General features: G+C 41.5%; 1 protein-coding gene and 1 pseudogene across 2 annotated transcripts; one reads left to right on the forward strand and one right to left on the reverse strand.

Moving 5' to 3' along the window:
- The first annotated feature begins 11,379 nt into the window (after positions 1–11,379).
- C11H10orf71 (chromosome 11 C10orf71 homolog) lies at positions 11,380–54,761 on the forward strand. Of its 2 annotated transcripts, none has more exons than XM_053450458.1 (2): positions 11,380–11,682; positions 50,084–54,761. In XM_053450458.1, the coding sequence occupies exon 2, from the start codon at positions 50,174–50,176 to the stop codon at positions 54,608–54,610; it is 4,437 nt and encodes a 1,478-aa protein (XP_053306433.1). In that variant the 5' UTR covers positions 11,380–11,682; positions 50,084–50,173; the 3' UTR covers positions 54,611–54,761. The 2 variants fall into 2 exon arrangements, with proteins under 2 accessions (XP_053306433.1, XP_053306434.1); XM_053450459.1 differs by lacking the exon at positions 11,380–11,682 and adding an exon at positions 13,099–13,221.
- An 8,281-nt stretch (positions 54,762–63,042) lies between these two features.
- On the reverse strand, positions 63,043–63,161 carry LOC128469523 (uncharacterized; annotated as a pseudogene).
- Between the last annotated feature and the right edge of the window lie 8,928 nt (positions 63,162–72,089).

Raw genomic sequence — 72,089 nt, forward strand, 5'->3', positions numbered from 1 at the left:
GACAGAACCAGCGTTGTAGAGAGAAGGGGATGCCGCTGCACAGCTCAGTATTTACAGTTGGCCCACCTCAGAGCAGTAGGGGGTTGCTATTGTAGTCTGTGGGGAAGATAGTAAACACAGGCGGCCCCTGACTTCTGACTGAAAACGGCTGCATACACTGACCATGGAGGTCTCTGTCCTGTAAGTCCTCACCCGATGGACAGTAACACACAGTGGTGGAGTTACTTGGACAACAAACTCCAAAACTCTCCTCCATCTTTGCCATCTGCCGCTAGGGAGTAATGCCGCATGCATCCCTTCCCTGGTGCTGAAGCTGGGGAGATGAGCAGGCTGCGTCATCTCCAAGGCACTCATTCAGCCACTCGGGAGTGATGCCGCCTGTACAGGGACGGATTAACGTAGGGGCTGATGGAGCTGCAGCTCCAGGCTCCTACCTGACAATAAGCCCAGTCAGTCCACCAGGGCTATCTTTAACTCTGGGCAAAAGGGGTAGCTGCCCCTTGAGCCTGCAGCAACCATGGTTGCCCTAGGGGGCCTAGGCGACCCCCGTGATCACTTCCGCAAGTACCCACTACGTATCTGTCCATCTCTTGTACTGCTAAGAGGAAGCAGGAACCCAGTGGAGTCACGTCACGCACTTCACATGACTTCCACAGGGGCTTGCTGCTTACTTCTGTGTGAGCAACACAGAAAGAAGCAGCAAGCCCCTGCGGAAGTCTGCGAGCGGCACAGAGACGTCTGAAGTTCAGGTAAGGGGGTGAGGGAGACTGTATGAATGAGTATGTGTGATTGAGTGAATGAATGAGTATCTGATTGAGGGAAAGAATGAGTATCTGTGGTCGAGTGAATGAATATTTGTGAGTATATGTAAATGAGTATCTAAATGAGGGAATTAATGAGTATCTGTGAATTAATAAATATCTGTGAAAGAGTATTTATAAATTAGTGAATGAATATTTGTGAATGAATGTGTGTGATAGCATAGATGTGTAAGTGGGGGGGCATGGCACAGGCAGGCTGTTTTGCGGGCAAAGATGCCACAGGCAGGCTGTTTTGTGGGCAAAGATGCCACAGGCGGGCTGTTTTGGGGGCAAAGATAACACAGGGAGGCTGTTTGGGGCAAAGATGCCAAGTCTTATGCTTCCAATCTGGGTGGTAGGCAGGCCCTGTGGATGCAATCTGGGTACCAGGGCTGATTTGATACTAAAGGGGGGCTGGCTGGGTGGCGTGATATGTCTGCATTACACGGTCACTAGAGCAAACTTGGAGGAATGATCCACTACATTAAGGATGGGGTTATATCAACTACAAAATCCATAGCTATATGTGTCCATTGTTGCATAGGGATGGGGAGAGGTACTAATTACCCACAGGGGTTGTTTATGAGGTGTCTTGGTGGTGGCACAAATACAACACCCCTTAATGAAGTCTTTAATATCCATCCTCCAGGATGGCCACCAAAATTCCGTCTCACCACCGAGTGACCTGTCATCTTGGAGGAGTAATGCAAGTTTAGTATGTCTTTTCTGTAATTAGTTGCCATCACTCTAATTTTGCCCTGGACGACATGGGAGAGTGTCGTGGCCCTGTTCCTGTTTATGTGTATTTTACCCACACAGTGAGTATATTCATTGCCTTTCCTGTTGTGTTGGCTGGACTCCCTTTCCTCCCTGCCTTGCTCCTGACTGGGACCTAGTGGCAAATCCATGGAACTGTGGTGCAGCTAGAAACCACGACGATACCGGCGAACTTTGGAACTGAGTTGCTACAGAAACCCATTGCCTTATGTGGCTCTTTTGGGGTTATGCTGTACTCGTAGTAGATCACAATCGGTTACTGAGAGGGAGCTCATTTGGGAAACCCCTCTTTAGAACCTGGGTTTACCCAGCCACGGCTTTGGAACTCTGGCCCGGCTACTTTCCCAGGGATATTCCCAGCGGTGTCACTCAGGTTCCCAACGGCGGATCCAGTTGCTTTTTGGAACATAGCATTCTTGGACTCTGGGCTCTTCATGGCTATCTAGGATTGCGCCTGCTCCTTCAGGATCACTCTTTCTCAGGTGGGCATTGTTGGCTATGGGAACTGTATGTAGGCGCCGGGCTATCTGCAAGTTGATGGAAATGTACTACTTATCTGATTGTGCTGTTCATTGTCTTTCCCAAGGGTTATGAGTTCCTAGACCCTGTTTTCCTGTTGTGTTGGCTGGACTCCCTTTCCTCCCTGCCTGGCTGTTCTCAATAAACCGAGTTCTGTTTTTGCACCCCGTACCAAGTCTTAACTAATGCTTGGGTGATTACAAAGGGTTAAACCCTTGAGCAATTGAGCTTTCAGCAGCAATGATGATCTCTATAGTCTGAGTACAGGTCTCTGTCACAGTAAGCAAACTGAAATCCACAGTGGAGTGGAGTCCTAGCGCACATGGGGCACCAGACGTATGAAGGAAAGGAAGGGGAAGATGGCGGAGGGAAGGTGACGGGGAAAAAAGGGGGAGGGAGAGAGAGGAAGAAGGAAGGAAAAAAAAAAGGGGGGGTTGATGGGCGAAGAAACACAGAGAAGAAGAGAGGAGATAGAAGCACTCTAGGGAGGGGAGGAGTCTAAGCCAAGAGAGGGCGGATAAGAGGACCAGATATGAACTCCAGCCAATAGAACCAGGTAGATCTGTATCGCTCAGTCGCCAATAGGTGCAATTCCTCAAAGATACGTATCCGTGGAGGACCCATTCCTGGAAAGAAGGTGGAGCAGGGCTACCCCAATGCAGGGGGACAAGCGCCTTTGCTGCAGTCAGGAGGTGGCGTACCACAGACTTCCGGAACTAACGCTCAGAGTAAGGCATATGGAGAAGGAGAAAGAATTCCAGGATGAACGTGATGGTCCTGTCCGTAAAGTGCTGTATCTGCGAGTGGATAGAAGTCCAGTACGGGGTAATGCGCGGGCAGTGCCACCACAGATGAAGGAGGGAGCCAGGGGTGGCATCACATCTCCAACACCTGTCGGGGACATCGGGACGGAAAGTGGAAGTTATGCTCGGGGGCCTGTACCAACGGGCTAACAGTTTATAGGACATTTCCCGGTCCCCATTACTCCTAGAACAGCCATGAGTAAGGAGGAACATTTTCTCCCATTGGTCAGCTGAGAAGGTGGTCTGAAGCTCCGACTCCCAGACCCCCATGAACGAAGGCGGGAGCGCATGAAAGGCCTCAAGAAGGTGGCCATACAACCTGGAGATTCCATGCGGCGGGAGCGAAGAAGCCAGGCAGAGGTCCTCAAATTGTGTGCAGCTCAACATAGTAGGGTTCCGAGGCTGGGACCGGAAAAAAGCTGCACAGCTGGGCGGAGTGGAACCTATCCATCAGGGAAGTAGGCGAGCGGACAGTCAATTGAGTTAAGGGCTTAAGACCGCCTTCGGACAGAAAGGAGCGGATCGTCGAACCCTCAGTAGAGCCGCGAGCCGGGAAGAGGTCGCCGCCCATCCCGGGGGGAAAATCAGGGTTGTCCCTAACTGGGGTCAGCGGAGAGGGGACAGAAGAGAGCCGTGTCTTCCTAACGATCTGGTGTCAGACGTCAAGGGTGGCTCGGATGAAAGGATGAGGTAGGGATAACCTACGAGCTGTTGTAATCGAGAGCCAGGATAAGCCCTTCACGGGGAGGCCAAGCAAGGTCGCCTCAACAGAAACCCACTGCTTATGGGCAGGGCTGTGGGACCACTCCAAGACCCGGAGCAGGTGGCAAGCTCTGTAGTAAGAGCGGGGGCAGGGCAGAGCTAGGCCACCCGCAGCTTTAGGGAGAATGTGACATTCTGCCCTGGTTTCCTGGCTCCTGTATTGTGCATTCAGGTTTTTGGACTGTTCCTAGTTCAGCCTCTAGTGGCCGCTCTGCCTATGTTTCTGCTCTCCTCCTACTGTTGCCACCTGGCCTCGTTACCTGCTGCCCTGCAGTATAAAGGGCTGTAGCTTCCTGCAAACTGGGCCTTGGCATTGTAGTAATAGGACTGTTTTGCCCTGGTCCTGTTCCTGAATTATTCCTGGCTTCCTTTTGTACCTGATTCTGGATTGCTCCTGCCTTCAGCCCTGCGAGTGGGCTTCTTGTCGTGTGCCCTGCAAGTGGGCTTCTTGTCGTGTGCCCTGCGAGTGGGCTTCCTGTCGTGTGCCCAGCCTGAGGGCTTCCAGCAGCATGTCCAGTCCTGTGCTCTGCCAGTGAGCTTCCAGTCGTGTGCCCTGCCGGTGGGCTTCTATTTCAGCATCAACCTTGCCAGTTCCAGTCCCGCACTTCTGTCTGCTGTGCCTGTCTACTTTGCACCATGAATCGCGGTGTACAAACAGACAACGCTATCCCTGCACCGAGGCCCCTCGCTAACCTGCTTACCCAGTGTGTGACAGAGAATCAGGGTGGCAAAGCGAATACGGGGGTTCCGCGAACCCCACACAAAACGCAGGAAGACAGTCCGTAGCGTATCAAAAACGGAGGGAGGTATCGCGACGGGAAGGGTCTGGAAGAGATACAGAAGACGGGGCATAATGTTCATTTTGATCGTGTTGATCCAGCCAGTCTAGGAGATCGCCAATTTCTTCCATGAGAGCAAATCAGCCTGGAGAATCGCCAGTAAAGGCGAAAAGTTGTAATGGAAAAGCTGGGAGAAATCAGGAGATAGCCAGGTCCCAAGATACTTTATTTTGGGGCTACGCCAGGCAAAGGGGAAGGAAGCCCTCAAGGAAAGAGCCACCTTCTGGGGCAGATTAACATTTAGGATTTCTGATTTAGAGGCGTTAAGTTTGAAATTAGCGAGAGCGCTGTAGGTCGAGAACTCCCAAAGGAGAACGGAGAGGGTGATCCGTGGACGGGTGATAACAAACATAAGGTCGTCGGCGTATCCCAAAACCTTGTGGTGCGTGGTCCCCATCCGGAGACCACAGATATCCGAATTCATCCTGACGGCTTGAAGGAAGGGCTCAAGGGAGAGCACGAAGAGGAGCGGGGACAATGGGCAACCCTGACGGGTGCCATTGCGAATAGCAAAGGGGTCAGAGAAAAAGCCGCTGACCCGGACGCGAGCCGTGGGTGTGGAGTACAAAGACAGAATCCAGGCCAGGAGACCAGGGCCGAAACCCATGCGGGCCAGGGTGGACAGCATAAAAGGCCAGTGCACCCTGTCAAAGGCCTTTTCGGCATCAGTGGAAAGGAGAATAGTCGGGGTAGAGGTGTGTTTTGCAGAATGCATAAGTGTGAGAGCACGGATAGTGCTGTCCCTGGCATCACGGCCCGGGATAAAACCAGTCTGGTCAGGATGTACTAACGAGGACATGAAAGGTTTGATACTGTTGGCAATGATTTTAGCGAACAGTTTCAAATCCGTGTTCAACAGTGATATGGGACGGTAACTGCTGCATAGTTCGAGATCCTTGCCCTCCTCAGGGATCAGAGCGATGGAGGCTGATAGGGTATGGTCATGAACGCGGCCCCCCTCTAGGATAGAGTTAAAGGCAGCTATGAAGCGAGGGCCTAAAATGTCTCTGAACACAGAGTAATAACGCAGTGGAAGCCCATCTGGACCAGGGCATTTGCCAGAGGGGGGGGACTTGAGTGCCAACTCGAGCTCAGATACAGTGATTGGGGAGTCAAGAAGAGCTGCCTCTTCTGTGGTGATCTTCTTCCGTAACGTAGAATTCAGATACGATTTAATGGCCGCCGAGTCACTAGTGGAAGGTGGGTCAGTAGGACCTGGGCGAAGGTTGTAGAGGCCTTCATAGTAACTCTGGAAGCTGCGGGATATATCCGAAGGATGAGAGAGGGTTCGGTTATCGGAGGAGCGCACCCTGGTGATATATGTAGGCTTCCGGACTGCGCGTAAGGCCCTAGCTAAATACTTGCCGGGTTTATCCCCATGCTCGTAAAACAACGCGCCGAGAGCAAACACTGATAAGATGTCCCCGAAGGACACATTTGTGGGCTTCTCAAACAGTCAGCGCAGGAGTCTCCGTTGGGAGGTTTTCCTCAAAATAGTGTTGTAGGACCTGGGAAATCTCGGTGCGAGACAAGTCGTCTGACAGGAGGGACTCGTTTAAGGAGGCTAGTGAGATAGAGACTGGGGCATGATCCGACCAGGTCACCGTTCCAATAGAGGAGCGACGCAAAAGTGGGGGAAAATGGCAAGGAAGAAAAAGATAATCAATGGGGGAATATGAACCATGGGGCGTGGAGTAGAAGGTATAGTCCCTGTCGGTGGGGTGAAGCGCCCTCCAGCAATCCACCAGCTTATGTCCCATGAGGAGAGAGATGATCCTCCGCAGAACGTGGCGGGGAGTCCGTGCGGTGCCCGCAGAAGTGTCAAATGCTGGATACAAAGCAACATTAAAATCCCCACCCAGCACCAGGATCCCAGACTGAAAGCCGGCGAGCTCTTGGAGGGCGGCACGCAGAACAGTATGTTTCCCTCGATTGGGGAGATAGACATTAGCAAATGTGTATGTGTGGTCAAGAATCGTTCCTTTGACCAGCAAGAATCGTCCCTCCGGATCGGCCCTCGTGTCCAAAACCTGGAAAGGAACACAGGCGGAGAAAAGAATCGCCACACCCTTGGTCTTGGCCACCGGGTTATTGCTAAAGAAGCCAGAAGGATATGATCTGCACGAAAGCTTGGGGGCCCGTGGCCAGTGAAAGTGGGTTTCCTGGACGAAAGCAACGTCCACACGCCCCCTCCTCAGGTCTCGCAATAGGGAGGATCGCTTCTCGGGGGTGTTAAGGCCGTGGGCATTGATGGAGAGCAGAAGGAGCGCACTTTGCGCCGGCGAGGACGTGGATTAGAGGAGGGTGGAGCAAAGAAAGTAAGAGAAAGCGCCAGGGGGGGGTAAAGACGAGGGAGGGGAAAAAAAAAAAAGGGAGGAGTGGAGGGGGAGAAGGGATGGAGAAGTGGGAAGGAGAGAAGGACGTAGGGCCAAGGGAGGGGGGGGGATGCAGGAAAGGAGAGGGAGCAGGAAGGGTAGGTGTCACGTACCTATACCCCGAAACTTGAAGAACCGCAACTTCACCCTGGGAGATACCGAATGGGAAGGCCCAAAGGGAACACCCAGGGCCGAAGAGATATTGAGCAGCCAGAGGACAGGGTATAGGCAAAATAATAAAGGCAGTCTCTGAGGAGTAGATGGCAGCACGTCAGACTCAAAGACCACACAAGGGTAAAGTGCAGCAGACCAGCAGGCTTTTTAAATTAGGAGCCACACCAAGCCACGCCCCCGGAACTGCACAGGAGATTGCTCAGGCAGCAACACCCCCAGTCATCTCCCAGCCTGGGCACGCCCCCTCCTATGACTCACACGCAGGTTGCTAGGAGACATGTGGCTAGAAGCAGCTACACTAGTTTTGCTGCTATGCCGCAAAGGTGAGGAACGGCGCCCTGACAAGGATTCTCCGGAGAGGTAAGTTGTGACAGTAGGGAGCAGTGAGAAGTGGGGGATAGGGTAGGAAAGACACACACTACACCAGATGGGCAATACAGACCCGACAATATTGAGGCATCACAGTGTAGGGGAAGAGTCTACCGCGACAGAGAGGCCAGAGGAGAAACAAACCAGAACTGGAAACAAGAACTGAAAAGAAAACGAGAGAACCAAATGCGGGCCGCCGTATCTCCATACTTTGCTGAAAGCCCTCAAATCCTGCAATACACTACTCCACCTTCCCCACAACAACAACTGAAGCCTAAGCAAACCTCCATACTTTGCTGAAAGGTATACAGACTGGACCAAGAGATCTCCATAATTATCTGTTATTTGTTTTCTGTATTGTTTGCTTAGGCTTCAGTTGTTGTGGGGAAGATGGAGGAGTGTATTGCAGGATTTGAGGGCTTTCAGCAAAGTATGGAGGTTTACTTAGGATTCAGTTGTTGTGGGGAAGATGGAGGAGTGTATTGCAGGATTTGAGGGCTTTCAGCAAAGTATGGAGGTTTGCTTAGGCTTTAGTTGTTGTGGGGAAGATGGAGGAGTGTATTGCAGGATTTGAGGGCTTTCAGCAAAGTATGGAGGTTTGCTTAGGCTTCAGTTGTTGTGGGGAAGATGGAAGAGTGTATTCTGTTGTGCATTCAGTTGTACCCCTGAACTGAGATCCTATGATCTCCCTCAATGGGTCCCTTGGTAAGTGCGGGCCCTGATGCCTTGCATTGGCTGCACTCCTTTTTATTCCCCTGGTCATGGCATACTGGGTAAAAACTAGGATGTTACCTTGTCCTGCAGCTTGACTTAAGAAAGTACATTGTCCCTCAAACATCTTGGAAGGCAAGCTTTCTGCAACCCAATTCACGTTCCGGTCCTTGGTCCTATCCACCACTTCAACTGTGAGATTGGGCCATAGAAAGAAAGCCAGACTCTTTGGTGTAAAATAAGGGATGCACCGATATATCGGTGGCCGAAATATATTGGGTGAAAAGGGCATTATCGGCAAAATGCCTAAAACAGCCGAAAATAATTGTCTGCAGGGGCCCTGCTGCTTACGAGCAGCGTCTCTTGTACCGGCAAGGGGAAGCAGGAACTCATCGGAGTCACATGAATGCACGTTACATGACTCTGTTCCTGCTTCCCCTGGGGGGCAAAGTGAAGTTGTTCGCACAGAGTGCGAGCAACACAGAGGGAAGCAGCAGGGCCCCTGCGGGAGTCTATGAGTGAGAGCTCTGCAGGTAAGGGATTGGGGGAGGGTATATGAGCAAGAATGCGTGATTAAGGGAATTAATATGAGTATCTGTGAATGATTAGTATCTGTGAATGAGTATACGAATGAGTGAATTAATGTTTGTGAATGAGTCTGTGTGTGTGATAGCATGGATGTGTAAGTGTGTGTGGGGGGGATAACATGGCATAGGGAGACTGTAATCACACTCCTATCATGCCCAGGTTCCAGCATGTACGGGCTGTCTGGGCATGATAGGAGTGTGATTGCTGTTAGCAATCATTTATATATAATTTTGTTATTGATTTTTTGTCCAATTTTAGTATCAACCACACTTAATAAAAGTAACACACCAAAATTGGACAGAAAAATTCAATAACAATATTAATATATATATGATTGCTAACAGCAATCACACTCCTATCATGCCCAGGCATCCAGTACATGCTAGAACTTGGGCATGATAGGAGTGTGATTGCTGTTAGCGATCACAATCCTATCATGCTAAGTCAGCCAGTACATGCTGGAATCTGGGTATGCCCGGGTCTGGGTTGTGTGGTTGCTGTTAATAATTATATATATATATATATTGTGACATTCATGTAGGATTGGTGGTGGAAGGGAGGTATGTTTCTCCTAGATTCCTTTCCTATGTGAAGTAACACCAGAGTCTTCCACCTGCTAGGTGATTAATTTAGGTGAATGAGAGGGCGGATATAAAAGGGAAGCCAGGAGGGCAGATAGCTCTCTGGCTGAGGACACAGAAAGCCTGTCTGTGGGAGAGACATGTGAGTAAAGGTTGCTGGATGTATTGTTGGCAGAGAGAAGCTCTCCAGCTGGTAGTGAGGGACATCCCTTGTATAGTAAGTGCCGGACAAGCAAGGTATTTCTTTTGTTGCTGTGTTATATTTCTTTTGCCTTTCCAACCTTTCTAAGAAACCTGACCCTGTGTCAGATTGCACGAACTTACTGCTGTTTGCCTGGTTTGAATGAAGACGGGCACTTGTCCCTTGACCTCAGCGAGGGGCGATCCCTGACCTATATTACAATATATATATATATATATATATATATATATATATATATATATATAGTTATTGAATTTTGTTGTCCAATTTTGGTGTGTTACTTGTAATAAAAGTGTGGATATTATTTGATTTTTTTTAAAGGTGTGGGGGAGTCATTTTCAGCCAAGCGAAAGCTGAATTCTCGGTCCACAATTCTTTCTCTTTGGTTAAGTGTGCCCTGGAGTATTTACTGTGGAAACCCCATTTGAAAACAGAATATCATCCATGTTTGTATGCTGGCCATAACATTGCATCTGCTGCTTATAATCCTTTTCTTACAACAGTGTAATAGCCTGATGTATCTAAACTACCTGGTATATTGGTTTTTTCAGCAATTATAAACAGCGCCTTATTTCTCATTTTGAGCAGTATTTGTGTTATATTTATAGAGTTCCCTATTTATTGCTTTTTTAGGAACCACCCAGTCCAACATGATACTTTTTGATGAAGACCATGTTGTTGCCATTGTTCCTCTTCCCTTTTCCATTATTTTTTTCCACCATTTTCTCCATATCATCTGCACCACTTAAAACAATGTGTAAATTTTGTTTTTCTCTCTTAACACCATAAGCCTGTGAATATTTAGAATACAAAAAGATACCTTAGTTGTGATTCACCATAGGACCAACTATGGTGGCTAAGGCCATGATCATTATGAAAAGAGGTAAAGCCCTTTTTTTATTTTAGCCTATCAGATTTGTATGCAATGGATCAGTGAAGTGTGCCACTCCTTTGTTCAAGACTCAGGGCTGGGCACAGTGATCCAGTTCAGTGTAAACAAACTCTTATCCCCATACCACTTGTTGCATCACTCAGCCTGTCAAGCACCTCCTGATTTAGCAAACTATTCATCCTTTGGTGACATCAGCCTTCTCTTTAGTCTCTCCATGTGCTTCTCTCCAGGCTCTGTTAAAAATAAGTCTCACCATGCTCACACATTCCTGGGGAGAAAGAGAAGGAGACACATTGCTTATCATTCAGTAATCATGGGGGCACAATATAATATGCTAAATGCTGCTTATGAGTAAATATATATATCTATATATATATATATATAAGAATTCCAGCAAATTTTCTTGAAAGTTCAATTATAATCTTGAAACCAGGGAAATGTATTCCCAGTGAAAGGTAAATATCTGGTTAGTGGCTAATTAATATTGATTTGCGTGTTGTTTTTGTTTTTAACTATTTTTAGCTGAAGAAATATTTAACAGATTAGTTAAATTGTTATATTTGATTTAATCTGGACGTCTCATATCATTAATGTACAAAGATCAGCTTTCCAGCATTGAAGTAGTTAAAGTCTAGCATGCTACAATGCTTCCCTCTTCTTTCTGTTTCTGTTTTAATGTGCTTAGTTTAGAAGGAACAGTGTTATGATGATCGTATGTGATTAGATGCTATTGGTTTCAGCGTGCCCAGAAAATAGTAATCTAGAGAATAGTCAAATACTTGTGCCCCGCCTCTAAGTCCCCGGACTTTCCCTTTGGTAAGAGAAGGCAGATGAGAATTTGCCTGTGGAATTTATGGTATAAATTCTTAGGCCTTAATGCCATAAGTTATTTCTGGGTATGACCCCCTCCCCTCCAAACTACCCGTTTTATCACTACCACACTCTCCACTGTGTTCACAGGGACTTGGCTTCTCTGCTTTAGTGTGGATACACTAAGTACATCGTTTTTAAGGGTCTAAGCAGTGAGAGAGTGAAGCTGACCCAGACACAGCCAGCTACAAAAATAGAAAGAGAGGCAGCTACCATCTGCTAGACACCCGACACTGCTGTAGGCTTCGATTTCACCTTTGCCTTGGTTAGGGGCGCCCATAGCTGTGCCCAGCTCCCCAAATTCAGGTTGTATTCTGGACCTTTCAAGGGTGGACTATATTTTAGGGTTGCTCGATCTGGCAACTGACCGCACCAGACCATAACAGTTTGACTCTGGATACCCATTATTTTAAGATACAGGTAAGAGTGAATTGTGTTTTTTTTTGTCCTGTTTGGGTGATCTTGCAATCAGGTACATATTACCTTTTAAAGCATGGTATATGTTACATACCACATAAAGTAATACATGCATAGAATACATGCATGTTATTATACAGGGGTCCCCCTTTAAAACATGTGTTCCATACCTCATGTAAATAGTCTGTTTTGTATATGGGCAAGGTGTTTTTCTGTGAAAAAAAGATAAAATATATATTCTATGATATGCATACAAGGAAATATAGAGTGCAGAGGGTACACAATTAAATACTAATGTGATAAAAAAGCACATTTTCCAGAACACCAGGACATTATTTAAATTTGAAGCAGAAAAGGCTTCCTAGGTAGTCTTCCTAGGTGGAAACTATTTATATGTAATGTTCTGATTATGCATACATAGAATTTTACGGTAGTTAAAAACCATTTGGCCCATGCTGTTTGCCTATTTTTCCAGATGCCAAACTCAGACCTTAATCAGTCATTGGGCTCATCTTAGATTCAGGATAGTCGTATGCCCATCTCATGCATGCTTAACTTCCCTCACTGTATTAGCAGAAGTGGTGAGTCTATGAGACTATTCCACTTATCTACCACCTTATCTACCACCCTCTCAGTAAAGTAACATTTCCTTATACTGCATCTAAGCCTCAGGCCCTCTTGTTTTAGGTTATTACCTCCTTATTTACATGGGGTCTCAAGAACTGTTCACAATATGCTAGGTGAGATCTGACCAGAGATCTATAATGCGAATCCACCACCTTTCTGCTACTAATGCCCTTGCTATATAACCCAGCACTCTGCTTACAGTTTATGATACTTTGTTGCATAGCTTGCTTATCTTTAAATCACAAGAAATAAGTACTTCCTAGTACATCCGCTCTGTATGAAAAAAAAATCTTAGGCGGATAGTACAATGAGCTTGGTGAGCTAACTGGTGCTTTTGTTCATCACAAGAGTATATGAGTTAATAGTGTTGTCAGTGTTTTATACCCTTATCAAGATGATTGCCAGCTCCAGATGACAGTACAGCTAATGTGTACCTGCTATGATGCGGCTGGCTTCTTATGTGTCAATTCTTTATTTTTAACCATTTGATGTGTCAAGTAGTAGTAGGAATTTGTCTTTCCTATAGTGTCCCATGTTTGCATAAAATGTGGAACTCCATCATTTCAAATATTACACAATGAAGTGGGCAAACTGTAACGAGATGATAGCAGTAACAAATATGATTTTGGGATCAGTGTATTTTAGGGGTTGTGACCTTTACAATTACAGTGTAATATTACACTTCGGTGTTGTCTTCCTCCAAAAACCATGTTCATGGAGGAGGTGCACTGGGATGGTGAACAGGAGTATTTTTCTGGCTGTTGCAATGATCAACATGCAGCTGTCAGGAAACTGCTTTTGTGAGATGAGACAGAGACCTATATACACTCTGATGAGAGAAGTCTCTTAAGTAGCAGTCTGAATTAATGCCTCTACCTGCTATGTTCACTGAGCCAGCTCTTGAGCTGACTGGCGGTAAGTATATCACATGCTGGCAAATGTGTTCATCTCCTGCATTAGAAAGAGCTGAGAAGGAGGCAAATGCATATGAGGGCATTCTGCAGAAAAACATAATGAAAATTTCAAATGACCACACAGCTATCATATGCATTAAAGTGCCTTTAAATTTAGAGAAAGCTTTCTAGACTCCATAGACAAACATAGTACATAATCATAATACAAGTATATTAGACAAAGCAAGATTATGATTACACTCCAATTAAGTTTTGTTTTTACCCTACAGTATACACACAATACAATGCACTTCAAGAAATACAGTACCTCCAAATTAAACACCTAAATTGAAAGCAGTGGGCATCAGGGACATCGTTATGCATGGTAGCCTATAATCCTAAATTTGATGCTCCAGTCCTGACCACTGTATTGGGACTGCCTGTAGTTTAGCATGGATAGTGATCAAGCACTATGCTTGCTGACAAATGGATATACAGGAGGGTGCACCAATAAAATAAAAATTGAAGAAAAAAAAACATTACAACACGGAGTTCCATTCCCTTTTATATATATTTTTATTAACTACAAAAAATAAAATTACATGATGTTTTGAACACTTATTGGAAACTTGTAGCATCTGAAATACATTTAGATGTTTTATATTGTTAGGATTCAATCAACAGACCACTCGCAACACTCACAGTGTTACTTTATGCCAATGTACATTTTGGACATAAGCAGGGGGCCCCTAAATTAAGATTGCAATTAATGACCTCATATTTATAACCTAGTCAGGCCTTAGCCCCCACCAGGTGTAATCTGAATACTTCTAATACCAAATAAGGAGCCCCAACTGTACGAAACATGTCATTCAAATTGTTAAAGAGCATCCGATCAAGATCTGATACTAGCTTAGCCTGAATGTGTACAGATTCCCAAGAATTTGGCTGTTTTTCAATTTTTTAAAACATTTCAATCAAATAGCTGATCATACAGTATAATGAACACTAACAGTTTTTTTTAAAACATCCAGTTATGTGATTATGACATCATCAGGCATCCCAGCTACAACATATTCCTAAGAAGAAATAAACAAATAAACAACGCTAAAAAACAGTATACCAGTTCAATTTAACCCTATAAATACCAACACATTGATCGAGAAGAAAACTTATATGCTAAATTACATGTGACTGAATTAGGCGTGTGAGTGTACTCACACTACGGAGTGCATCCCATTGGCTATAATGTGCTTTAGCTGAGGCAACAACCTTCATTAGCATCAATAAGAATTTTTCATTTGATCTTATAAAGTGGTATGTTAGATCATTACAACATGTGCTACTATTATAAGATGCTTTCACTAAACAAATATGTCAATGTGAGTAGTTTGGAATATTTTTCAAATATGTACCCTGGAGTGAAATTGCTTGCTGTGAGTCAGAAAGTGAAAGGAGTGGTGAGTGTGAGAGTTAAGGTACCCAGTTAAAGAACAATGTCCCTAGGATCGGCATCAACATGAAAAGTAGACACCCTACCCTTTTGCCGCTTTATCCTTTCTCTGAAGGGTGGGTAAACTTGTCCTTCCACCACCCACTGCTCTGTTGTTACATGGGCATACTTTGGTCTATTGGATATTTTGAATTATCTGTTTCAGTCTCCCCTTTAATATGCATCTGTTTGATATTCACATAGTGTGTTACACTTGGTAATGGCAGTTTTCTGGGTAACAAAAAGCAAGACTAGAACACATTTGTAAAAGTAATCTGGAAAAGCAGCACTGGCTGCCCCATAGTTTATATTTCCAGCAAGGCTTTCTCAGGGCCGATCCAGGTGGATTCAGCAATGATGACCAAGGGCTATGCAGTGTGAATCAAACCAGCTTTCTGGTTTGTTAGTCTGGGGCTATGATTATTGCTTAGGTGTGAGCGGTCCAGGTTTCCAATTGCAGATGAAAAATGGTAGACTGAATGGGCTGAATGGTTCTGCTGTCAATGCTAAGATTTTAAGTTCTTGGGGTCTACAAAGGTTCTGAGGGCATCATTAACCATGCTGTGCTCCATCCATGTAATTTATGTAAAAAAATGGTGATTTGACTGTTCCTGTAACTATAGGTCGGTTCATCCCACTTTGCAACACCACTGTGGAAAATGATAGAATATGCCATACATGCCCTCATATTACTCTGAACCAAGAATTTTTTGTCACTACTACATATTTTTTAAATGCTGCAGCAATATTTACATTAGATGCTGCCTTGGGCAAGGCCCACTAACATCTTACTACTGAGCACCAGGATATGATGTCATAACCTGAAGCTCCATATCTTAAGGATGCAAGGCACTGAGTACAGAGTGTTATGGAGACTGTGCTGTCTAGGTATATGGTTGCAAGGAAAATCTAACCCATTCACATAATATGCAATAAAACACATGGCACCAATCTGGATAATGACTTTTATTACTTTTTACAAAGACACACTAAAAACAAATGTAATGAAACATAAACCATCAACACATAAAAGCTCTTGGATCATACCCAGAGCTCCAACAATTTATAAATAGTGCCATTATATTCCGCAGCGCTGTACAATGGTTCTCTTAGCAACCATTTGAGGCGCTGTGCCACCAAACCCTGGCCTGTTGGACCATACTTTTTCAGCTTCAAACCAGTTTTTGATAAGTGTATACCATCATTCTATACAGACTTTCACAGCCACCTTCCAAACCTGTAAAACTAATACCACCTCCCATTAATATAATTTTTTCCATGGCCCTATTCAATTTACCATGTACCCTTTCCAAGGCTCTGCAATCCGGCCTTTTGACCCAGATTAACAGTGGTATAATCCTTTCCTTTAGATACAAAATAAGCTCTTAAAGAACAGCTATAAATTAATTTACCCCTACAGTGCATTATATCATTCAGCCATTGTAACACGTTAACACAGGGGTGTCTAAGTTTTTTCTGCAGTGGGCCACTTCATCAGAAATGTATATGTGTGTGGGCCACACTCATTTTTCACTGGGAGAAAGTATGGCCTCTAATAATAAATGCAGAAATAAAGTAAATGACACAAAACTTTACTTTTCCTCTCACTGATTTCTGGGCCAAAAAGGTTTTGTTCTCTGAAGTGACTACTAGTTCTATTTATTCTAGGAATGCACTGAAAATAAAATTCTGGACCGAAGCCGAAAATGACCCCGCGACACATCTTTAAAAATAAAATTAGAAAAAAAATTAAAAACATACACTTTTATATAAAAGTAACACACCAAAATTGTACAAAAAAATCAATAACAATGTTAAAATATATATATATATATAATTAACAGCAATCTCAGGCATACTCAGATTCCTGCATGTACTGGTTGCCTGGGCATAATAGGAGTGTGATTGCTGTTAACATCATACATAAATTATACACACTCATTCATATACTCGTTCATTCACAGATTAATTCCTTCAATCACACATACTCATTCATACATCCCCCCACCCCCTTACCTGCACCTCTCTTGATGCCGCTCGCAGACTTCAGCAGGGTTGGCTTCTTCCCTCTGCGTTCGCATTCTGTGCGAGCAACTTCTCTTGTACAGCACAGTGGAATCAGGAATGGAGCAGTCATGTAATGTGACGTAATTCACATAATTCTGCTGGGTTCCGCTCCCTTGTGCTGTAAAAAGACACTGCTCGCACAGTGTGTGCAAGCAACCCACAGGTACGCAGCAGGGCCCTTGCGATCCTGCTATCCAGGTTGCCCTGGCTGCAGATCTTACGCGGGCCGCACATTAAGGTCTGGCGGCCCACATTTGTGTCCAGAAGATGAATGTATGACCAACAATCCACAATACTTTAGAATGTAGACCTAAAAAAGTATAGTTAACTACCTATAGCAGGTTCAGCCTGATATGAATCTTGATTCTAATGTTCATAAATTTTTGATTACTGACCTGTCCAACCGAATAGGGTAGCTTCAATTTCTGCCCTAATTTGCAATGAATGAGTTGAATAATTCTCTTTACCTAAACCCATTGTAATGAAACATTTTTTTTTACCAGACCTATGAATCAATTCCTGTAACATTCAATTTAATTAAAGAATTAAATGATTCTTCTGCTTTAATCCCTCAGCTCCATCCAGCAAACTTTTCCCTTCTTATCTGTTTTTGAAGATCTTATGAATAAAAGTAATTTCTTATCACAAACCACGTCTCCAACCTGCAACCTTGAACCACCTGTCTCAAACGAAATAGATTTCTTGTGTCCAACTTTCTGGGGGCACCACCATAAACCTTTAAACCATATCTGCCAATATTAACAAAAAGGAAATCCCTAACAAATACCTTTCAATCAATGAGCTTGACAATCCTTTCTTTCTCAAATCCAAAATAAACTTTAGCTCCTTTATTACCTACTTCTAAAGTATATTTGTCCTTACCAAGCTGTGAGCCTTTGCTATTATGAGATTGTGTTTATGTGACTGCAGAGTGAAATAAAACTGACTTTATTTTGAACCTGCTGTGTCCTGTCCTGCTGGGAGAGTACATTGCAGAGGTACACTATGCTTCAAACATAAATACACGAAACGCCTAAGAACATTAACCTCTTTACGACAGTTGACGTGCCAGGCACATCATGGAAATACATCCCATTGGCAACACGGCAACACGGGTTTAGAAAGTGATCAAAGATGGATTTCTCCCCCGTAGGATTCAAGTCTCTAACCGGAGAAGCGGTGCTTCACCTGGCAATCTCTGGGTCAAACCTGGAGAGTTCCCAGGTATGCTGATGGGTCAAAAAAACTGTGGGAGTTTTTGCAGTTGCAGATTGATGAGAGTTGTGAGACAATGACAGTGAGCTTAGCAGAGGCTGTGATTGATGCAAGTTAATTCATAAAATAAAAGTTTATTTTAGCGCAGAAAAGTTACTGGTGTGGGGTGCATTGGAGAAGCTGTAGTGTACTACTGTAGTGTAAGTATTTAATTTATATACCAGTTATAGGGTCTGCATCAGATATTTCTTACCAATTTATTTTAGGGCAAAACACAGAGTGTTTTGTATTATATTTCTATCTTATCATATATTATTCTTTATCTTCATTGACAAATATTGGTGACAAAACTAGTAGTTGTTTTGTTTAAAATTTAAGACTGACCCTTACCAGCCAAACCTCTAATTTGTCGGCAAGTACATTTTTAAAAAATGTTCTTTCTATTACCGTATTTGCTCGATTATAAGACGACCCTGATTATAAGACGACCCCCCAAAATCTGAATATTAACTTAGGAAAAAAAGAAAAAGCCTGAATATAAGACGACCCCAAAGGAAAAAAGTTTTACCAGTAAATGTTAATTCATGTAAACTATTTTTTTTAATAAAAGCTATGATTGAGAAAAAGATTTTTTTTGTTTTTATTTCTTGTATTTTCCAACCTGTCCCCCAGTTACGCACATCTGCCCCGAGGCTTGACACTCCAATATGGCACAGTGGCCCATGATATGCCTTTTAACCCTCTATATGCCACTGTGCCCCATGGTATGCCTTTTGACCCCCTATGTGCCACTCTGCCTCCAGAAATGCCTTATACCCCTATATCCCATTCTGGCATTTAGGGGGTTAAAATGCATATTATGGGGCAGAGTGGCATATAGGGAGGTATAAGGCATTTCAGGAGGCAGAGTGGCATTAAGGGAGTTAAAAGGCATTGTATAGAGTACTCTGCCTCCAGAAATGCCTTATACCCCTATATGCCACTCTGCCATTTAGGGGGTTAAAAGGCATATTATGGGGCAGAGTGGCATATAGGGAGGTATAAGGCATTTCAGGAGGCAGAGTGCTCTATTAAATGCCCCCCTTAACGCCACTCCAGAAATGCCCTATGCCCCCATTTAACACACACACACACACCCTATACCCCCATTTAACTAACACACACACACACTCACTCTCTCTCTCTCTCTCTCCCCCCCCCTCTCTCACCCCCCTTCCCCCGCTCTCCCCCCTCTCTTACCGGTGCTTCCAGCCGGGGCAGCGGGTTGACGTCGCCTTCTGCTGCAGCCGGAAGGAGGTGTGGCTAGCAGCGGGGGTTTGTATGCGTCCGTCGCGTATACTTTCCCCGGCTGTCAGAGATCAGAGTTCCCCGCACCGGAGCGGGGAACTCTGATCTCTGACAATCGGGGAAGGTCTATGCGACGGACGCAGACAACCCCCGCTGCTAGCCACACCTCCTTCCGGCTGCAGCGGACGTTGTCTACGCAGATCGCGTAGACGTCAACCCGCTGCCCCGGCAACACAGCAGGAAGCACCGGTAAGTGTGTATGATGGGGGGGGGTCGGGTGAGACAGGAGGATCCAGGTCCCCTGCAGCGGTGCGGGGGATCTGGATCTTAGTCTCCTAATCAGACCTCTATTTGAGGTCTGATTAGAAGACGACCCCGATTAGAAGACGAGGGGTATTTTTCACAGCATTTGCTCTGAAAAAAACCTCGTCTTATAATCGAGCAAATACGGTATATCACATATTATTTTTCATTGATAAATATTGGTACATTGGCATTATAATATATCTAATATATAATGTGCCTGTCATCTACATATGCCTGCCTAGGCCCATTGCCCTACTATTAGTGCTGCTGTACTGTCTTTCACCATCCTTACTCTGGGTGATCAGTTATTGTAATTTGTGTAATATTGGGTAAAGTCAAGTTCCAAGGTGCTGCATGTGTCTATCATCTGCCAGTGTGTGCTTGCCCAGGCCCAGTGCCTTATTTTTTCTAATATTGGAGGGGGATTTGTCTGTCTGCATGTGCCTTAATGCCCAATGCTCTACTCTGGTAGATCAATTCCTGTTCTTTCTAATATGTTCTGTCTACCGGTGCCTGCCCTGTGCCCTGCTCTGCCTCTGCTGCTGAAGCTCAATTTACTTCCTTACTCTGAGGGATAAATATTTTTCTAATTTTGGGTGGAATTCAGTTTCCTGTAGAGTGGGGCTGGATTTGTGCCAGTTTCAACCTACTCCAAGTGCCCTGCTACTACTGCTGGTGCCATATTACCTTCCTTACTCTGAGGGATCAATTAAACTGGTCCAATTTTTGTAGAAATTGAATCTCTGCTCTGCGTGCTATTCTTGTTATTCATCCTACACTAAGTCTCGACTAGTGGTTTGGGTGACCTCAACTCTTTCGAAAGCGAGGAAGCAAGGTTCTGATGGAGGTACACAACCGGGGTACCAGGGCATTTCGTCACAGTGTATTATGTAAGGGATGGATGTAAGGGATATGCAAAAGATGGACGTGGCCCTCTAGGACATAAAAAAGTATGTATGTGGAGTGTATCTCTAATGAGGGGATGGTGGTAGAAATGGTAAATGCTCTGTGATGTAAGGTACCAAACCCCCTGGAAATGAAGGGGTTAACATCCTTATTTAAATTATTTACCCAAAGCAAGTATAGACAGGAATATGAAAACCTTCTTTAAAACCCTGATTTTAATAGCTCAGCTCTGTGCCTCTTTGGGTAATTGTCTTATTGTGTCATTGCTCCTTCCCAGATTGCCCTCCCTTATGAAAACACAGAGGCAGTGCCACTGCTTGCACATTCACAGGAATTAGGCCATTTACACTGAGAATCATTAAATGCCCAATAGATACCCTTCTGACATGCTTGCTGGACATTTCCTCCTTGTGATCTCACATAGGACCCAACATATTTGTCACAGACCTAGGGCTGCAAAAAAAAGTTTAACCCCATTTATATCTTTCTATATCTTTATATCTTTTTATATCTTTCTGTGGTTAATGGGGTGTTTGGGGTTAATTTGAGGCAGTTGTGGTTAATAGTGTGTTTAGGGTTAATTTAGGGGATGCTGTGGTTGATGGGGTCTTTAGGGTTAATTTAGGGGATGCTGTGGTTAAGGGGGTGTTAAGGGTTAATTTAGGGGCAGTTATGGTAATGGGGAGTTTAGGGTTAATTTAGGGGAATCTAAATCCTGGGGGCAGTGAAGTGACATATCTGGGGGTATAAGGCATATACAGTATATAAGGCATATGTGGGGAGGGCAGTGTGGCATGTCTGGGGAGGACGGAGTGGTGTATCAGGGTGTATAAGGCAGATCTGGGGGTAGAGTGGCATATCTGGCGGTAGAGAAGTGGCATGTCTGGGAGGCAGGGTGGCATGTCTGGGGAGGATGGAGTGGGGTATCAGGGGATATAAGGCGTATCAGGCACAGTGGCAGATGTGGGAGGCAGCGTGGAGTGGCAGATGTGGGAGGCAGCGTGGAGTGGCAGATGGAGGCAGCGTGGCATATGTGGGAGGCATTGTGGAGTGGCAGATGTGGGAGGCAGCATGGCGTGGCATATGTGGGGAGGGCAGGGTGGCATGTCTGGGGAGGATGGAGTGGTGTTTCAGGGGGTATAAGGCGTATCAGGCACAGTGGCATGTGGGGGGTAGAGTGGAGTGGCAGATGTGGGAGGCAGCGTGGCGTGGCAGATGTGGGAGGCAGCGTGGAGTGGCATATGTGGGAGGCAGCGTGGAGTGGCATATGTGGGAGGCAGCGTGGTGTGGTATATGTGGGAGGCAGCGTGGAGTGCTGTGGTAGGCAGTGTGGCATATGTGGGGGGGCAGCATGGCATGTCTGGGAGGCAGCGTAGCAAGCCTGGGCTCAAATGTGCATATATTGGGGGGCTGGTTGGGAAATAAAGACAAGAAATGTATTATCAAAGTTTTTTTATTCTGCTGTTTGTATTTAACATCATTTGTTTAGTAAATTATTTTAAATAAATGAAAAATTTACATTCATTTTTTTTATCCGATTAATCGATTAATCGACAAAATAATCGGCCAACTAATCGATTATTAAAATAATCGTTAGTTGCAGCCCTACCGAAAACGTCCCGGGAATAGTCCACTTTGTAGCTGGCAACAGTTACAGCTGGAAAAAAACTCCGGTCCTTAAGACATAAGAGAGGACTGGGCAGACAGGCAAGGAGTCTCTTCAGGAATCAATCAGTGCCCCCCTCCCAAACCCAAATCTACCCCATGTGTCCTCAGCCTCAGGGGGTTACTATGGCAGGTATTGATAAGGATCTCAGCAGAATTCATTATATGTCCTTTGGTCACTGTGGCTTATTTGAATGGTTAATATTAGACTTGTGCATTCGTTTTCGGGTGAACATGAAAACCAACACGAAGGGTGCGTTTTTGTTGTTCAGCCCAAATACCGAACATACGAACATGGCGGCGGCAAAACGTATACGAAGACGAAGACACACAACACGAAGAATCTTCGTCTTCGTTTACTAATCTCCCTGGTCCTTTCCCCATCTAGCCTACCAAAGGGGTACAAAACCTAAAAAACAGCCTGGTCCTTAAGGGGTTAAGCAAAGAGACGTCAGTAGTTGTTAATTCAGAATAGGGGCCAAAGGCAGGTAGCGTAGTCCAGTAAGCAAACCGGGGTTGGTAGCGGGCATTTCACAACAGAAAACTCTGAGCAATCAGCATGAATAAGAAGGGGTAGGGAATGGTGTATGACAGGAAGTAGACACCACAGCTTAAATTAGAAGAATAATCGAGAGTGTGACTGTTGCACTTTTTTAATTTTTAATCTTTTAAATGTAAAATAATGCACTTGGGAAATGAAAATAACACGACAGAATATATTATTGGAGACGCTGTTCTGTCAGAGGCAAAAAGAAGAGGAGGACTATTAGTTCTGGAGACCTACAGGTAAGAAGGCAATGCAATAAAGTGTTGTATAAGTCAGGGCTCGACAAATCCCAGGCGCCTAGGTGTTTGTCAGCCTCTTACATCCACAAAAAATTGAGTCTGGGCAGACCAGCACAGCCACTCCGAGCCTGCCCCCGACCCTGAGATCACTCCCACGGAGTGATTCTGTAGGCTGAAAACGCGGTTGCAGGAAAACCAGCAATCGTATTTTCAGCTGCCACAGGCAGCTTCAGGGAAGGGGGTTGTGTGTTGATTGGGTCCCCACACTTGTGGTCCCTGACACAACACCCCCCTGCTCCATGAGAGCGACAGTGCAGCGTTAACCCCTTCAATGCCGCGATTTTAGGGGTTAATTTCCGTTTTCTACGGGGCTCTGCTGCTGGTGGTCTGCCTGGAAGCCCAGGCAGACCAGCAACAGCAAAAACAAGCCCCCACAAGCCCTTTGATGACTCCTGTAGGCATGGAAGCCTACAGCAGTCATCAAAGAGACTCTCCCTGCAATGGCTGGTCTATAGACGAGCAATTGCGTCCCAGCTGCCAGAGGCAGCTTCAGGGACAGGGGAGAGGGTTCTTCGGTCTCCACATGAGTGTGGAGACCAGCCCCAACCCTCCACTGCTGCCTGATCACTCCATGAGAGCGACAGTTCAGCATTAACCCCTTCAATGCCACAATTGTGTATGACACATTCATGGCATTGCAGGGGTTAACATTTGTCCCCACAAGCTTACCTGGGGACTAAATATCAATGCTATCAATGCTGTGCTCCAATGGAACATCAGCATTGAAAGAGTTAAAAAAACAAAATAATAATAATAATAAAAAAAAAACAGCACTGACCTGAAAGTCCAGGGTGGTTCCAGGTCAAATTCTGTGAGTTTAGTAAGTGGACTGATGATGATCCGATCACTCCTGACCAACTGTTAGTTTAAAAAAAATCCTGGCTCCTAACTTTTTTAGCTTGCGCCTAGATTCACAACAAATTTGTCAAGCCCTGGTATAAGTTGTATAAGTTATATACCTAGAGGCATTAGTAGCAGTACGAGGGAGGTGGTTCTGTTTCTTTACGGATCTCTGGTAAGACTACACCTAGAGTATTGTGTACAGTTCTGGAAACCCCATCTCCAGAAGGATATTGACATTTTAGTGAGCGTTCAGAGGAGGGCTACCAAAGTAGTAAATGGGTTGTAGGATAAAAATTATCACGAAAGACAAAGGGAGCTCAATATGTATAGTTTGGAGGAAAGGAGAGAAATAGGGGATGTGATAGAAACCACAACCAGTACAGAAGGGAAGTTTATTTCAAAGGAGGACAAATGTCTGAACAAGATGTCATAGTATAAAACAGATTCAGCAGTAAATGTAACAAAGTGTTACTTTACTGAGAGAGTGATAGCTAAATGGAATGGCATACCATCAGACATGGTAGAGGCTACAGATGTAATGGAATTTAAACATGCATGTAATTGACATAAAACTATCCTAAATCTAAGGCTCTAAATCAGGAAAAATGAGCAGACTAGATGGGACGATGGTTCTGATATGTTGTCAAATATTATGTTTGTTATCTTTGTTATTACATTGACGTTCAATGCCTTATAGATAAAGAATTTGAACAGAAGCCTCTGTGAACTTGGCTCCCCCTACAGACTATATGGAAGGGATTCTGTTCTTGGGGAGGTGGGTACAAGGATTTAGTTGGGACTACTACTTCCCGCTGGTACAGAGTGCCATGTTTCGCTAATTACCAGACTGTTAGGGCTCACCTGGCTTTGCATCCCACAACGTCCCGCTCTCTGCAAGCTGCTCCGACGGCTGCAATCTCTACCGGCATGAAGCAGCTTTGACGACTGTGTGGCAGACCATGCTCCCGTCGGGGAATGCATGGTCATGTGATGTTGCGTCTATGTGCTTACTGGAGTGATGCGGAATTGTGACCTCGAATGACCTCGCCTGACCTCCTGTGCTTTGTTCTCTGGCCCCTGTTTCCTATTTAAACATGGGACTTTCACTATTACATTACCTTTGGTTGGTGTAAGACGTGTTTAGTTCTGCTGCTCTAGTTAACCCGTTGTGACCCGGACTGTTTGACCTCGCTCCTTTTTTTCCAATTTGGCTTATTCCATGCTCTCCTGTTACCGAACCAGCCTGTCCATTCTACAGTCAGATTACACAGATTCATCCTGCATTTTGGTAAGGGGTTTTATGTGTGGTGTGTTACTCTGTCGGGTCAGGATTTACAGGATAGAGACCTTCATGGCAAATCTTTTCACCAAGATCTGATATTCATCCGGTTTTGGTCAAAAGTCAGGGAACCGCCCATGTTTACCATCTTACCCAAAGAATACAATAGCGACCTGGGCAGAGGTGGAATACTGGCAGCTTCAGGGAAGGGGGAGGTGATTCGGGTGTTGACCCAGAGCGTTCCCAGGTATGAAACTATTCCCATTGAGTTCAACGTGCGGCACTTTTCTGCCCACAGTTGGCTGCTTAAGCAGTCAAGCAATCACAATATATATTTCCATTGATTGATAATCAGCTAATCAGTGACAAGTAATTAGAGATCATAGAGGAATAAAACCAGCCCAAGGTTTTTGCAGCATGCCTCTAATTTCTGTGCTAGACAAGTATGTTTTTTTTTTCATTTTAGAAGAATGCACATTAAAATTCTTACAGTGGCACGATGACAGCCAACGAGAACATAACCAATCCAAGCCCTCCAACTAGATCATATACTACAAATAAGTTGTACTATATGTTGCGTCGATGGTTTAACAGTAAAATACCTTTTGTGCATCATCTAATTTTCTGGAGGTACTGCCTTCATCCAAACCTCGTTTTCAACTATTCTGATGAAGTCCTTCTATGGGGCTTTGACTCAAAAAGACCAAAGTCCAACCAATTCAACCTATAGACATATTGTGTCCCTACTGTGTTGATCCAGAGGAAGGCAAAAAACCCTTATGAAGCAGATGCCAATTGCCCCATACCAGGGGGAAAATTCCTTCCCGACTCCAAATATGGCAATCAGAAAAAATCCCTGGATCAACGTTCTGTCCCTATTAATCTAATATCCACTTGTAATATTATTGCTTTCAAGAAACACGTCCAGGCTCCTTTTAAACTCTTTTATTGAGTTTACCATTACCACTTCCTCTGGCAGAGAGTTCCATAGTCTCACCGCTCTTACTGTAAAGAACCCCTGTCTGTGCTGGTGTAGAAACCTTCTTTCCTCCAGCCATAGAGGATGTCCCCTTGTTATAGATACAGTCCTGGGTATAAATAGGTCCTGGGAGTGATCTCTGTACTGCCCCCTTATATATTTATACAGTTATTAAGTCCCCCTAAGCCATCTTTTTTCCAAACTAAATAACCCTAATTCTGATAATCTTTCTGGGTACTGTAGTCCTTCCATTCCCCTTATTATTCTGGTTGCCCGTCTTTGAACCCTCTCCAGCTCCACTATATCTTTCTTGTACACTGGTGCCCAGTACTGTACACAGTATTCCATGTGTGGTCTGACTAGTGACTTGTACAATGGTAGAATTATTTCCTTGTTGTGGGCATCTATGCCCCTTTTGATGCACCCCATGATTTTATTTGCCTTAGCAGCAGCTGCCTGACACTGGTCGCTACAGGTAAATTTACTGTTAACCAAGACTCCTAAGTCCTTTTCCATGTCAGTTGTCCCCATTGTTTTCTCATTTAATACATATTCCCAGCCTGGATTTTTCTTCCCCATGTGCATAACCTTACATTTATCTGTGTTGAACCTCATCTGCCACATCCCAGCCCAAGCCTCCAACCTATGCAGATCCATTTGTAATCGTGCACTGTCCTCTATTGTGTTAACCACGTTACAGAGCTTAGTATCGTCTGCAAAGATTGATACTTTACTATACAATCCCTCTACAAGGTCATTAATAAATATATTAAAAAGAATAGGACCCAAAACTGACCCCTGTGGTACCCCACTAGTAACAGTCACCCACTCAGAGTATGTACCATTAATAACCACCCTCTGTTTCCTATCACTGAGCCAGTTACTTACCCACATACACACATTCTCCCCAGGCCAAGCATTCTCATTTCTCATTGAGACTCAGGTCTCAACATGTTATTGAAAGTTTATTCCATTTTAAATTGGTAAATTAGTTGGTGTTTTAGATGTAAAAAATGAAGATTATCCTTTCAGTTTCTGTCTATTATAATTTGTGTGGCAATAAAGCTGTGTGTAACTAAAGTAAATTCATTATTGTTGAGAGCAGGCCAATTGAGATGTAGTACGGCAGCTTTTAACGAGAATTGACTGACTAAGACAAACCAGTACATTAGGTGGAGAGAGCCCTGCTCGCAAGCTTACAATCTTGAGGGAATGGGGTGACAAACGTAACGCACAGAGAAAGGGTGAGAGGTAGCGTGGTGGTTGTATTAATGACAAAGAGGTTCAAGCAGCTACGATGGTATGCTTCTCTGAAGAAGTGAGTTTTGAGATGTTTCTTGAATGTTGGGAGGGAGGGTGAATGCTGAAGGTTCGGTAGAAGTAGATTCCAGAGATATGGGGCAGCCCGAACAAAATCTTGTAGACAGGAAAAGGAAGAGGTGATAAGTCATGAGGAGAGCCTTAGCCCATGGGAAGAACGTAAGGATCGAGTTTGAGAATATTTGCTTATGAGGGCAGAAATGTATGGCGGAGCAGTGTTATGGAGGGCCTTATATGTTAGTACCAGGATTTACTAAGGGGTTACAAGATACTGTTGTTTATACTGTTATATTTTGTTGTTTTTGTTGAACTTGGTTCTGTACTTTTAACTGTTTATTTTTTACGGGTGTTCTTGTTTAACTGTTATTTTGTAGATGGTTATGGGAGTTAGCAAGATTGATGATCTAAATCAATGCACATCTTGCCTCATGTATGCATGCCTGGAAGAATGGGTCCAGGGTCCATACCTCTGTGGCAGGTGTGAGCAAGTGGCTTCTCTGGAAGCTCATATTGGAGATCTGGAGAAGCAAATTGCAACTTTGAGACAGATAGACAATCTTGAAAGGGGTCTGCTGCTCACTGAGCAAAGTGCAGTGCCCACTTGAGTGAAGATGTTGGGTGCATCAGCTCAGGGGTAGTTGTACTGGAGAAAGCTGTTCCTTCTAACAGCCGGGGGAACAGCCCCTCTAGTATGGGTGGGGTTGAGAGCGTAAGAAAGGCTAGATAGGTTGTGGTGGTAGGGGACTCTATTACTAAGATAGTAGATAGGGTAATCTGCCGCTCTGATCGGCTTAACCAGACAGTTTGCTGTCTCCCGGGTGCTCGGGTCCGGCATGTTGCTGACAGAGTGGATGGATTATTGGGAGGGGCTGGGGAAGACCCGGCTGTCATGGTCCATATCAGTATCAATGACAAAGTCAGTGGAAAATGGGAGGTCCTAAAGAAGGATTTCAGGGAATTAGGAGGCAAACTGAAGAAAAAGACCTCCAAGGTAGTATTTTCAGAAATATTACCTGTGCCACGCGCAGCGGGAGATCAGGGAGGTTAATGCATGACTAAAGTCATGGTGTAGGAAGGACGGTTTTGGCTTTCTAGAGCCCTGGGCTGATTTTGCGCTTGGGTACAATCATTATAGCGGTGATGGATTGCACCTAAACGGAAGAGAGTCTGCTGTGCTGAGGGAGAGGATGGCTAGAATGTTGGAGGGGTTTTTAAACTAGTGGTAGGGGGAGAGGGACACAGAGATCTAGAACATGGAGAGGGGCTTCAGATCAGAACAAGGGGGTGGAGATGGGGAGGAGCAAAAAAGGAAATTAACTACTGTTTGGGATATGTTATAAACCACCTAATGTTAATAAATATGAGGAAGAACAGCTGTTAGAGCAAATTGAGAAAGCTGCACATCTGGGTAACACGTTAATTATTGGAGATTTTAATTACCTGGACATAAATTGGGATAGAGGGGCTAGTAGTACTGCAAGGGGATTCAGGTTTTTGAACCTGTTAAATGACCTTCATGTCACAACTGGTACAAGCACCAACTAGAAAGGATTCTTGTCTGGACCTGGTGATAACAAACAATGTTGATCTTTTGTCTAACATTCAAGTGGGGGAGCACTTGGGTAATATATGGTGTCGTTTGAAATAAACTCAAAAAATAAATTGCCCATGGGGAATACTAAAATTAAGAAGATAAGGGTAGCTTTAACATATTGACTGGCATAAACTATTTAGGGATAAAAACACTGAGGGAAAAATTGAGTATTTTCAAACAAATATTAGCAAGGTACACTTCTCAGTATGTACCACTAGACAATAAATATAAAAGTAACACATTGAAACCAATGGTGGCTTAGTGGGGAAACTTAAAAATATGGCTTTTACATCATTTAAATCAGACAACTCACCCTATATAAGATATAAGGAAGCCAATAAAGCATGCAAACAGGTGATTAGATGGGCTAAACTAGAAAATGAGAATGATAGCCAAAGAGAGCAAAACTAACCCCCAAAAAGTATTTAAGTACATAAATTCTAAAAAAAAACCCCGAAAGTGTAGGTTCACTAAAAACAGAGATGGGAGTGTTGGTTAAGGAGGACCAGGAAAAAGTAGAAACGTTAAATATTTGTCCTCAGTATATATTAAGGAGGAACCTATGGCAATGGATATACATATGACTACTGAAAAAAATTTGCAGTCAAACTGTGATTGGATGGCTCCAGGGCCTGACAGTATTCACCCACGTGTACTTAAGGAGCTGAGTTCAGGAATTGTACCAGAGAATTGGAGGAAGGCAGATGTGGTTCCTATATTCAAAAACAGTTCAAACTCTGTGCCTGGAAAATATAGACCTGTGAGCTTAATTTAAGTGGTTGGGAAAGTATTTGAAGGCTTATTACAGGATAATATTCAGGAATTCATTGGGAAAAACAGTATTATTAGCAAAAAATCTGATTTGATGGGGTAAATTGAATTGGCCGGGTTCAAAGATGTCCCAAATATGGGACATGGGCGCAGTAGGATCAGATGTCTAAATGGCACAAAAATACACACCTCACAAAGGCGACCTTTTACCTCCCAAATAACCCAACAAACCCATACATGGGGGGTATCACTGCGCTCAGGAGATGTTACTGAACACATTGGGGTGTTATTCGACACGGACATATACCAGGAGTGATACATTTATACCTGAAGTACAATGTGTGTGAAAAAAATACAAAACATTTTTACTACCATAAAGTTTCACAAGGGCTGGTGGTAAAATGAGTGAATGGAAAGGGTTAAAATACCAGCATTTCAAATACCTTGGGGTGTCTAGTTTTTAAAAATATATGATTTGATGGGGTAAATTGCATTGGCCAGCTTTAAAGATACCCGAAATGCCACATGGGGGGGAAGAATGACCAGATTTGGAAAAATGGTTTTGAAATAGCAAAACGCTACCTGTACTTATTGCCCCATAACATGCAGAAAAAAGCAAAAAAACATAAAAACATTGGGCATTTCTAAACTCGGGACAAATAGTAGAATCTATTTAGCAGGTTTTTTCATTAGTTTTTGCAGATGAGTAAAAGTTTTTTGTTTAAAAAGTGAGAAAAATAAAATTTTTAACAAAAAATACTCATATTTTATCATTTTTTTTTATAGTAAATTAGATGATATGATAAAAATAATGGTATCTAAAAAAAGCCCTGTTTGTCCTGAAAAAGACAATATATAATATGTGTGGGCGCCTGAAATCACTTTCTCATGGTTATATCACTGCATAATTATTTTTAAAATGTTACAATATTTTTATATTTTTTTTAGTTATTTTTTCCATTTTTTAATTACTTTTGAAATATTTTTCTAATCACATTGTGACTAGAAAGCTGGGCTAAATTCACTTGCATGGTTTAATGCAGTACCTGTATTAAACTTGCAAAGAGAAGCCAGAGTTCTCATGTGGGTCTGCAAAGACCTTCTTGGAAGCTTGTTTTTTTTTTTAAAGGGCGCCGCCATCTTGCGAGAGGCAAAATCTCTCGCAATGGCACTTGTGACCGCTCTCCAGAGCCACACAGGGCCCTTGATGCCGATCTCGATGTTGCTGAATGCCTCAACGTTGAGGCATCACAGCAACACCGTTTAAGCGAAGAAAGCGATCGTATATCCCTTTCTAAGCTTATTTAATGCCGTGACGTGTCTGTATTGCCTTCAGCGTCCCAGGCAAGCCACCCAAACAAAGAATGCATTTGAACCCCTCCATGCTGGAGCAATTTTTGCTATGTCTTCATTCATTTAGTCTACCCCAACCAATTTTATATATATTTTTTTTTTTCAGGACAAGTAGGGCTTTCTTTTAAAATGATAATTATATGTTTAAACCCTTGAAATGAAAATGAAAAAAAAAGAAATTAAGAGAAAAGCCAATTTTTTTGACCATTTCACCTATAAAAACTACACATATCTAATGCTAATGTGAAAAAACAACACAACCAAAATGTATTTAGGTATTTGTCCTGAATTTGGAAAAGCCTCATATCCCTGGTATATTCATATATTTTGGTACTTAAGAGAAACTCATCGCTGTTTCCAAACTGGATTTTTATTTTTAAATTAGAGATGCTGAGATTTGGGCCCCAATAGAAGCTAGAAAAAGCAAAACTAATGCACAAAAGTATAGATTTTTCAATTACTTGTACATCAGAAAGTATATCGGAGCATTCAGGGAGCACTAACCTGCCAGTGATCGGGGGGGGGGGGGCAATCAGGATTGTGGCAACGTGGGGACATATTTTACACACACACACACACATATATATATATATATATATATATATATATATATATATATATATACATATATACTGTAGTTGCTTGATTATAGGACACCCTCATTATAAGACGACCCCACAAAATTTGAATATTTATTTAGAAAAAAAAGAAAGCCTGAATATAAGACTACCCTATAGGAAAAAAAGTTTTACTAGTAAATATTAATTTATTATGTAAACTTTTTTCATATTTAATAAAAACTATGATTGAGAAAAATGCATTTCTTGTTTTTGTTTCCTTTTATTTGCCAACCTTCCCCAGTTATGCACATCTGCCACCAGTTATGCACATCTGCCCCCCTATATGCCCCTATAACAGCTTCCCAGCAGAAGTGGTAGAGGATAATACAGTGAGGGACTTTAAACATGCATTGAGTAAGCAATCATGAATCTTAAGACAAGACAAAAGACTGATAATGGGATGAGTCTCAGAAAAATGGGTAGAGTAGATGGGCTGAATGGTTCTTATCTGCTGTAAAATGTTTCTATTAGCAAATTAATTTATTGGTTGCCAACTCCATGGACCTGATTGCTGCCTAAGAGTAAATGCCACCTGTCTTCTATGGCACACGGCAAGCAAACTCAATTTGGACAAACATTTTGTTTTGCTTTTGCCACATTTGTTTTCTGACAATGAGTTAATTGTACCCCAATGGCCTCCACAGTCACCAGATCTCAATTCAGTAGAGCACCTTTGGGATGTGGTAGAACAGGAGATTAGCATCATGGACCAACAAATCTGCAACTGCGTGATGCCATCATGTCCATATGGACCAAAATCTCTGTGGAATGTTTCTAGCACCTTGTAGAAAGTATGCTAGGAAGAATGAAGGCAGTTCTGAAGGCAAAAGGGGATCCAATCTGGTACTAGAAAGGTGTACCAAATAAAGTGTGTATATATCTATGTATATATATTTAACACTATGCTCTTCTAATACATACAGTAAATAAAGATACATCATGTTTATTTTTTCTGATTCCTGTTAAAACGGCTAAGCCAATCAGTAGCCGCTTGCTCCAATGAGGATGAAACGCAGACGTTTTAAAGCTCAGTATTCATCTCTCCGTACTCTTTGTATATCCCTTGATAGTGCCGTAGGGATGAATACGTTAATGTAGTTTAATTTGTGTTTACTAGTGCCTTAAGATACTTTGGAGACTGCTAGACATCAATGTTAGGATTGGGACAGGATCACTTAGGGCTAATTGATAGGAACAGATGCCTCAGGTTCACAGGGTTCCGCAGCTGACATCATATAGTTCTGTTGAACATTTATAAATTATTATTGAGCTTTTACATCACTGTCTCTTGTAAGATAGGGTGAGAAAATGATTATTTGTTCATTTATTTTGACTATTATTTTTTTGTTTTCAATATAGATTTTAGCCAGATAGTGCTGTTTCCTTTATCAGTGTTTTCTATTTCCTGCCCCATGCATGCAAATGTGACAATGGCTGTTTTAACATTTCTGCGGTGCTCGTGTTTAGCTGTAATTTTCTTCTTTCCCATTTACTGAACCCACACAAATTATATATTGTTTTTTTCGGGACAAGAAGGGCTTTCTTTAGATGTCATTTTGATTGTACCATATCATTTACTATAAAAAAAAAAGTATAAAATACGGTGAAAAATACTTTTACTTAAAAAATCTTTACTCATCTATGCAAGCTAATGAAAAAAAGCTGCTAAATAGATTCTACTATTTGTCCTGAGTTTTTTTCTGCATGTTATGGGGCAATAAGTACAAGAAGCGTTTTGCTATTTCAAAACCATTTTTTCCAAATCTGGTAATTCTTCCCCCATGTGCCATTTCGGGTACCTTTGAAGCTGGCCAATGCAATTTACCCCATCAAGCCATATATTTATGAAGACTAGACACCCATGGTATTTCAAATGCTAGTATTAAAACTCTTACCATGCACTAATTTTACCACCAGTCTTTGTCAAACTTTGTGGTAGTCATTTTTGCGTTTTTTTCACACACACTTTACTTTATGTATGAATTAACAGGTCCTGGTATATGTCACTGTCACATCTCCTGAGTACATTGATACCACCCATGTATGAGTTTGCCTAGCTGTTTTGGGGCAAAAGGGCCACATTTGGGGCATGCACATTTTTCAATGTTTAACTTTATTTGGTGATCCACTGCCCATGTCCTATTTGGTACATCTTTGAGCCCCAGGGTATTTCAAATGCTAGTATTTTATCTCTTTCCATGCACTAATTCTACCACCAGCCTTTGTCAAAGTTTGCTGTAGTATTTTTTGTGAGTATTTTTCCCACACATTTTACTTTATGTATGAATTTACAGGTCCTGGTATATGTCACTGTCACACAACACCCCAATATGTATTCAGCAACATCTCCTGAGTACAGTGATACCCTACATGCACGGGTTTGTCGGATTGGGGGCTAACAAGCCACATTTGGGCCGTGTGCATTTTTCAGTTGGAAATTAGACATGTGGTCATCCTCCCCAGTGTGTTAATTGGGACATTGTTGAACCCGGCCAATTCAATTTACCCCATGAAATCATTCATTTTTTAAAAGTAGACACCCCATGGGCATTTAACATGCCTTTATTTTAAGTCTTTCCATGTAAGAAAATAAAGTGCTAATTTTAGGACTTGCTCATAAAAATATTTCTATATAAATATATATTTTTTATTTTTGTTGGCTTTTTTTGAAAACAGTTTTTTGCAACTGAAAGGTTCCCCTGATGTTGACATCAGTGGAAAATTATTATTACATGTCACCATTTTTTTTTTTACACATTGTGATTAGAAAGCTGGGCTCCATTGACTTGCATGGTTGAATATAGTACCTGTATTCAACCTGCAAGGGGAGCCAGAGTTCTCAGGAGGGTCTGGAGAACTCTTGAGAACTCGTCATCTCCTTTTTCCTGGTTGGGTGTTCCGTGTCGCTGAATGCCTCTATCGAGTAATTTCAGCGACATCGTTGAAGTTTAGGAGGTGATCGTTGATAGAATAAATAAATAATTCTGTGGGATTTATTTATTATGGGATTTATTATAAATAGACGTATAAATAAATAGACGGATATAAATAGATTCCTGAATAATCTTACAAAAATAAATAGAATAAATAACTAAATTGTCCCAAAACAATTCTCGACGCGTTTCGCCTTAATGAGGCTTCCTCAGGAGGATAAAAGATGTCTTCCTCATGACTTCTGGGTATGTACGTAGGGACGTCATCTCCGCATGCATCATGCGGATGAAAAGTTCACTCTTCTCTGTAATCACGTGATTGCGTTGGGATTAGTTGATGCATCTCACCTTTGAGACGCATTGTATCACTCTCCCATGTGTAGATGTATCTCTAAGGGATGAATTTAGTACACAAGACCCTTTTCAATCACAAAATAATCCAAATGTATAATCCCATGTAAACACCATATAGAGTGCTTCCAGTAATTGAAGATAAGGTAGAAGAATGGACACCCAAAATAATAATAAGAAGAAATGAACTACAAAAAAATACCACTTACATATCCACCCGAGATTAGAAAAGAAAGTAGCTTGTATTTGAATGACTTGTTTTAGAAAATTAAAAAAGGGCTTTATTAAAAATATATTACATATGTAAAAAAATATATGTATATAAAATGTAAATATATTTATAGGGGTTTGCAAAATGTGTATATATACAAAAATGTGTAAAAAAAGAAAAAAAAATGTTTTATATAAAGGCTAAAATGTCAAGTTCTGTATTTAGTCCCCCCTTCTTGAATTTGAGCCAGCTGGAATCTGTATTTTCTGATGACCGTGTCTTTCATGTCTGGATATTGACACATCTGTGGCCAATCTAATCATTAGTGGACTTTTTATACCAGAGTTCCTTGCAGTGTCCCTTGCTGGAACATTATTGTACCCCCTTGCAGTTAAGTAACTACCGTATTTGCTCGATTATAAGACGAGGTTTTTTTCAGAGCAAATGCTCTGAAAAATACCCCTCGTCTTCTAATCGGGGTCGTCTTCTAATCAGACCTCAAATAGAGGTCTGATTAGGAGACTAAGATCCAGATCCAGGACGCATACAAACCCCCGCTGCCAACTCCACCTCCTTCCGGCTGCAGCAGAAGGCGACGTCAACCCGCTGCCCCGGCTGGAAGCACCGGTAAGAGAGGGGTGAGAGAGGGGGAAGGGGGGGGGGAGAGATAGAGTGTGTGTGTGTGTTAGTTAAATGGGGGTATAGTGTGTGAGTGTGTGTTAAATGGGGGCATAGGGCATTTCTGGAGTGGCGTTAAGGGGGCATTTAATAGAGCACTCTGCCTCCTGAAATGCCTTATACCTCCCTATATGCCACTCTGCCCCATAATATGCCTTTTAACCCCCTAAATGCCAGAGTGGCATATAGGGGTATAAGGCATTTCTGGAGGCAGAGTGCTCTATACAATGCCTTTTAACTCCCTTAATGCCACTCTGCCTCCTGGAATGCCTTATACCTCCCTATATGCCACTCTGCCCCATAATATGCATTTTAACCCCCTAAATGCCAGAATGGGATATAGGGGTATAAGGCATTTCTGGAGGCACAGTGGCATATAGAGGGTTAAAAGGCATATCATGGGCCACAGTGCCATATTGGTGTGGCAAGCCTGGGGGCAGATGTGCGTAACTGGGGGGCAGGTTGGAAAATACAAGGAAATAAAAACAAAAAAAATATTTTTCTCAATCATAGCTTTTATTAAAAAAATAGTTTACATGAATTAACATTTACTGGTAAAACTTTTTTCCTTTGGGGTCGTCTTATATTCAGGCTTTTTCTTTTTTTCCTAAGTTAATATTCAGATTTTGGGGGGTCGTCTTATAATCAGGGTCGTCTTATAATCGAGCAAATACGGTATTTGATTTGTTCCTGACACATTCCCACCTGACCTGGTACCCATAATCATTACAAGTATGCACTTCTCTTTGGTGAGGCTGTTGGTGAAGTGAAACTGCCCATGTAATGAAAATGCCTCTCTTTCTCTTTCCCACCTTGTTTTTGTTTTTATGAGTTCAGAATATTTAATGGATAATGTTCTATATTGATAGTGGTTGTAGTAATGTGCATAGAAATAAGAAGTGTATAAATTCAGTTGTGTAAATTGGCACTGATTTCTATGATCTGCTATTTGACATTCCTTTTCTGTTTAGCTGATTTCTATTTACCACTGATAATGATATAATAATGATTGTATATACATGACACTTGTATGAAAGTTTAAAGTAGATGCAGTCCCCAACCCCCAATAACATCCTCTACTGTGTGTGTCAGGGAAAAAATAGCTGAAGGTCATAACTCATGAAATCAGGTCTCTGCATATAAACATTGTACTAAGTGTACTAAAATTAACTTCCCACTATAGATGGGAAAAAACAGAATGAATGTCATGCCAGTCCTACCAGCCTCACTATTCCAGGTTTGGATACAACAGCTTGCAACAGGTAACATTTATTGTAAATAATGCATAAACAAGAGCTTGGATATATGCATCACTTGATAGTGGCACTGACTATTTACAGGGTAAAGCAGAAAATGGACACATTTTTCCAATTAGGTTTTGGTCCATTTGTTTTCGGACAATTGATTTACCGTATTTGCTCGATTATAAGACGACCCTGATTATAAGACGACCCCCCAAAATCTGAATATTAACTTAGGAAAAAAAGAAAAAGCCTGAATATAAGACGACCCTAAAGGAAAAAAGTTTTACCAGTAAATGTTAATTCATGTAAACTATTTTTTTTAATAAAAGCTATGATTGAGAAAAATATTTTTTTTTGTTTTTATTTCTTGTATTTTCCAACCTGTCCCCCAGTTACGCACATCTGCCCCCAGGCTTGCCACACCAATATGGCACTGTGGCCCATGATATGCCTTTTGACCCCCTATGTGCCACTCTGGCTCCAGAAATGCCTTATACCCCTATATCCCATTCTGGCATTTAGGGGGTTAAAATGCATATTATGGGGCAGAGTGGCATATAAGGAGGTATAAGGCATTCCAGGAGGCAGAGTGGCATTAAGGGAGTTAAAAGGCATTGTATAGAGCACTCTGCCTCCAGAAATGCCTTATACCCCTATATGCCACTCTGGCATTTAGGGGGTTAAAAGGCATATTATGGGGCAGAGTGGCATATAGGGAGGTATAAGGCATTCCAGGAGGCAGAGTGCACTATTAAATGCCCCCTTAACGCCACTCTGCCTCCTGAAATGCCTTATACCTCCCTATATGCCACTCTGCCCCATAATATGCCTTTTAACCCCCTAAGTGCCAGAGTGGCATATAGGGGTATAAGGCATTCCAGAAATGCCCTACACACACACACACACACACACACACACACACTTACTTACTTACTTACTTACCGGTGCTTCCAATTTCCTGCTGTATTGCCGGGGCAGCGGGTTGACGTCTCATTCCGCGGCAGCCGGAAGGAGGTGGAGTTGGCAGCGGGGGTTTGTATGCGTCCGTCGCAAATACCTTCCCCGGCTGTCAGAGATGAGAGTTCCCCGCACCGCGGGGAACTCTCATCTCTGACAGCCGGGGAAGGTATTTGCGACGGACGCATACAAACCCCCGCTGCCAACTTCACCTGCGGAAGCACCGGTAAGTGTGTGTGTGGGGGGGGGGCGACGACACGAGGATCCAGGTCCCCTGCAGCAGTGCGGGGGATCTGGATCTTAGTCTCATAATCAGACCTCTATTTGAGGTCTGATTAGAAGACGACCCCGATTATAAGACGAGGGGTATTTTTCAGAGCATTTGCTCTGAAAAAAACCTCGTCTTATAATCGAGCAAATACGGTAATTTCTCTCTTTTTGGTTTCGGATTAAATTTAGGGCTTTTTTTCCAGAAACAAAATTACCGTATTTGCTCGATTATAAGACGACCCTGATTATAAGACGACCCCCCAAAATCAAAATATTAATTTAGGAAAAAAAACAAAAAGCCTGAATATAAGACTACCCTATAGGAAAAAAAGTTTTACCAGTAAATGTTAATTCATGTAAACTAATTTTCATATTTAATAAAAGCTATGATTGAGAAAAAAATATTTTTTATTTCCTTTTATTTGCCAACCTGCCCCCCCCCAGTTATGCACATCTGCCCCCAGGCTTGCCACTCTGCCCCCAGAAATGCCTTATACCCCCTTATTTGCCACTCTGCCCCATGATGTGCCTTTTAACCCTCTATATGCCTCCAGAAATGTCTTATACCCTCCTATATGCCACTGTGCCCCATGATATGCCTTTTAACCCCCCTATATGCCCCTCTGCCCCATGATATGCCTTATACCCCTATATGCCACTCTGGCATATAGGGGGTTAAAAGGCATATCATGGGGCAGAGGGGCATATAGGGGGTTAAAAGGCATATCAGAAATGTCTTATACCCTCCTATATGCCACTGTGCCCCATGATATGCCTTTTAACCCCCTATATGCCCCTCTGCCCCATGATATGCCTTATATCCTTATATGCCACTCTGGCATATAGGGGGTTAAAAGGCATATCATGGGGCTGAGTGGCATATAGGGGGTTAAAATGCATATATATATATATATATATATATATATATATATATATATACTGCTAACAGCAATCACACTCCTATCAAGCCAAGGCAGGCAGTACATGCTGGAACCTGGGGATGTTAGAAGTGTAATTACAGCCTCCCTATGCCATGCTACCACCACCCCCTTACACATCCACACACACACTCATTCACAAACATTTAAATACTCATTCATTCCATTAATCACACATACACACACACGCTCAAACCCTCCACCCTCCCACCCCCTTACCTGAACTGCAGATCTCCCACTCGCAGACTTCTGCAGGGGCCCGGCTGTGCGAGCAACTTCTCTGGCCCCGCCCCCAGAGGAAGGAGGGGGGAGGTAGAGTTATGTGAGGACTGTGCTAGCTTCCTGTTTCGTGCTGCTAATAGCAGAGATGCTGCTCGCGATCAAAGCCCGGTAAGCATCACGGCCCCAGCAGAATGAGGTCTGATTAGAAGACGACCTCGATTATAAGACATTTGCTCTGGAAAAAACCTTGTCTTATAATCGAGCAAATACGGTAGTTGTCACTCACCCTCATTCACTCTCTGTCACACTTCTCCATGTCTCCACAGTTCTGTTTCTTGTTCTCTGCTTCTTCTTGTTCTCAGCTTTTTCGTGTTTCATTCTTCTCTGGTGACCTGCTGCATTAACCTGGCCTCCTGGAGGACTTCCGCATCAAGGCAGAGCCTTGGGGTGTACTATGGGGACAACCTCTCCCCCATTCCTCTAATCAAGGGAGCTGTTGTCCCTGTCATGCAGTGAGGCTCATCCCTGATGCGGAAGTGCTCCAGGAGGCCAGGGTAATGTAGCAGATCAACGGCAGCAGACATGGAGAACACAAATGAGGAGAAGAAGCAGAGGACAGGAAGAAGAGCTGTGGAAAAGGAGACTGAGAAAGTAGGGAGACAGTGGGAGAGCGTGACAAAGTGAATGTGGAATGCAAAACATTTTTTGTAGGATATAAAATAAGGCCTGTGCTTGTGCTTCTATTTTTGCTTATTTGTCTGTGTGACAGCCCACACAGTCTGTGTGTGCTTTATCCACTATGTTATTTTTGGCCATACCTGTTTTCCTGTGTTTTCCCAAAGATTAAAGGCTCACGGACAGTGTTCCCTCTTAGCTGTGCGCACATGTCCAAAAATTGTGCGCACAACAGTTTTTCCCAAAAAAAGAAAAAAATAATATTTTTTTGAAACTTTATTATGCGCACACAATTTTTGCTCTGTGAAACTTTTTGCACGTAACCTTCCTATATAAGGTGAGGTAATTTCCACCGGCGCCGCTAGAGGGCGTAAAGAGGATGCCCCTTGGACGGAGGAACCGGACCTGCTTTGGTAGTCTCAGTCAGGACAAGAGAATGGGGGAGAGGTTGTCCCCATAGTACACCCCAAGGCTCTGCCTTGATGCGGAAGTGCTCCAGGAGGCCAGGTTAATGCAGAGAAATTTTCTGCGCACGCCAACTAAGAAAAATTAGATGGAACATTGCTCACGGACCCTGTATACCCCTAATGTTGGTCGGATTCCACCTTCCCTCCCTGCTTGGCTTCTCACCGGGACCTAGCCATCGCAGAACTGATGAGGACGATAGGAACAACAACACAAGCTCCGAGGCTTCGGATGTGAATGATTTTCAACAAGAGGTTCAGTGGCAGCTGGCACTGTACGGTGCCACTCCCCCACCAGAGGAGGTCTCTCTTGTCCCTCTAGCGGCGCCGGTAGAAATTACCTTGCCTTATATAGGAAGGTTACGTGCACGCCGCACTCAAGTTGGCCGTGGGACGGATGTGACATAATGGAACATTTGAAAATTTGGCAGCAAATTCAAATTTGGCGCCAAAACCTTCCTGCCTATTAAAGACTCTCAGAAACCCTTGGACTTTGCCTTCTGATGGTCGTGCCTATATTCTATAGTGCCAATTCCTCTAGATTGTAAACTCGTTTGAGCAGGGCCCTCCTCACCTGTTGTCTCTGTAAGTCAAATTGTTATGTTATATACTACTTGTTTTGTCCTGTCCACCCATTGTACAGCGCTACGGAATTTGATGGCGCTATATAAAACAATAAATAATAATCGTACACGTTTCTGGCTGATTTCCTGTTGCTGATCCGGCTTGTTTATTCTTTATTCCTGATTTCTGGTATCCTGACCTAGGCTATCTCTACGACATTCCTGCTCTCTGGTGCCCTGACCTCAGCTTGTCTGACCTTGAACCGTTATTCCGGTCCTGCCTGGTATCGGTGTCTCCACTTACGCTGTGCGTGACAACATCATAATATAAAATTCTATACATTAATAAATATTATACTGATAAATGAATCTACATTAAAAATCATTATATCCAATAATCAATTGATTAAATGCATCAGATTCATAAATAAATAGATAATAGATAACAAAATGAGTTATTTAATAGCATCATAGATTAAATTATAAATATCATTATAAAATACACAATAAATTCCTATAATAGTAATTGTAGTTAGACAGCAACTATTAATATAGTTATAAATATAAATAATTAACCCTTGTAAATTGTAAGCATAAAAAAAATTACAAAATGATTATAAAATAGAGAAAGGTACCCAAATACATTAAAATAAATTAATAAACCATAAACACATTAAATATATTTAAATGATTATCATCCATATGTATAAATACAAATATCATAAATACCGTATTGGCTCGAATATTGGCCGCACTTTTTTCCCCCACTCCCGGCACGTCTGCACGATGTGCTTTAACAATCTCCCTTGCCGGGAATTCCCACGGGGGGGGTCCCGGCAAGGGAGATTTTTAAAGCATATCGTGCAGACGGGCCGGCAGCGGAGGTCGTTTACGCGCATCGCCGCAGACGGTGAACATTTTACCTCTGCCCCCCGACTTACCAGAGCAGACTCCCGGGTGTCCTGCGGGGCCGGCGGGGGACATCTACGCAATACGCGTATACAACTTCCGGTGCCGGCACTTCCACTGAGTGCCGGCTCCGGGAGTTGTATACGCGTATTGCGTAGATGTCCCCCTCCGGCCCCGCAAGACACCCGAGAGTCTGCTCTGGTAAGTCGGGGGGGAGAGTGGCAGCATATCGTGAAGGGGGGGCACAGAGTGGCAGCATATCTCGGGGGGGGAAGGGCAGCATATCTGGGGGGGGGCAGAGTGGCAGCATATCTGTTGCAAAACGTTTTCCTTAAAAAAGCACCAAACTTTTAGGGTGCGGCCTATATTCGAGTGCGGCCTATATCCGAGCCAATACGGTACATAAAACTTTAAAAAAAACTTAACATTATGTAATCCACCTTTTGGCAAGTGTTAAAATCAAAAGGGACATAATTAATATTATTTTGAGAATCTATGAAACCCATATGTTCTCAAATCCGAACTTCCAATGGTCTTATTGTTTCTCCTATATACTGAACCCCACAGCTACAGAACATCATATATACCATTACAATTAATAAAATGTTTAATGTTAAAAATTCTCTCCAGTGGTGTGAGAACTGAAGGCTTTGGAGGTTTTCAGAATTTTAGCACAAGCTTTGCAATTCCCACATTTATGAAAACCTATAGGTTTTTTGCTTAACTACATATTTTTGGGGTATGGGTTATGTTGAAGCAAACTGGGTGCTAAAAGGTTTTTAAACTTAGGGGCTCTTTTAAAAATTATATGTGGACTATCAGGAAGAATTGGGCCCAGAAAAGGATCAATCTTTGTTCAATATTTGCTCAAAGCTTGTCTATTTTTGTTTTGCTTGAATATTATACTGAGTAAAAAATGAGAATTGAAAAGCAAAAGGAATGGTTTTGGTCTCTTTGGGTAAAAACATGGAAGAGCGATCTAGCTCCCCTATCTCCTCTATTTGTATAATCATCTCTTCATTATAGATGTTTATCTAAAAATCTATCCCTCGGACCAAACTCTGTTCAAAATATGTATTAATATCACTACAGTTCCTTCTAATTCTACGATATTGACCCTTTGGGATATTATCTAACCACATGGGTAAATGACAACTTCTTCTATCAATATAACTATTACTGTACACCTTTTTTAAAAAATGGTTTAGATCTTATACATAAAAAGGAAGTATCATTTGAGGAAGTAAATGTAATATTTTTATTATTAGAGTTAAGATGTGTTTTGAAACAGTCCAAATAAAAATTATATCATCTATGTAACGCTGCCATAGGACCAAATTCGCAAAAAAAAGGATAAGTGTCACAATCTAAAAATACAGATTCCCATACTCCCATAAAGAGATTAGCATAGCAAGGTGCGAACTTTGTCCCCATGGCGGTGCCACATATCTGAAGATAAAATTGTTTGATTAAAATAAAAATAATTGTGAGTTAATATAAAATTAGCAGCCTCACAAATAGTTTATTTGACGAGAATCCATATTATATAAATTAAGAATGTCACTTATGGATTCGATACCTTGTTCATGGTTAATACAAGTATATAAGGATGTGACATCAGCTGTTACCCAACTGTATATTTTCTATAGTATTCATAATATCAGTCATACCTTTAATATAAGAAGGTAAGGAGGTTACAAAAGGTTGTAAAAGGATCTAAAAAATTAGATGTTAGAGAGTCTGTACCTGCAATGATGGGTCTTCCTGGAGGGTTTTTTAAATCTTTGTGAATTTTCGTGAAAAAATAAAAATAGGGGACATATACTTGATGTATAGAAATTATTTATCTCCATTATTTAGAATATTTTCTTCATTTCCTTTATCTATTAGGATTTGTAATACACCTTTAAACTGTATAGTAGGGTCATGTGGTAATTTTTGATATGTATTTGTATCATTAAGAATTCTATCTGATTCTTTATAATAATATTCTTTGCTCATTAGAACTATACCTCCCCCTTTATCTGCAGGCTGTAAAATCAGATTGAGATCCTTTTATTAAATTTTAAAGCTCTTTTTTTCTCCCAATTTTAAATTCCATTTCGGTTTAGTCTTATTTTGTCCCAAAAAATATTCTTTTAATATACTTCTTTAAAAACATGTACATTATGTCTCTTTTCATTCTGGGTAATAAATATTTTTTTATTTTTTAGAGGGCTCCTCATTCCATTCCTTGTTCCCTGTCCTTTGTTGTGTCCTGTATCATGTATGTCTTGTCTGGCTATGTTTCTTGCTCGGTATCCCTGATCCTTGCTCCGTCCCCCTTGCTTGCTATGTTTCTCCTGTACTCCGCTTAGCTTCCCTACTCCCAGCCTGCAGCATCCTGCACATTTCTGTGTTGAGCTACGTCTCATGCCTGCTCCAGGGTGCCTGCAGGATATCACTTTTTTTTGTTCTGGACAACATCCGCTGCTATGTCAGGGCCCTGGTATGTGGCCACCCAACCCTAGGTGCTCAACACCCTGGAGAGTGCAGTCACCCTGAACCAGGCCCTGCCTAACTTCTGCTACTGCGCAATAACTCCCGAACACCATCTTTGGGCCCTCTGGGTCATTACAGTCGTCTGTAGCAACCCAGTCCCTGACAGTATGAACTATATCCTGATCATTTATAGATGGTAAAAGATTATTATCCATTTGGTCTATATTTGTTACTGTTAAAGAACTATTTTTATTAAAAAAAAATTTGTGTCCTTCCTCAAAAAGAATCTTTTAATTTCCAATTTACGCAGGAATTTGAGTATCTAAAAATAGAATAAAATTCCAAATATATATATATTCTTGGGGCAATTATCAATTATGCCACAACAGGGGGAAAAATCCTTCTTGATTCCATAGTGGCAATCAGATTACTCCCTGGATCAACTGGATCAACTTTGTAATAGCAGTTGTAGCCCTTTATGTTATGCTTAACCAGAAAAGCATCCAGACCTTTCTTAATAATATCTACAGAGTTAGATAATACAACATCCTTAGGCAGAGAATTCCATATTCTTATTCTTACTGTGAAGAACCCTTTGCTCATCCCAAAATCCCCTATCCTCAAGTCTCAACTGATGACCCCATGTCTTTTGTAGAGACCTCTTCGAATAGATCAGTAGAAAGCTGTTAATACTGACCTTGTATGCATTTGTACAATGTGATCATATACCCTCTTAGATGTCTCTTTTCAAGTGAAAACAAGTTCAGTTTTTCTAGTCTTTCTTCATAACTAAAATTCTCCATTCCTCTAATTAACTTTGTAGCCAACCTATGCACCTTCTTCAGCTCTATAACATCCTTCTTAAAAACTGTTGCCCAAAATTGCACTGCATATTCAAGGTAAGGCCTCACCATTGCTTTATAAAGAGGTAAAATTATATTGTCATCTTGTGATTTAATACCCTTCCTTATGCAAGCCAATACCTTACTGGCTTTTGCAATCGCTTACTGTCACTGGACTTTGTTGCTAAGTCTATGGTCTACAATTATACTTAAGTCCTTCTCAGTTTCTGCTTTTCCCAAGTTGCATGCTTATTTTTGGTAACCTTACACTTATCTATATTGAATCTCATCTGCCACTTATTTGACCAGTCCCCTAGTTTATCCAAATAATTCTGAAGAGAAGCTACATCCTGATCAGACTTTTTAACCTTACCTCATTTTGTGTCATCAGCAAACACAGACAGGTGACTTCCAATATCTATTGCAAGATCATTAATGAATGAGTTAGAGAACTGAACCCAAGACAGAACCCTGAGGCACCCCACTTACCACAGTTGTCCAGCTTGAGAATTTACCATTAACGAAAACTCTTTGCACCCTGTCAAAAGCCAATTTCTAATCCAAACACAGACCAATTTGTCCTAGCTTATACAATAACCACTGGTGTGGAACAGTGTCAAATGCTTTTGCAAAATCTAAATAGACAACATCTACAGCAACACTCTGATCTATGCCTTTACTCACAAAGTCATAAAATGCAATTAAATTGGTCTCACATGATCTGTTCTTCACAAGAATGTGCTGACTCCTACTGATGATATCATTGTTCACAATATATTCCTGAATGCCATATCTTAATAAACTCTCAAACAATTTCCCTACCACAGGCGTTAAGCTTACAGGTCTGTAGTTCCCAGGCTCAGATTTGGATCCTGATCCTTTGCTATAATTCCCGAATGGAAAGAATCTTTGAAAATCAGAAAGTGGTGTGGCTATTTATTGACTAACTTCCTGGAGTATCCTCGGGTGCATCCCATCCGGCCCTGGAGCTTTGTCTACTTTAAGTTTACTTAAATGTTTAAAAACTTTATCTTGAGTCAGCCATTCCCACGATTGAGTTAAGGTTTCTGTAGTGCTGAGTTGCCAATCAGCAGGTAGTGCCTCTTCTTTGTTGTATACAGAGTTAAAAAAGGCATTTAGTATTGCTTCCTTTTCCTGATCCTCACTAATTAACTTACCATCTCCAGATTTCAGAACACCTACATTGTGACTCCTAAATTTTGTTGCATTAATGCACTTAAATCTTTTTGGATTTGTTTTGCTAAATTGTTAAATTTAGCCAGTCTAATAGCCCCTTTGCCAGCTCTGTTGGTATCTTTATACTTGACATATGATGCCACTGAGCCCTCTGACTTATCCTCTGTACTTCTTTGGACAAAGAGGTCATCACAATTAATTCTCTGCAAACATGTCCTTAACTTGTTAAATTTAGCTTTTTTAAAGTTAAGTATCTTGGTGACAGTTACAGCAGTTTGCTTTTTACCATTAATTTCAAACTGCACCATATTATGATCACTACTTCTCAATTGCTCACGTACTTAAATATATGAAAACGGCTCCACGTTGTTCATTAATAGAAGGTCCAAATAAACCCCCCTTTCTAGTTGGCGCTTCTACTATTTGAGACATGTAGATGTCATGCAACAAGTTCAAAAATCTCCTCCCTTTCACTGAATTACTAGTCCCAATATGCCAGTCAATGCCAGGGTAATTAAACCCCACCCCATGACTAGAACATTACCTTGCTGTGCAGCTTTTTCAGTTTGTAAAAAAAAAATTAATTACGTGTCATTATTGAGTTAAACACCCCTGTTTTACATGTCACCCTATTACATTACATTTATATAGCTCTAGCAGTTTCCGTAGCGCTGTTACAACATTCAGTAAAACCATTTAAAATAACACAATAACCCTTTTTCAATTTGCTAACAAGGGTCCCTCACCTTCATCTTCCTCTATAAAAAACAGAACAGAAGAATTTATGAATTAAGTCAGCTAGATCTAGGTCCTCATTTCTATAATTCATTTTATTTGTCTTTACTTTAATTATTCCTGGTGTATGTTTTATTCTCTCACTTACATATTGTAAAAAATTGTATTACCTTTTTTTTATTAAGCTGGGAATTGTCTGTGTTTTGGTGTATCTAATAATCTGCTTTGCCTCCCTAAGCTTAGCTTTAAATTTGCTCAAATCTTTCTCATTTAAAGTCTATTTCTAGTAACCGCAGGGCACAGTGCTTTATGGCCTCGGTGCCCCCAACTTCACCTAGCAATACGTCCCACCTTTGCCCTCAAACAGCTTGTGAGTGTCACATTTTCCCCAAGCAGCTTATCAGTACCATCCTAAGCCCCAAAAACTCTGCCTGTGCCATCTGTGCCCCCAAACAACTGGTGATGGAGAGGGTAGATAGTGAGAAAGGTGGAAAACAGGGGTAGATAGTGAGAAGGGGTAGATAGTGAGAAAAGGGGGTAGATAGTGAGAAAAGGTGGTAGTAAGAATACTGAAATAAAGAGTCAGAATGAGTGAGAGAAAAAATGAATTAATGTGTGTATGAATTGTGTGAATGAGTGAGAGTGTGAAGGAATTAATGTGTGCATTAATTGTGTGAATGATTGAGAAAATTAATTTGTGAGAATGCATTAATGAATATGTGTAAATAATTTATGTGAATGGGTGAAAGCATGTATGCTGGGCTGTTTGGGGACAAAGTTGACTCATGCTGGGTTGTTTGGGGACAAAGATGACAAGTCTTATGTGTGTGTAATTTGGGTGCTGGTCAGGTTCTATGTGGGCAGTGTGGATGCCAGGGCTGGCTTTGGGGTGTGCAACCTGTGATCTATGACTGTAATTAAGGGGTTTTTATCTGGGTCTGGTACATGAGAGGTTAACGTTACCAGGATAGCCGGGTCTGGTACACGAGAGGTTAACGAAATCAGGATAGCCAGGTCTGGTATGCGAGAAGTTAACAAGGGTAAGCAAGGAAAGCACGACTACTCGGCACAATAACTGAGCACTGACTGAGTCTCAGTGCTCAGTTTTTGAAAAGCCCGCTGGTAGACACCACGCCCAGGGGCGTGATGCTACACGGGTGTGTTCCCCGCCCATGGTGTGGGGGAACACATAAAGTTACTGGAGGCGCGCGCAGGGGCTAATATTAAAGAATGAAAAATAAATGCCAGTTTAGCAGTTATTTTGAAATCATATTTCAATCACGTTCTTTACTTAAGAGATAAGTAAATATTATGCACTAACGGATATATACAGTGTGTGTGTGTATATATATATATATATATATATATATATATATATATAGTGTATATGTATCGTTTTATAATTGCCCCCCCACTTTGGTCACTGTCCCCCACATGTGCCCCCCCTAAATATGAAAGCTGAAAACTCCACTGCTGCTGTCAAATTCTATGTTTCTATATCTGGACAACTAGCATGTGTTCATTCTGATGTTTAAGGGAACTGTGTTTTTTATTACTAGTATCAAATATATATATATGTTTTTTTTATATAACATAATGTTTCTGGGCAACTCAATATTAGTCATTTTTATGTGTTACATTGCCATGAAGAATCCACTCAGTGCGATGCTTCTGTAGGGAACATCACACAAGATAGCATAAGACTGACAACAACTTTAGCCTCCAGATTGGCAGATGAAGTTTATTTGAACCAAGAGATAAACCCAAGTTTTTGTCAATAATAACCTACATTAGGTAGGTATGTCTGCCTTTGAGTAGAAGCTTCCAGGTTTGATGTGACATGGCTCACATGTTTCCTCTCCAGACTTTTCTGCATAGGATATGGGACATATTCGTTCCGCGTGATAATTTGTACTCCTGTTATGGAATCACTACTTTGATGGCTAGGAAACTTCAATCTATCCACTGGAGCATCTTGACTGGCTGTCCATCATCACAGACCCCAGTTTGGCAAAGTGGGAAGTGCATTTTGGAAATGACTCCATGCAAGGATGGTTACATAGTTACATAGTACATAAGGGCGAAAAACACCTAAGTCCATCAAGTTCAACCCTTCTACCTAAACTTCCTATTCTTGATCCAAAAAAGGCAAAAAAACCCCAAATTAAGCTACTTTGAATTCTACCATCAGGGGGAAAAAATCCTTCTTGACTCCAAGAGGCAATCCAATTTCTCCTTGGATCAAGAAGCTCTAAAATATTAATTCTATTCATAGCCTGGTGGCCAATAAACATTTAATGCCGTTCCTCAAAGTCTAAAGGGAATAAAAGTCTTATTAATCTGAGCCAATGCAACAGTAGGCATACACTATTGATATCGTACATTCATGGCTAAAACCACCCTGGAAGTGAGTTAGTAAATGTTTAATCTTGACTGGATAATAAAAGATAACATACTATGAACAGCTTTAAAAGGAGGTTGTTATTGTGGAAATATCCACCAATTAGATAAGTATAAAATGTGAGTCATTTTCTATTTAAGGAAGATATAAAATATTGTCATAGTGTTGTATTAGGAATTGTTAATTTGTGTGTGCTAGGTATGTCTACATTTAGGTCATTACACAATTTATTGATTTATGTATTTTCCTTTTATATATATTTTTTTTCAGGAGAGACCCAGTGAATATGCGACCTGGCTTCTAAGTCTCCTATTTCAAAGTGCATTAAGCCTAATTACAAAAAGTGTCATCCTCGGAGAGATGCTTCGTTACAAGAAGCACAAGAGGGTTGCTGATGGATTAGGAACAAGCAGAGTGGTTGTTATGGATGATACAGACCGAGAGGTGAGCAGCTTCACAGATCGGGCATTCCGGAGCCTGTCTGTTGCTGAAGAAGAGCCATTTAATGATGTCCCTCGCCTGCCCTCCCCCATCAGGGGAATGCCACCTTCCACTAAGTACCACCTTGGAATATTTAACTTATCGGTCAGAAAGACTCAACCCTTGGCACAGTTGCCTACACCTCCAGGGCAGCATGGGAAATGGGCGCCTACATTCCGGCCTTTACTAAAAAGTATAAGAGATGGGGAGATTGATAAAAAATCTAATATAAATAAACTTTGTGTCCCTGAGCCAAGAGGATACAGACAACGTTCAAAAGTGTCATCTCTGATAAGAACCTTTGATAACATTGAAAATGAAATACCTGAAACCTCACATTCGCCTTCAAGTTTGATTGTCCCCACAGGTGCTAATGAAGGGAACATACCCGAAGAATTACTTCAGAGCTGTGTGTCCCCAAAGATTAAAGCCAAGATGGAATTGCAGGAGTCATTCAGTGGAGGGAGTCTTCCGATAAATGAATGTCTCAACATGCACAGGCGTACAGCAAGGGATGTGTTTTTGGAATCTCAAGCTGAGAATAACTTTAGACTCTCTGAATCACCTAGTTCATCAGGGTCACCATTCCCTGATCATGCTAGAAAAGGGTTGAAGCAGAGGGAATCTTTAAGAAAGTCATGCTTTCTTCACAGTGAAAACAGTGCTTTCAAATCATGGAGTGATCTCAATAAAAAAATGACTAGTGGATATGAAAGTGAAAGCTCTCTTCCTGGAACACCTCCTGTGCTTAGATCTGCAACCCCATGTTCTCCTTTATTGTCTAGGACAATGTGTGGAATACGAACAAGAGATGCAGGTTTGGCATCTCCAGCATCTACTACGTCCAGTAACTATGATCCTGTTCAAATGTTAAAGTCTGTCCCACCTCTGCCTATCAAGAGGGTAGGAAAGCATCCTAAAGAATGTAGATCCCGGGTGTCAAGAATTCCGCTAGACACAAGGGTTCAACAGGAAGAGATGCAGGTAGATGTTGTATATACTTTATCCAAACATCAATCTAGAGAGTTAAGTAAATCCATATCACCACCCAACATTTGTCGGGAACCAGTAACAAGAGAGGACATTTGTCATTTGGTAGAACAGGATCAAGTCCAGCCTAAGGGAACCCCACACACACAAAAAACAGTCAATGAGAAAGAACTGGAAGTCATGCTCTTAAATGAGAAACTACAATCTACAGGCAGAATAAAAACATTAATACAGCAAATGGAAAAAGATACATTTAAAGATGCTGAGCCACCACCAGGTATAGATCACAAAGTAAATTTTTTAGAAAAAGATGACACTATGGGTTGCCTTTCTGCTGTAATTCCTGAAGTATCTCCAAGTTCAAACAACCTTTCCCAAGACGGAAGCCATATACCACCTTGGAGGAACAAAGTAAGCCAGAAGTTAGGCAAAAAGGAAAAGGTGCTTTCTGGAAGCATTACTAAAAGTGGAGTTGTAACAGATCCACGCAATGAAAATATGATTGATGGTAAGGAAGACTGCTTAGAAAAAAAACCTGTTGCTAATTCTTTCAACATTACCAGTCTTTTAACACCAGTTATTAGGAGAAAAAACATCAATGATCCAGTGGATGAACTTCCTATGGTCATAACCCCTTCACCAGCTGAGCCCATAACTACAAAACAACAGGATCAGAGAGAAGTGAACTTGTATTACAGCAGGGATGATTATAAGTCCAAAGCTACAAGTCTGTTGTTCAACCTAAAGGACATGCGCAAGCGAGTGAAGAGCACATATACCCCAGCAATAATAGTGAGAAATGGGAATGACATTAATAATGTGGTTGACAGCAAGATGCGGGAGGAGACAACACACTCTATTACTTTAACAGATATTAATAAATTGGAGATTGACAGGGAAAATAATACCTATGGAAACATCATCCAGAATCCAAGACAGATGGGTGGGAGTGAGACCACACCTGGCTTCCCAGTGAATCCAAGTGATGATTATTTGTCTTTGAGCTCACCACAGCAGACTACGGAAAGCTCAGGCTATGAGAATGGAGACGGAGTTGCTAAACATATCAAGACAGATATGCTGTTACTTAAAGAAAATATGTCACCTTCCATACTCTCACATCATACTGACCACAACAACACAAAAAGTGCAAACTATCCATCTCTGAACCTCTATCACAAAGATGAGACAGTGTTAAGTGCAGTTGTCACAGGAAATACTAACCACACCCCAATTCTTGTTGAAAAAGCAGAGCTTTCTCTGCCTGCTGATAACATAAAAAAAGAGTTAACTTCAAAGCATGTATTAGGAGAAAGTATAGAGTGTTCGCTTATAAATGGAACTACATTGACAGAAAGAAACACAGATGATTATGTCAGATCCTGCCACATGCAGTCTTACCATAGCCAGAATTTGGACAGACAAATAACCAGCGACAGTGAGGATGCTGATAAACGAGAGGAACCAAGAGATGACAAAAAAGATGATTTACAGTATTATGCTGTAAGCTGTGTCCTTGAGGAAAGCGGACAGAGTGGTGTTAAGGAGTGTAAGGCAGACAAGAAAGGGGACAAGAAAGAAATAGAAGAAAGTGAAAAGAAAAACAAGGATCTTGTATGTGTTGAGGAAATTCAAACAGCATCCATTACCAAGCCAAACCTTTTCCATATCAAAAACAACACAATTAAATCCTCTCCAGTCACTAAATCAGTGAGGCTTCCTCTTTTGAGAAGTCTGTCAGAAGACTCACTGGTTTGCAGAAATGAAGTGATCTGTTGCACAAGGGATAAAGAGATAGCAAGCAAAGTAAAATGTGACCTACAGGAAGAAAAAGAAAGAAACTCAGGCATACCAGCTACTGACATTAATGAGACTTATGTAAGTTGTAAAGGGAAAGTAAGGGAGTTTTTGAGTGTGCGCCCAGCATCAGAAATTCCAAAACAAAACGTAGATGATAATTTAAATAAGCAGAGGGAACTAGAGGAAAGTATGGATCTGTGGAAGATGCTATGTTTCTCTAATGAAGGGTGGAGAAAAAATCAAGCTGGTAAAAGTGAGACAACTAAAGAAAAAACTAATTCTCCAGAACATGAGGTACCCTTCTTTCATCCAGTTGAAACTTGTGTTTCAGAGGTTACAGGACCTTCACCAGAATGTAACAATTTATTGGTGCAGAATGCAATGGTGAATGGGGAAGTTGCAAATACACTAATGGTCAATGCAGAGAGTACATGCCATTCTCCACTTGATCACAACTTGCTCCAATTTGAAGATGCTATAACACTTTTACAGGACAAAGCCTATTCAACCATAACTAGTCCAATGTCTGAAAGTGTGACTTGTTCCATAATGGCCAGCCCCATGTCAATAAATAGTTCAGGGTTTTCCACAGCACTCCCTGTTTTTGATGATTTTACAAGCCCAAATGTAACTCATATCATTACCAGGAATGGAAAGTATGTGTTACCAGCCTCTGAAAAAGCTACCCCAACTCTTCCTGACATCATAGAGACTGAAAGCACTTCATACTCGAAAAATCCAAAGGAGATGGCTCTTGAGGTGGATCCACTGAAGATGCAAGCTGGAAAACCACCAGCAGTTCCCCCTAAAACAGAAAAAGCTCTACGTCGTGCCAAGCGCTTGACTAAAAAACGAAGGAAGACTGATGGGCTTCAGAAAACAGAGGATGGGAGTTTCAACGAACCAGATCTTATCCTAGATGTTCCATCACCTGGCAATGTTATACCAAACCCAATGACAACACAAACAGATCACAAACTAGGTTCATCTACATCCAGCCTTCTGCAGCCACACAGATCCATAACTTCATCTTCAAATACACCCTTTCCAGTCACACAACGCAAACTCCTTCAAGACCCAGAATCAGGACAATACTTTGTAGTGGACATTCCAGTTCATTTACTAGTTAAAACTTTCTTTGATCCAGAAACTGGAAAGTACCTGCAGGTTTCATTGCCTCCTTCAGAAAGAGGAACTCCGACATTAGTAGAATTAAACAGCCAATTCATGTTGTACCCTGGGTTATCCCCAGTACCCACAGTCTCTTTATGCTCAATGAAGGGCATGACAGGGCAGCCAAATCATGGTAGTCTAGAGACTGGAGATAGAACAAAGTCTTGGGAAGACCCAGACAAGGAAGACGAGTATTCAAAGGTACAAAAGTATATTGAATCCATATGTGATTCCTGTGATCAGAGTATGTCAGACACCATGCATAGTATGGAGAAAATGCCAAGCATGTCAAGGAGCCCAGACATTATTTCAATGAAGGATCTAGATGATTTTGCCATGGAAGCAATTTCCTAATGGCTACATTATTAGCAAAAACATTACAAATCTCGAGACACAAATATCTGCAAAGAAACAATATATTAATTATGCAGAAAAGAGAAGTTGTATCATGTAACTACCGTGTCTAATGTTAATACAATATAATTCCAAAATTGCAGAAAAAACAATTGCACGTAAGAGGCAAAAGTTTGTTGATTTCTGGAAAGCAGTGAACTAGCTATATATGCAAGTTTCGACTACTAGGGGAGGACTGGCACCGTCTGGCCCAGGGGGCAGGTAAACACAAAACACACTTAAACATATGCTCTCACTGTAACACACATTCTACTCGGACTGAGTAGGTCCACCGTAGAGATCTTCCTTGCCACTGAAAGCTTAGTTGTTCATATTCCCCCAAGCACTATCCGAGGACCCTGAGTGACAGCTTTGGAAACAGTCCGTGTAGTAGCCGGGCCAGAGTTCCATAGCTGCGGCTGGGTCAACCCTAGTCCTAAAGATTGGTAATAAAACCAAGGTTCTTGAACGAGCTCCCTCTCTGTAACTACCACAGAGTTGCTCATCACGTGCTTAATGTACCCTCAAAAGAGCGATGTGGTGGGGCAAAGGGCGTCTGTAGCGGCTCTATTCCAATTGTCGGCGGGCATGCCGCGGTTCCTAGCCGCCGCACAGTTCCAGGAATTTGCGGCTAGGGCCTGGTCAGATGCATCAAGCGTTTCCTGGCTTGTAGAGCCCCCATAGCCGCTAGTCCATGAGAGTCTGGTTTGGGAAGACCAGATGGGTCCCCAATGAGCATAGGGTTACTTAGACATAAGAAGGGACTGGGCAGGCAGTTTACCAACTCATTCACTCACTTGATTTGACCTTGTTTTGAGCCTTTTTTTGATAGCTGCTAGCACATTGTACAAGAAGCAGTGCTTTCACTGTGGGATCACTTGATATCATGTTACATGGCCCCGCAGGGTTCCCACCTCCATTATACGGACTGGCCCTGTTTCATAAATTTTGAATCGGCTCAGGTAGAAATTGCCCTCCTGTCCCTAGCCCAGCCCAGCTCTGACTACTGCAATGCATGACACATAATGTATGGGAGCTGGGGAGATCCATACCATGCTGATTATTTTAGTTCAATATTAACAATACCATTATACTACAAACATTTATTACTAACGCACAACAAACCACTGGGATATTATTTGGGAAAAATCAACAATATTGGCACCTCACTTACATGGATCTGCATACCCCTGTTCCTTATTTAACAAAAAATATAGTATATGTTTGAAAATCAAATATCTAAAATAAATAAGTAAACAATAAAATTGTAAATTCAACTTAGGAAACTGGCATATGTTTAAAGTTACATCTTTAAATCTTTATATATAAAATGGAGCTCTGACATCTTAACTTTCTCAATCAAGACATAGCCAAGGCTTTACTTTTACTTTTTTAAGACTATATTGAAATCCACATATCAGACCAAGAAGGAAGATGAAAAATGCTTAATGTGGTGAACTTTCATTTTTTAAAAAATATTTAAGGCAAGGAAGCAACATGTGGTACGGAAACAAGATGGTATCACCCACACATAGCATAGCAGCAAAACCACAGGTAATTATATTACTATAATATTAGTAGGAAAAATGTAATAAAAAATAATGATAAATATGATTTATCTAGGTAGAATCGTAATTTGGTAGTAATCAGGAATTAGCTAGCTCCACTTAAAAGCATACAATCTGAACAAGTATAATTACTACATACTTTTGCTATGTATATTCAGATTTAGCCGCCCAGCATTGTACAGTGTCTACTGTGTTCTCAAGAAAAAAATACAATTACAATTTCCTGTTTCTTTTTCTGGCTGTTTATAGTAATTTCTTTGGTACAATAAAAATCAAGCAAGATAAGTGTCTGCAGGGTATACTTAATGCAACTTTTTAGAAGTTTGGAGAGGGATGGGTAGTTTCCTCAGTTCTTTTTTTTGTGCAATCTTACAGTGTACCAATACATAGAAATCTAAGCTAACTCTTGAAAAGGTGATGTTTAAATAGCTTATCAGAAATATTTTGTGCATATCAACTGATACAAAACACCTTAACATGGTATCTTAAAAAAGGTTATTAATCTGGATGGCTTTAAAAGCAACAAAACATTATTGAGCACAGAAGCTAGGGCCAAGCTAAGTATCAGACTCTGCATGCTTAGTATATATTTTGGGTATAGACAAAATCCTGAGATACAGGACATTATCTGAAAGCTTGAAGAATAGGCAAGACCTAATTGACCTTCTTCAATGTTTTTCATCTTCTGTGTCCGTGATTTGCTGCACAAGACTCTGCAATGCTGACAGAATTAAATGTTCCTGACGCCAAACTGTTCTTCTGTGATGAGACTGTGTGATTCTTAAACCCTGTAATGAACTACAATTATTATCTTATTTTGTCTTGTGATAAAGTGCTTTTATAATGGACCATAGCATCAACTCGGTACCATGGGGTCTGCAGCAGTAATTACTGCAAGTATTTAGCTTGTGCTATAAACACAACTGAAAAGGGCCAACATATTTTCCACACACGTATCAATGTAACACCATAATCTTCCTAAAGGGAAAATATTGCATCTGAGCAAAAACCGTAGCTGAAGCCGACACTTAACTTGTATTAATACTGTGTTATATTTGTAATCTGTTTTATTTGAGTTTTGGGGTTTTTTTGGAGGCAAAAAATGAAATCATAATGTCACCAAAACTAAATGAATATATATATGCACATTTCCTTTTCCCACTTCAACACCCTCATAACTATATTCTTGGGTATAAGGAGCATTCTTGAAATGTAAAGTTTGGCCAGTAGCAGAACAATTAAGCGTCTGGTGTTAAAGTATGTTTCTTTCCATACCCATCGAGCATTATAAAGAAAACATTTCGCAAATCTGTCATCCCAGGTGCAGAGGTGCAATAAGGATGGTATACTTGTGGTCATGTGTATTTTCTAGCTATATTTTTTTTTATTAGCATGATAAACTATCCAGTTAAACCCCTCCTTATGTGTGCCTAATAGCTTTATACTGTGTACTGTTCACTTTCAAAAGTAGGGGTGCAAATACATGTAAGGGAAAAACAAAATAAACAATAATAGTGTAGTATATTTAAACCCCAGATTTAACTGAGAAATGGTTTCTTTATCCACTCACAAAAATCCTGGATCACACAAGTTCACCAAAAATAGTTAATTCCATGATTCTAAAATAGATAATAATAATAATAATAATAAAAAAACATCCAATTGCACAATATCACTGTACATATATTGTGAATTGTGAAGACACACCGTATGCAGAATAGCCGCCAACAAATGATTAAAAACATACTACGCTATTTTTTATTTTTTTAACTCTATACATTTTTTGTAGACCCCCTTATTTACACATTATAAATTAGCAAAGTTTCGATATATCCTCCATTTTGCAGACTCCTTTTTTGCAGATTATATTCTTCCTCACACCAATAGACTTCTTCATTGTGATTCACTCACATTCAGTGGCGTGCGACCCCTTGTTCCTGTCTCCTCATATCGGTTCAAAATTGTTAAGAAAGGTCTCTTCTGACCTGCATAGCACCTGTCCAGGTTGGAAGGGCCCTTTCTAAACGTTTTGAACCCGCACAGGGAGAAACCTAGGCCGCTTGCAGAGTGTGCGTGCAGCCGGACATGAAGCTGCAGGAGTGGTGAGAGGTAAGCAGGGGCTGGAGGGAGGTGTGATGTATGTATATGTGTTTGTGAGCATAGATATGTCATTGTGTGTGAGCATGGATGTGTAATTATGTGTATGTGAGCATAGATGTGTAATTGTGTGTGAGCATGGATGTATAATTTTGTGTGAGTGTGAGCATGTATGTGTAATTCTGTCGGATGAGTATGAGTAAGTGTACCTGACCCATACCCCGACAGGGTACACCTGCCAGACAAAACTCGTATTGAGGTAAAACAGGAGCTGACTTTATTGTGAACAGCATATATATTTATACAGACAACATTATTGGGTCAGGAGTATCATTCCATCAACTACCAGACAGCCCGGGGCCAGTTCTATAGCCAGCATTGCCCACCTGACAAAAAGTCACTATTTTGGGGTGATCCCGTGGTACCAATGGAGAGCTCAGAAATGTCTGAAATGTCCCCAGGAATAATCGGTGCAGTAGCCAGGCTGGGTAAATCCCGGTCCTAAAGATGAGTAATAAAACCAGAGCTCCCTTTCCAAAACCACCTCCGATTGTTGCCCATCAAGAGCCTAGTGTAACCCCAAAAGAGGTGGAACAACGCTTATCATTACCATGGTTCCTAGCCCCCGCACAGTACATGAATTTGTAGCTAGGTCCTGGTCAGACGCAAGGAGAATTTCCAGGCCATATAGAGCCGGCTAGTTTATGGGAGTCTGGTTATTGCAGGCCAGATGGGGTTTTCTGGTCCCCCTGTATTCCCCAATGAGCACAGGGTGACTTAGGCATACGTGGGGACTGGACAGACAGGCAATGAGTCTCCCCAGGAATCCATCAGTAACCCCCGCAACTCAAATCTACCACCATGTATCCTCAGCATCAGGAGGTTACTGTGACAGGGAGCCTGTGACAATTTTTGCACCAGGACCCTGTGGTTTACAGTTATGCCCCTGCCCACATTCCCCACCAAATATGACAAACCACCCCTGCTATATAGGCTGTGTCCAGGATCTTACTTAACCAGGTCCTTTGATAAAAAGTCTTGTGTCTGTTTATTATAATCTAAAAGTAGCAGAAAACGCAAGGAAACAAAATAAACAAACGCTATGTAGTGCAATCCAGCTGCTTTTTCCACAGCTCTCATGGAAGAAAATAATCATCCTCCAGAGCCCAGGCATAGCCTACTTTTTATACCTGTGTTAAACAGCCCACAGTTGTCCCCAATCAATTTTCCTCAAACTAGGGAACCAGTCTATGAGGAAAGTTTGGACCAGTTAAATGCCCAGGTAGTGGGATAGAGAACGGCCACCCTGCTGTGTACTTCCAGTACTTGATGAAAAAGTATTTACAGCTGCAACAATTTCTCCCTGAGGCTGTATGTTCCTACTAGACAGATTCAAACGGTAACATCTTGGGTCCTAAATACACCCCATACCATGTCACAATATACTGTATATAAATAAATCTGGTTTATCTTGTCTCAGTAACCCTCTGAAGTTTGAGTTCGGTAGAAGGGCTGTGGCGGGTTCATGAGGAGACTCCTTGCCTGCCTGCCCGATCCATTCCTATGTCTAAAATGGGGCACATGTTGACCGGAAAAATCCAGCGGGCTATGAGGGCTCTACATGGGCGGAAATGCTTCATGCGTCTGATCGGGACAAACGTAGAGACTCTGTTGAACTCCTGAGTGGATTGGAACTTTGCTACAAGCCATATTTCCCTTACAAAAAAATTACTGCAGTTTTTCTGCAGTTTTTTGGACATGAAAAAACTGCAATACTGTACTTTTACTGCAGTATTACTGCACGTTTACTGCAGTTTTACTGCATTTGTACTTCACTGTACTGCATTATTACTGCGTATTTACTGCGCTTTTTTTTTTTACTGCAATTATACTGCATTGTAATTCAATGTACTGCAGCTTTATTGCAATTGTACTTCCGTACAAATATAACTGCAGTAAAACTGCAGTACAGTGAAGTACAAATGCAGTAAAACTGCAGTAAATGTGCAGTAATACTGCAGTAAAAGTGCAGTATTGCAGTTTTTTCATGTCCAAAAAACTGCAGTATTACTTCAGAAAAACTGCAGTAATTTTTTCGTAAGGGTTGGACTAGAGACAGTGAGGACCTTGAGCTACTAAGCGACACCCTGATTGTGAGCAAGCCCCCTTGTGGGACCCTAAGTGGCATGTTCTATGTTCCCCAGATTATGTCTCCACAGGGGGTGCGAGGGGGATAATACTAGTATCTCAATATATTGTTTATTTGTGTATTCCCCTTGCTGAACCTGAAGGAAGACTTTGTGTGTTTTTTCTGTTCTTGTATGTTAATTGCATTTGTTGTGTATAAATACCTGTATGTGTGTCTACTAAAGTTGGTTCTGTTCTTACGTCAACAGTGGTCCTGTCTGATGTATGGGATGGGCTGCTATAATAACTCACCTTTTTAGGATGATACAAGCGCTGAATACACTACACAATGGCTAGCTACAGTACCAATGCGGCTCTGGAGCAGTGGCATCCCCCTTGTCTTTACAATGCCGGTTCTGTCTGGCTCTGAAGGGGTAAACCACTGATGTCTCGGCAGAACACAGCACAGTTTGGCTGGTGTACTCTGGGTACATGTCGTCCTGTTGCATGTGGTGGCAGCAGTGGGATGCTTCCTTTCTACCAGGATTGATTGTCGGGATGGGGGGATTTGGTCGCCTTGCCGGCGACATGATCCTACCAGCAGATTTTCAGGGGCTGCTGTGGGTCACCTGCTCATTATACACCACTGCTTTGCCTAAAGAGAAATACTTGTATCTGAGGCAGCAGATTCAAGTGGTACTCTGGAAGGTGGCCCTCCGGGAGGCTGGTATATGACGGGGGCAGTGTCCAACCCCCGGACAAAGAATTAGGGACCAGCAGGATCTATGGATTTCATTCCTGGGACAGCTGCCTCAGGAGTAATTGGTATCCGGATTGGAGAAGTTGGTATAGCAGGATGTAGAGCTGGACAACCAATATCAGGCTCTGCACTGTTTGGTGGGTGTACCTAGTTGGGGTACAGGTTATCCTGTCACAAAGCTGATTTCTACATATAACTATAGCAAAGATAACAAAATTTGCCCAGCCTTCCAAAGGTAATACATGTTCCAACCCCTGGCAATAAAGGGGTTAAATCAGCTAATTAAATTGTAAATTAAAGAATACATGCCACAGATTAGTGCTGTTACAATTTGTCTTCAGTACTCAACTGCCCGCTCCCTTGATTGTCTTTAAGCCAGTTAGAAGGAGATCTTTGATCTCCCCAACCGAGCCTTCTCCTCTAACGGCGTACATTACTGTCCGTCTCTGGAGGGGTTCCGGTGTGGTGGCACCCCCCTGATGAGTGGCACCCGAGGCAGACTGCCGCCCCCGGCCCCCGCTAGGTACGCTACTGCCTACCACTATATAACACCTATCACTATGTACTGAGGCAGACATTGACAGGGGTACAGCATAACACCTATCACTATATACTGAGGCACACATTGACGGTGGTACAGCATAACGCCTTTCACTATATACTGAGGCACGCACTGAAGGGGTTAGAGCTTAACACCTATAACTATATACTGAGGCACATATTGACAGTGGTACAGCATAACACCTATCACTATATATTGAGCCACGCACTGACAAGGTACAGCATAACACCTATCACTATATACTGAGGCAGATATTGACAGGGGTACAGCATAACACCTATCACTAGAAACTGAGGCAAACATTGGGTACAGCATAACACAGTGTACATAAGTTTCAAATCAACACTGTACTACAAATACAGACACTATATAATCTAGAAATATTACTGTGACGGAAACGATCGGTTCCCCCGACTGGGTACACCCGCCAGACATTGTTTCCTTCTGCCCATAGTCAACGGACAAACAAGACTTGGATCATCAGGTTGAAATATTGCCGACGACAGCAGGAAATACAGCCTTTCAGGAACCTCGGCGTCGCTGTAGTATATGGAAGTATAGCAATACAGCGCTCGAATGCCCTGACAAGGGCAGCACCGAGGTTTACCTCAATAACAAGGCAGGACTCGTAGTGAGGTAAAACAGGAACTCAGTTTATTTGGAAACACAGGGGTATTTAAACAATACAAGGGGTTCAATTATATCCAATAGACACACAAGGTTCTTCATCCTGCCCTCCTTTGCACTCAGCCCACTTCAGCCCAGAAGGGGGTCTCTATTGTAGTCTGTGTGTGGGGGGGTGGTAAATACGGATGGCTCCAGGAAACCTGCTGGATATCAGACCCAGGTACAAATACTAGTCATAGAGGTCTCTTATGATTGAGGTCTCCTTACCAGGGCCCATAGTCTGTAGGGAGGAGGCTGGCACTCAGGCCCCTCCAGCAGCCCATGGCACGGAGGCTTCCGTGACAATTACTATAACAAAATTGTAGCATAATAATATACGATATTAAAGATCGCTCTGTCAATGCAGTCAAATATTTAATAATCTTAAAAAGTGGCAAAAAAGCATTAAATAAACCTACAGGATCAGCTGCGTCCCAGAGTAACCACCAGCCGAGCGGAAAGAAACAGAATCTAAAAGAAATAGAGGATAATGCTTAAGTTAATAAATATATATAAGAATGTCATTATGTAAAAATATATTTTTCCAAAATAATTTAATTAATAATCATCCTAAATATCTCATATTCGAGCACAGCTTTCACACAAATTAAAAAGCCTACGACACCTGGTATCCCCAAGTAGTCTCCCATCCAGGTACTAACCAGGCCCAACCCCGCTTAGCTCCCGAGGTCAGACAAGATCAGGTATATGCAGGATGGTATGGCCGTAGGCTCACAAAAATGGCATTAAATCTAATTCCCTATTGAGTCCATTTGGAAATAATATATCCAATTCATAAATCCACCATGTTTCATGTTGTTTAAGAATATTAACTCGATCACCCCCTCGTTTAGCTCTACACACCTGTTCAATAACACGAAATTTAAGGTCCGTTAATTTATGTTTCAACTCATTAAAGTGTGATGGGGACCGGTAAATCCAATTTTCTTAATTTGATGGTGGATTTATGTTTGGAAAATCTACTTTTGATCTTCTGTTTCTCCCACATATAAAAGGTTACAAGGACACGTAAGTAGATAAACCACATGGGATGGTGCTGTTGCTGGTCCCAGCTCTTCAGCTGGTGCTCCGTGTGACCCCAGCGGTACCCATGGCAAGCAGTGACACAGCCCCCCAGCCTGGTGAGTCTTTGTGGTTTCCTGTTTTCTCCCCTTTTCTGTTCCCTCTTCCTTCCCAGGCTATGTCAGGGTTAATGGTGGGTGCTGGTTCGGCTTAGGTGTGGGGTTCGGGTGGATGTGTTGGAAGGTTTGCGATAGTTTATTAGGTTGTTTGGGTCAGGCCATGATACCAGTGCTGTTGGCCCTCAGTTGCCATGTAGGGTGTGGGATGTCTCGGCGGGTTCAGGGCCGCAGACGGCGGCTGGCCCTGTTCCAGTTTCGGCTTCTGGGAAATGGGAGTCTAGGCGTTTTCAGAGTTATGTGCGCTCGCACCTTGTTTAGTTCATTTTCTTTCTCGTGTTTGTCCTGTGTTTTTGTTTTCGGGATGCTTAGTTTGAATTCTGGGTCATTCCTATGTTTGTTTACTGGGCGACGCGTAGGGCCTGGACAAGGTCGGCTTTTGGGCCTGGATCCTGACCTGGTACAGGACAGATGGCTTGGTTTTTGGGGCTTGAGGTGGGAAGGTGTGTGTTCAAAGGTGGACTTTGAACCAGGCCGGCCAGGAGATAGTGAGAAAGGGATAGATGGGGTGGGGGGCCCCTAGTTACGCCCCTGGTCCCAAGTGCTGTGCTCCTGTCCCTATTTTGTGCCTGAACCTGTACCTGTGTCTGAACCTGTACCTGTGCCTGAACCTGAGCCCGTGCCTATACCTGAGCCTGTGTCTGTACCGTTACCTGCACCTGTGCCTGCACCTGTACCATTACTAGCACTTATTTTATTGACTGATAGAAACATTCTTCTTAGATATGACTCGGCCCATTCAGAAAAAGTAAATTTATTGCTTCTGATGAGGAGACACAAGAAACCAGATTTAAAGAAATGTCAAAAAAGTTTTTAGATAGGTATTATTCCCCAAATGTATTGGATGATACATATTGATCAGTTAAGAAAACATCTAGAGTGGATTTGTTATCTAAAACACATAGGGTTCCTCAGAATAGACTGGCTTTTGTGTCTAATTTTGGTACCCATAGCAGAGATGTTACAAGGATTTTTAGAAACATTGGCATATATTATCTGATGGTTACCCAATGATAAAAGAGTTTGCATCGCCCCCTCTTATGGCATATAGAAGGGGTGGTACCATTCGGGATCAATTGGTCCATGCAGATTTTAAAAATGTTAAATACCATGCATCACAGCAGTGTTTGGGGTTATGTTTAGGTTGTGTGGCCTGTCCTGATATACTGGAGGGGGACAGATTTAAACACCCACAGAAAGAAAAATGGTATAATCTTAAATCCCATTATACATGTGAATCATCCTATGTGGGTTATATACTTACGTGTCATTGTAACCTTTTATATGTGGGAGAAACTGGAAAATCTACTTTTGATCTTCTATGTAAACATAAATTCACCATCAAATTAAGAAAATTGGCTTTACCAGTCCTATCACGCTTTAATGAGTTGGAACATAAATTAACAGACCTTAAATTTCGTGTTATTGAACAGGTGTCTAGACCTAAACGAGGGGGTGATCGAGTTAACAAAGTGAAGCATGGTGGATTTATGAACTGGATACATCATTACCAAATGGACTCAATAGGGAATTAAATGTAATGCCATTTTTGTGAGCCTACGGCCATACCATACCTGATCTTGTCTGACCTTGGGAGATAAGCAAGGTTGGGCCTGGTTAGTAACTGGATGGGAGACTACTTGTCGTAGGTTTTTAATTTGTGTGAAAGCCATGCTCGAATATGAAATATTTAGGATGATTATGAATTAAATTACGTTGGAAAAATATATCTTTACATAATGACATTCATATTTATTTATATTAAGCATTATCCTCTATCTTCTGTTTATTTCAGCTCAGCTGATGGTTAGTCCGGGACGCAGCTGGTCCTGTAGGTTTATTTAATGCTTTTTTGCAGCTTTTTGAGATTATGAAATATTTGACTGGTGCAGCTGCATTTACAGACCATGTAAATATCGTATATTATTCTGCCACAATATTGTTATAGTAATATTTCTAGATTATATAGTGTCTGTATTTGTAGTACAGTGTTGATTGTAAACTTGTGTACACTTCTTTGGTATGATAACACAGATATAGATTTGTAGTGTATTTTTCACAAATGATCTCTTCACTTACGTATTAATTAAGATTTTTAATATAATGATAATATATTTATATATATACATTGACTGGCTATCTTTGCACTGTCACTTTATATATAGACTGGTCAGTTTGCACTGTCACTTTAAATTATGTGTCCAACCCCTTAATTACTTGTTTTGCATAAATATTTGAGCGTGTGCACTTATGTTTCTAAGGCTTGAGAAAGACCTGTGTGTCGAAACGTTGCCTGTGCAATAAACTCACCTTACCATTTGAGTGCTGAGCCTCTGCTACTTTATTTTGGATTTACTGAAGGACTTGGTGGTACCCTGGCTCGTGCACCATCTCACAACTGAGTGCTGTATTCCAACCTTTGTTTCTGTGTATATACTAAGCCAAACATTCATGTGGTGTAGGCCTACCGTTTCAGTATAAAAATTATAAAAGGAAAGGCCGATTACCTTCTCGGTCTCGGTGTATACATACACATATACATAAATTCATTCGTATAAATATTTCTCAATAAAAAATCAACGGATAAGAATATAAAAAGTATTTTTTGTGATTATTTTCAGAATATGAATTTATATTCAGAAAAAAAAAGAAAATTCATATTCTGAAAACATGCTTGTGATACTGTACCATTTCTGGTTTCCTTGTTTTTATAGATTGTAGAAGCCATTAAATTCTACTGATATTCTACCAATCCTTGACGAGCCTACTTTATCCAGCTTGTTTATGAGTGGATCTGATACCCTATTTATTTTACTTCTGGTGTTTACATATTGCACTATTATTGTTGTTTATTTTTCCCCCATATAAATTGGATCCACCTGCTGACTTCCAGCAATTAACCCCCTCATGCTGGGAATATTGAGCGTTCCAACCTGCCACTGACATAAACAGACTCTGTTACCTTGCCACATACCCCCCCCCAGCTTAACACAGGTGTGTGAAGCGGCCTTCGACAAGAATCTGTGCACCCTAGACAATGCATCTGCATTGGCATGCAATAGCCCAGCCCTATGCTTCACAACGAATTTAAACTGTTACAAAGAGAGGAACCAACGTGTCACTTTAGTATTCTTGTCTTTGTTGTTCTGCATCCACTGTAGTGGAGCATGATCAGTGATGAGGGTGAAAGATCTGCCCAACAAATAATATTTCAATGTTTCAGTTGCCCACTTAATGGCCAAACATTCCTTCTCTACAGTTGCATACTTTTGCTTCCTTGGCAATAACTTACGACTTAAAAATAATACAGGATGTTCTTCCTCTCCTATCATCTGAGATAATACCGCCCACAGGCCCACATCAGAAGCATCAGTTTGTAAAAAGAAATGTTCCTTAAAATCTGGGGCTACTAAAACGGGGTGCCTGCATAAAGCTGTACGCAAGTCTGCAAAAGCTTTTTCTGCATCATCATTCCATCTCACTGTATCTGGTGCCTTTGCTTTAATCAAATTAGTGAGAGGTGCAGCTCGAGTGGCAAAGTGGGGTATGAAGCGTCTATAATAGCCAACTATTCCTAGAAAAGCTTTGACCTGTTTCTTTCTTGGAGGGCGTGGCCAATGTTCAATAGCCTCAGCTTCTACCTTTCCCAAATGGGAGTCACAGTCTCGGCTATAGACGACTACATCATCTAAGAATGCAGAAGCATAATTGGAGTGAGGTCTCAGAAGTTTGTTCATTAACCTCTGAAATGTTGCTGGGGCTCCATGAAGCCCAAATGGCAAAACCTTATACTGGTACAGACCTTCAGGGGTCACACATGCAGTTTTTTCTTTAGCGGTTTTTGTCAACGGGATCTGCCAATAACCCTTTGTAAGGTCTAATACACTTAGGAACCTGGCCTGTGCCAGTTTCTCAATGAGTTCATCAACCCGAGGCATAGGATAAGCATCAAACTTAGAGCATTCATTAAGCTTTCTAAAATCATTGCAAAAACGTACTGACCCATCTGGCTTAGGTACTAGAATTATGGTGCTAGACCACTGGCTATGTGATTCCAACATTTTTGCTACTTCTGTTTGTATTGCGCTCCTTTTTGCCTCAGGAATTCTATAGGGCTTTACTTTTACTGTAACTCCTGGTTCTGTGATAATATCATGGCAGATTTCACTAGTTCTGCCAGGAATACTAGAAAGGACATCTTTATGTCTTGATATCATTTATTTAACTTCCTTTTGCTGTTCAGGGGTGAGATCAGCAGATATTTTAACATCTGGGTCTGGGAGTCTATAGCAACCATACTACTTTCTCTATCCTTCCAGGGTTTTCGCAGGTTTATATGGTAAATCTAGCGAGAAAGGGGAGCATGAACATGTGGAGAAAATAAAAATACAAAATAGTGTAGTAAATTCTGATCAAAAGAGAAATATATGGTGTGTGAATTGCACTCACAAACTTAGCTTTAGATACAGCTCATCAATAAGACCTTGGTGTCTTCATAGGGTCTGTAATACAGATGAGAAAACACAAACCGGTGCAGTAAATTCTAACAATAATTTTAATAAATGAAGCAGAGCAACTTACAAGCAGGTTGGCATAACAACCGGGTTATGCATAAAAGCGGTAGGTAAAAGTCTCCACCGAGACTGCAGAAGGTAAGTAAATGTCCGTGAAAAGTCCGTGAAATCAGTCCGTATGTCCGTAGTTAAAATTCTGTGAGTATCTCAACGCATTTCACCGAGCTAAATATCAGCTTCCTCAGGAGAAATTCATATGATGTCTGTGTTTCTTGCAGGTTCGTTTAAAAGGATCTCCGGGGGCCGTCCTTCTACGGCTACGTCATCGCGTAACATGCCCGCTGTCTCTCTATCTTCATGGATGAGCTTGTTGTCTGTTTTCGCGTATACGCATAAAGATCTTTGTATAGAAAGGTCGGATGGGCGGGGGAGATGAGGAACAAGAAACTCCTCGATCCCTTCTACGGCACCATAGAGACTTGCGGGAACCCGTGTCCATGAACGGAACAGGGAGACATCAGAAATAGAGATAAATGTAAATAAACAGTTCTGTGAAACATCCGATCTTGTTGTTTATTTGTGATGGGAGAATGGAGAACGAGTAGGTAGGACAAAGCTCAAAGAGTAAGGTGAATAGAATCTAGAGCGTGTGAATTAATATGTACGGGATAGGAATAGAATATATGATGCCATACAAATATATATATAAAAAATATATAAAAGAAAAATATATATATGTAAAAATCCCTATATGTATATATTATAATAAATGTAGTAAGTATGCAAATGTGTATCGGAGTGTTATATCCTAATAGCAAAAATATATGCACATATTAGGATGGAGTGTATGTGTGAAAAAACTAAAATTAATCAAAAATGTATAAAATGTTTAATAAATATAATATATATATTACTATTGTATATGAATAAATATAAAAAGATATAAATGAATTATATGTATAAAAAAATCAAATGTATCCACTTGAAAAATATAATAAAAAATCTGTGTCTAAGTATATTGTGTTGATGAAAATCATTGTAGTATTAAAAATGCATTAAAAAATGTATTAAAAAAATGTATTAAAATATATCATGTACTGTAATAAAAAAAAATGACGTAAAAAATAAATATAATAATTAAAATATATAATATAGATATATAGTGTGTAATAAAAAATAAATTAAATTAATATTAATAAATTAGTGTATAATAAAAATTACAATTAATTAATAAAGGTTAATATATCCAATTCCATATTCAGGCCATCTTTTTTAAAAGTCTGAAATTTGTAAATCCATTCCGTTTCTCTTTTGGATAACGCTTCTTTAATGTCTCCTCCCCGCCAATGTGGGAACACTAAATCTATTCCAATCATTTTAAAATCTGGGGAGGAGAACATTTTACAATTTATACAGTGTCTTGGAACACTGTGTTTTAGGTTATTATTCCGTATTCCTCCCATATGTTCCAAACCACGTATTTTTAATTCCCTTGATGTTCGACCAATGTATTGAATTCTACATTTACATTCTAGCAGATACACTACATTCTTTGATTTACAATGTATGAAATGGCGAATTTCATATTCTTTTTTAGTTATAGTGCATCTGAAAGAGGTAGTTTTTATGTTTTGTAGATGACAGGTTTTGCAGAATTTACATGTCCCACGTCTATAGAAACCCACCTGTTTGTGTGTTAAAAAATGTTCACTGCCATTTTTTATTTCTTTCGGAAGGGCACTTGGGGCTATTATAGTTTTCAGATTATTCAACTTTTTGTAGATGACTTTATTTTTTTCCGGAAGATGGTCTTGTAGTATACTGTCACCTTGTAGAATTGGCCAACATTTTTGAATAGCTCTCTTTATTTTGAAAGCTTTGTCGTTATATTGTGTGAGGAAAGCAAAATTAAAATCCTCATTCTTAAAATCCCTATACATCATATCTACTCTTTTCATGTCTCTAATCTTGATTAGACTATCTGTGAGTAGTTCTTTGGGATAATTTCTCTCCTCGAATTTTTTAATTAAATGTTTGCTTTGGTGTAAAAAGTCAGCATCCCGAGTGCAGTTCCTTCGAATTCTTGCCAATTGGCCTTTAGGGATATTTTTCAGCCACTGTGGGTGGTGACGGCTTGAGTAGTCAATAAAACCATTCCCATCGGTGGGTTTAAAAAAGGTTTCAGTGGTGATTCTTTCGTTGTTTTTACCGATTAATGTGAGGTCTAGAAAATCTATCTGTTCCTTGTCTATGTTTGAAGTGAATTTTAAGTTATATTTGTTCTGGTTAATGAACTCTATGAACAATTGTGACTCATCCATGGGCCCCTGCCATATAATTAACACATCGTCGATGTAGCGCTTCCAGAGAACCAGATTTGCACCAAACGGATTGTTAGACCAGATATTATTAGTCTCCCAATCGGCCACATACAGATTGGCGTAGCTTGGTGCAAATCTGGTTCCCATGGCAGTACCACATTTTTGAAGATAAAATTGGTTGTCAACCAGAAAGTAATTGTGTGTCAGGATGAATTGGATACATTGTACAATGAATGAATTTTGTAAAGGGTCCATCTGTCTGTCGAGAGTGCTTTTTGGATAGCTTCCACTCCTTGTTTATGTGGAATTACTGTATATAAAGAGGATACATCTACAGTTACCCAAATGTATTCATTGGACCATGTGATTTCCTCAACAATTTTTAAGATGTGCAGATATGATGGAACTGAGGTAATGAATTTTTGTAGAAAATGAATTCCACTTATTATGGGTCGGCCGGGAGGATTTTTTGGGTCTTTGTGGACTTTAGGCAAGAAATAGAATATAGCTATTTTTGGAAATTCTATATTTAGAAAGTTGAATTCATTCTTATTTAAGATGTTATTATTTTTGCCTTCTCTCAAAATTCACCTAATTAAGGGAGAAATTTGTGTAATGCGCCCCTTGAGTTGCTCCACATATTGAATTACATTCTGTCCTGGTACCGTTTATTCTTCCCACTCCTCCTTCGCTATATCTAATAAACTTCTTGGATGCCTACCATAAAGGAGCTCAAAAGGTGAAAACCCTACAGAAGATTGGGGCACCTCCTGAATAGCAAACAGTAAGTACGGTAGGAGAGTGTCCCAATGTTTTCCATCTCTATCAACAACTTTGCGTAACATGTGTTTCAGGGACCTATTGAATCTTTTGACTAATCCATCTGTTTGAGGATGGTACACAGATTTCCTCAAAGCTTTTATTTGTGACAAATGACACAACTCTTTCACTAGTCGGGACATAAAAGGGGTACCTCGGTCAGTTAAAATTTCTTTTGGTAACCCTACCCGAGAAAATACTTGAAGCAATTTTTTCGCTATGGTTTTGGAGGCAGTATTGCGGAGGGGGGTAGCTTGTAGCATAATCCAATATGACTAGAATGTATCGATTACCCTTGGCCGATTTTTCTATCGGTCCCATCAAATCCATAGCGATTCGCTCAAAAGGGGTTTCAATAATTGGCAATGGGATTAGGGGTGCTCTTAGATGATGTTTTGGGGTCGCTAGCTGGCAGTCTGGGCATGAGACACAGTACCGCTTTACCTCTTCATATACCCCAGGCCAAAAGAATCACCTTAAAACCCTTTCCTGAGTTTTCTCTACCCACAAGTGTCCCCCAAACAAATGAGAATGGGCCGATTCCAACACCTTCCTCCTGAAGGACCTGGGTACTAAGAGCTGTTCAATTTCTTGCCCCAGCTCTCTGATCACTCTATAAAGTAGGTAATTTCTGAGAATGAAATGAGGATACCGTTCTCTGGATTTCCCATCAACCATAGTGCCATTAACTTCTACAATTTGGTTACGGGCATTTTGCAATGTTAAGTCATTGACTAGTTCCCTTCCAAACTGATTTAAACCAATGTCCAAATACACAATATCAGCCTGTTCTTGGGTTTCTCCCTG

The sequence above is a fragment of the Spea bombifrons genome, chromosome 11, assembly GCF_027358695.1.
Source record: "Spea bombifrons isolate aSpeBom1 chromosome 11, aSpeBom1.2.pri, whole genome shotgun sequence".
NCBI lineage: Eukaryota > Metazoa > Chordata > Amphibia > Anura > Pelobatidae > Spea > Spea bombifrons.

Coding starts and splice junctions, on each gene's coding strand:
- C11H10orf71 (XM_053450458.1), top strand. CDS start 50,174: ATGCTTCGTTACAAGAAGCACAAGAGGGTTGCTGATGGATTAGGAACA.